We start from the raw sequence: 70,378 nt of genomic DNA, 5'->3' as shown, positions 1-70,378 counted from the left end.
GAGGGGGGCTTCAGGTGGGCAAACACTCCAGTGCTGAGAAAGAGGGAGACCACGGCCAGGTGAGGGACACACGTGGAAAAGGCTTTGTGCTGTCCCTGCTCAGAGGGGATCCTCAGCACCGCCCTCAAAATCTGCACATAGGACACCACAATGAAAACAAAACACCCCAATGCTAAACAGACACTAACTACAATCAGTCCAACTTCCCTGAGGTAGGAGTGTGAGCAGGAGAGCTTGAGGATGTGGGGGATTTCACAGAAGAACTGGTGCAGGGCATTGCTCTGGCAGAGGGGCAGTGAAAATGTATTGGCCGTGTGCAGCATAGCATTGAGGAACCCACTGCCCCAGGCAGCTGCTGCCATGCGGACACAAGCTCTGCTGCCCAGGAGGGTCCCGTAGTGCAGGGGATGGCAGATGGCAACGTAGCGGTCATAGGCCATGACGGTGAGGAGAAAATACTCAGTTGAAATAAAAAAGAAAAAGAAAAATACCTGGACAGCACATTCTGCATAGGAGATGGCCCTGGTGTTCCAGAGGGAATTGCCCATGGTTTTGGGGAGAGTGGTGGAGATACAGCCCAGGTCCAGAACAGAGAGGTTGAGGAGGAAGAAGTACATGGGGGTGTGGAGGTGGTGGTCGCAGGCGATGGCGGTGATGATGAGGCCGTTTCCCAGGAGGGCAGCCAGGTAGATGCCCAGGAAGAGCCAGAAGGTCAAGAGCTGCAGCTCCCGTGTGTCTGCAAATGCCAGGAGGAGGAAGTGGGTGATGGAGCTGCCATTGGGCATTTTCTTCTTTTGGGCACAGGGACCTTTTCAGAATGTAAAGACAGTGACAAGTTAGGGTAGAATTCATAGAATCATAGAATGGTTTAGGTTGCAAGGGACCTTGAAGATCACTGAGTTGCAACCCCCTTGCCATGGGCAGGGACACCTCCAACCACACCAGGTTGCTCAAAGCTCCATCCAGCCTGGCCTTGAACACCTCCAGGGTTGGAGCTTCCGCAACTTCTTTGGGACACCTATTCCAGTGCCTTAACACCATAAAAGTGAAAAATTTCTTCCTAATATAAATCTACCTTCTTCCAGTTGAAAGCCATTCCCCCTCAGCCTATGTCTACATGCCCTTGTAAAATGTCCTTCCCCAGCTCTCCTGTAGCCCCTTTAGTTACTGGAGGGCCACAATAAGTTCTCCCTGGTGCCTTCTCTTCTCCAGGCTGAGAAACTCTAACTCTCCCAGCCTGTCCTAATAGGAGAGGGCCTCCAGCCCTCTGATCATCTTTGTGGCCATCCTCTGGACCCACTCCAACAGGTCCATGCCCTTCTTTTGTTTGGGGCTCCAGAGCTGGAATTCTCTGAGTATAATCTATTCAATTTCTCATAAAACACCCCCAAACCACTTTTACCTTTCCAGGAAGACCTTTTGTGAGCTGAGATTGGTGCTGTCTGAGGGTGCCCCAGAGAACAGGAGGTTCTGCTGTTGGCTCTGCAGGACTCAGACCTGTCCTACAGCAAAAGGAAAATAGGAACTTGGGGTGATCTCAGATTAAATCCACTTTTGATAGCCAAGAGCTGTTCAGCATTGTGGCTCCCAATGCACCCGACTGCAGAGCAGAGCTGTGGGGATGTTGTTGTGTTCGTACTGTTTTAGTTGCCCCAACACACCTTAGGAGTGTTTTTAAGACAGAAATCCTGCTGCGCCTTGTGGGTCCTGAGACACAAACGGGCTGTCATTGCAGGGGGTTGACTAGGTGACCCGTAAAGGCCCCTTCCAACCACACCATTCTAGGAGTCTACGATTCTGTGGCACTGGTGAGAGCAGAGGAATGTGCCTTCCAAGTGCATCTCTCTAAAGCCCTCAGCCCCTCTAATCATACCTGAGGAAGACCTCAGCTCTGCCCTCCCAGCCAGGGACACAGAGGGCTCATTACAGCTGCCCACAGACAGCTGCCCAGCAGCGTTTCCATGGCTTTAGCACCACGATGTCTTCTCTGTGGGACTGCTAGATAACACAGAGATGCCGTGGGAGAACTGTGTCCTTCTGGAGGGCAGCCTGCAGCCCAGCAGGACCCCTCAAACAAGGAATCACTTATCTTAAATTTGCTCATCCTGAAGGCACGATCAGGTCATTTCCAGCCACATACACTGTGATTCCCAGAGCGCCAAAGGCAGACAGGATGCAAGTTGGCTGCTTTTCCTCCATGGACATACGTGCACGAAAGTACGTGCAGTGTTGGTGTCTCAGCTGCGCTTCAATCCTTAGTCCCCCCCACCAGGGAGTGTAACAGTAAGAACAAGGGCAGACGGGAGAAGAGGGAATGCCAAAGTACCTCTGCCAGGGCAGGCAGGTGAGGGAGACACAGTCGGACACTTGAGCATATCTCCTCTGTGGTGGTCAGGTTGCTGGAAAGGCAACTCATGACCAAACCCGCATGACACGAAGGGCAGAGGCTCTGCTGTGTGAGCGAGGGGACCAGGGGTTGCTCCAGGGAAGGCATCTGCACTGTCGGGGAGGGCAGGGAGATGCCTGTATCCCCCTTCCCACAGCATTTCTGGGAGCCCGCCTCTCTTCCTCCCTGCCCATGACTCTCTTACCTGGAGCTTGTCTTGGCCAGGACCTGTTTCTCTCTCCCCATATCTCCTCCCTCTTCATGCTCACAGACCCCATTACGCCTGCTGCGTGCACAGCTCTGCCCTGCAGACCCCTCCTGGCAGCAGGGCACTGCCCAGGGACATCTTCGTGTGCAGGGGTTAACGAGAACCTCAGACAAGTCCTATCAACAAATGGGGTCTCAGAGCCTTGTGCACGGTGGAGAAATCCATTCCTATCTCTCCCTGCCCATCCAGCCGACCAAGAGGAGAAAACTTACAGCACAGATTTGTTCCCTTGCAGGTGAATAGTTCCTTGACATTGTTTTTCAAAAGAACCCTCTGCAAATGTCCTTGGGGTGACCTGGAGCTGGGAGCAGTCCTCAACCCTGCAGTTCCCTTGCAAAAGCAGAAGTAATCTGCCTCACTGGCGGTCACTCCTTCCACCCACAGCTTCTCCACACAGCGCCATGGGAGCTCCCCGGGCAGGCTGAGAGCATACCCTAGCAGGCGGCAGAGCCCCTGCCCCGGCACACAGCCCCCGGGGTGCAGGGACCCTGCTGGCAAGGACAGCTCTGCCCACCCCTGCCTGCACACCCAGTGTCACCTCCTGCAGACGTCCCCAGGAGCAGGCAGCCATCGTGCCCTGTGCCTCTGATGGTGGGGCAGGGAAGCCCTGCTCTGGAGCACGTCCTTCTCCTTTGCCCCAGCCATGGAAGGTGCCAGCTGTAGATGGTGCCAGGAGCTGCAGCTGCAGCTGCCCCGCAGCTAGAGACTTACTGTGCCGAGGGCTGTGGAGATGCCTCCCCTGGTGAACACTCTGCTCTGCCCTCGCTGCCTGCAGACAGTGCCCTCAGCCCTGCTGCGCTGTGCAGAGGAGCTGCTCCTGGGCAGAGCTGTCTCTCTGCAGCGCTGCCCGCTTGCCAGGAGCTCCCTCCGTCCCAGCAGACCGGCCCAGCTCAGCAGCAGAGGACCAGCCCACGGTGGCACTCTCTCTGTCCCCTCTGGGCTCCCTGGAGGTGTCTCTGGGGCTCCAGGGGAACCGCCTGTGAAAAAGGCTGATGCAATCTCTCATGTTCCCTCCCTCAGGTGGGCAGAGACACTTACTGCCAGCTGTGTCATTTCTCCCAGCAGAAGAAGAGCTGGCCATGAGTACCCCCTCTTCTTGTCCCATCAATAGCACACACAGGGCTTTGCACACCAGGATTCCTTATGGCAAGTCACCACCTGCCTGTTGCCACAGCTCGGGGGGCTTCAGCCCAAACGTGCAGCAATGATCTCAGCCAGGGGCACAGACAGGACGAGCTGGAGCCGTTCCTGTGGCAGACAGAGCTGTGACATGGTGGCAGAGCTCAGTCCAGCTGGTCTTCAAGGACAGCCTCCTCCAAGCTCAGCTATAGTCCAGATCACAATTCAATCTAACCCCAAAAGGCAATTCAAGGGCACCAGAATGAGTGTTTACTCCTTCAGGAACAGTTCAAGGAGAAACAAAGCCACTGTGTGGCCACTGCTGAGTTTCGTAAGAACTGGTGCTGATAGATCTGAGATACTCCATGTCCTCTTTGCCTCAGTCTGCCCCAGCAAGGTCTCCCAGGCCTCGGACTCAAGGATGGAACCTGCAGGAGAACCACCAGCAATGGCTGGGGTCAAGTCCTCGAGCAAACACAATCCTTACCAGTCTATGGACAGGAGGGGCGGAAGCTGAGGGAGCTGAGGGGGCAGCCAGTGTCACAGTGGTCACTCTGCTTTGTCTTTGGAAGATCACGGAGACTGGTGGAATTGTCTGCTCACTGGCAGCGCCCAAAACATGCATGCCCCAAAGGATTAGCAGGGGAGCTGAAGGCTGTGCCCCAGAGCATGTCCACTCAGGGACTTCTTCTGTGTGTTTGAAACAGAAGGTGACGGGATTTACCCAGAGCAGATCGCACTTGGCCATCCTCTTTGCTTTCTGTGCTGAAAGGACAGGATTGCTGGGCAGAGAGAGCGGTAACTTTTACTGGGAAGTCAGAAGGGCATTCAGCATCACCCCCACCTTGTTTCTAACTGAGGACAGTAGAATCTGCATGGGTAGATAAGCAGGTGGGTAAAATACGATCTGAACTGCTGGGCTTGGAGGCACGTGGTTCCTGCATGGTACTATGTCTGGAGGTATCTCGCCAGTAGGGTCCTGCAGGGGTCGATACCATAACCTGCCCTGTTTGAAATGTTTATAATGACCTGGAGGACATAAGAGTGAGAACTGAGTAGGAGGGTGGTGCTGCACCGCAGCGGGACCCTCCCAGAGGATCTTTGATCTCCATGTTTGGAGGTTTTCAGGTTTCAGCTCCACAGTCACAGCTGACCAGAGTCTGAGGTTGGCGATTTCCCACCCTTTGGTGGGAGGCTGGACCAGAGACCCCAACAGACCCTTTCCCTACAGCCCTTCCCTGAGCCTGGATGTGAGGGTGGCTACAGCAGATGCCCATGGGACAATTCAGAGTGGAACTGTCCTGTGATCAGTGGGTCTCTACTTCGACCTTTAGTTCCAAGCAGGGCTAGTTCTGAGGTCAAGCAGGTTGCTCAAGAAACAGCAGCGTCCCTGTGCAGACTCTGCACACGAGAGCCCAACATCGAAGCCACCATTACAGACACGGGGACAAGGCATTTGACCAGCTCGTTGAACCCAGAAATCGGTATGCCATGCCTCCTGAGATTCCCACAAGCACCTAAGATTTTGTCCAGGGAAGTGGGGAAGTGTGATTCCTCTTTCAGTGTCCTGCCTGTCTCCGGCCCCATGTGGTGCTTTAGGATGTGAAGAGAATCAAACCCAACCTTTGGACTAGATTAGTTTCATTTTCCATGCTGGAATGCGGGGCAGATGAAGGCAGCTCTGAGCTCTCTGCTGCACAGCTTGGACTTCCGAGAATGGAAACGCAGGTAATCTTCTGGTGTGATCACCGATTTGCCTGCCTTTGTGCCTTTTCACTAACCGGGGATCTGTCCGTCGGCCTGAGAAACTACTCCCCTATTCCACCTCCCTCTCTTCATAAAAGGAGGGAACAAAGATATGGAGCATGGATGACTTAAGGACACTATTGTAATCTTTACATTATAAGAGAGACAAAAAATAGTACAACTAATTCCAAACTATCCTTGAGATGCATTCTGATTCTTCCTTCTTTCCAAACCTCAGCCACCTTAGATCTTGAAAGGACTGCCTCAAATCTCTGCAACAAAAATCCCACAAGCCTTCTCTCAGAGAAGTCCTTTTAGCACAGGACACCTCTGCTTGTCACTTCTGCCCTATGCCCAAACTCTGTTTTGCAGTTGGGCGAAGTCAAGGTACTCCCTTGCAACATCTTCCCTACAAAAGTTGTCTTCTCTTCATGCTGATCCCACTTGCATGGCCTCATGTTATGTACAGCTCCATCCTCCTCTTGCAGAGCTCCACTGGGTGACCAGTTTTCCCTTTCTTTCCTGCCCATTCACCTTCACAACCTTTTTGTATTTTATGCGTACCAAATATTATCTGAAGAAACACATTTATTGCCCCCAGCTTCACCCATTTCCAACTGCAGGCTGAGCTATTTCTCCTCTTTGAGCAGACATTGTGCAAAGCTGCTCCAGGTATGGAAACTCACTTAAATGCAGCACATTAATTGGGGCTCAATCAAATATAAAAAACATATCCTGAGCTAGTTTTTCAGAGGCAGTTTCAAAGTGGCAAAGCAGATTCAAAGTGTCTGAAGGAACTGGGGGTTTTTAACCTGGAGAAAAGCAGGCTGAGGGGAGACCTTATTGCTCTCTACAACTACCTGAAAGGAGGTTGTAGCCAGGTGAGGGTTGGTCTCTTCTACCAAGTAACAAGCGATAGGACAAGAGGAATTGGGCTCGAGTTGCACTGGGGGAGGTTTAGATTAGACATTAGGAAAAACGTCTTGACTGAGAGGGTTATCAAGCATCGGACCAGGCTACCCGGGAAGGGGTTGAGTCACCATCCCTGGAGGTATTGAAAAGACATGTTGGGGTGGTGCTGAGGGACATGGTTTCGTGGTGGACTTGGTTAACAGTTGGAGTCGATGATCCTAAAGGTCCCTTCCAACCTAAAGTATTCCATGATTTTATGATTCTATGATTCCATGATTCTATTCTACATAAATTCTGAGAACCAAGTTACAAGAAAGGGAAAAATAGGTGAAGCTGTATTTTCTAGACTCACTAATTCTCTGTCAGTAAAGAGAAGGTCCCACAGCCTGTGGCACGTTTTCATTAGTTGGCCCTATGGGAAGTTTTGTTTCTTGGGTCTCTTGGCTCGAGCCTGCTGCGTTCCTATTTCCAGCAAGGGCAAAAGTTCCCGTTCAGGTATCAAACTTTTGCCCATCCTGCCCGGAGAGCCAGGACAGTTGTGTCACACAACATTCAGTGTCAGAGTGAAGATGGAAAAGAAGTGTGAATTGAAATGATTTGTCCTCCAATGGAAACTCAAATCCTGAGCTGGCTGGACCACATTGGCTGCAGTTAGACATAAGTTACCTGAGACAAATGTGAGTTCAGACCTGGTTGGCAGAGTTTCTCACAGCCCTCACTGAGGAGAGCAGGGTGTTGCGAGAGGGGAGCACATATCTGTTCCTCAAATCCCAAGGTAGTGCCCAAACCATCTTTCCCTTGGCCTCTGGCATCTCATGCCTTGAGATGCAAGAAATGCGGGGCCTTCTGTCAGTAATCCTCCAACAATCCTTCAGGCGGTTGTGTGAGTTCCCTATCAGTATCTAAAAAAGTAACACCCTCCCCCAAAACTAAACAAACAAAAGCCCCACCAATCACAAAAGAACAATCCAAAGTCACCCACAAACATTAATCTGCCTAAATCTAAATGCAGCAGTTTACATCTTGGACAGCCGCTCTGGGCAGTGCCAGTGAAATCAGTATTTGCAGCGTGAGCCGTGATACCCCATCCTCAAGAACAAATCCAAAGCAGTTCAGAGGAAGGGTGGTCTTTCAAAAGGCACTGTTTGAGTCCTCAGGTGGCATGGACACTGCTGATTCCCCACTCCAGAGCGGCAGAGGCTGGAGCCCCTTTGCAGGATGGGCTTCTTGCCAGGAAGCCACAGCTATGGGGGTATCTCACCTGGTTCTTACTGTCCCTTAGCTCAGCATCCATTTCCGTGTATTTCACTCTTTTCTATGTATGTCTACTCTTTCTACATGTCGGAATGACAGAAAAGCAAACATTTCCTAAAAGTTTGTCATAATGTCCTTGCTATAGACAAGAAGCCCATCAACCCTGGAGGCAGCCAAGAACATTGCCATGAGCACCAAGAAGATCCAAGAAGCTCAAGGCCTCTTCTGAAGGGCAGCAAATTCTTGCAACTGTGATTTGAGCCTGGAAGTGGGAAGGAATTTTCGTCTGTGCTTGGAGGAGGAATAAGTGTGTTGTGGCAGTATGTCAGGGCCGAAGGCCCTTGCGCAAATCAGGGATGATGGAGACATTTCCATCTTGTGTGCATGCCTCAGGGCAGGAAATGGGGCACGCCCGCTGCTGGGGGTGTGTGTACTCAGTCATGCCTCAGGAGCTGACCTTGTTCTCTCATGCAAGAAAGAAGAAAAAAGGAGGACTGAGTTTGCCATACCTCAGTCAGCCAGTGGGAAACAAAATAGTAATGACATTGGGAGAGGAGGGTCGGAGAGGGGGAGGCAGATTAGGAGGAGGAAAGAAGGGGGAAAGTGATGATTGCTGTGTTCAAACATTGGGAAGCCAAGACCCAGCTTGTTTGCCTTTCTTCTGAAGATGGATCTTGGTTTTTCTTTCGGGGGGGGGTGACCCTGTCAGACTAGCTTTCACAGTTGTCCTCTGCTAGGAAGCCCAGAGAACACGAGGGCTGGCATGCATCTACTGGAATTTAGACGTGTCCACTAGCGGGGCTTGATTCAGCTGCCCACTTCTCACTGCCAATAGGGAGGTGCCCTGAGGAGTCCTAGGCATGCAAGAATGGCAGCCCTCAGCTTGGCTGGGTAACGGAAGAGGAAACAGCATGTTTAGCGTAAGTTTTCTCCCACTCCTGGGCAGGTGTGGCATTTCACAGCTCCCACCTGCAGGATCACAATCGTGTTTACTTTAAAGAAGGAAGCAAGCCAGGGAAGATTTGACACTCTTCAACACCAGACCTGTATTTCTTTAAGACACAAATTCATCTCTCCCGCTTCTCATTCCACAACCAGTCCACAGATTCTGCACTTCTAAAGATGGACCTGGGACACAAAATATGCACTTATGAATTGTCCATGCTTGGTCAAAGGAGACCCACAACCTGTGTCTTCCTGGTGGATCTCAACTAGTATGAGCTCTCGACGCAGGCCACAGTTTTTCTGAGTGCATTTCCTAGAGCCCCCTTGACCTCCCTGTTCCGCAGGCTGTAGAGGAGAGGATTGACCATGGGCGTGAGGATGGTGTAGAAAAAGGAGAGCACTTGATTGAGCTGCCTCAGTGAGGCTGTCCTGGGTATCATATAGACAACGACGAGGGTGCCATAGAAAACAGTGACCACCATGAGGTGAGAGGAGCAGGTGGAGAAGGCCTTCTGCCTCCCCATGGTGGTCGGGATCCTCAGGATTGCAGCTATGATGCAGATGTAGGATACCAAAGTGACTACAAACGGGACGACTACATCCAGAAAACAGATTATGAAAGTCACCAGTCTAAGCACGGTGGTGTCACTGCAGGCGAGCTCTAGCAACGGGGCAAAATCACAGAAGAAGTGATCAATTGCATTGGGACCACAGAAGTGTAACTTGGAAAATTGTCCAGTGACTATGGTAGACATCAGTAATCCTGCTAGCCAGGACCCAGCCGCCAGCTGGAGACAGAGCTTCCAGTTCATGAGGCTTGCATAGAGCAGGGGTTGACATACGGCCAAGTACCGATCATAGGACATGGTGGCCAGCAGGTAGCACTCAGCACCTGCAAAACAGCCAAAGAAAAAGAACTGCGTCATGCAGCCTTGAGCAGAAATGGTTCTGTCCCTGGTTAGGAAGCTGGCCAGCAGCCTGGGCAGGATAGTGGAGGTATAGCAGATTTCTACACTGGATAAATTCCCCAGGAAGAAGTACATGGGAGTGTGAAGATGCCAATGTGCCACCACCAGCACAACAACGAGGATGTTGCCAAACATGGTCACCGTGTAGATCATGAGAGAGAGGATGAAGAGAGGCACCTGAAGCTTGGGGACGTTACTCAAGCCCAGCAGGAGGAACACCACTGGTGAGGTCTGGTTGTCCCATTCTTCTTTCTCCATGAAGTGCCGTAGGACCTTCTTTTCCCCATGAGGCAGGAAGGGAACCTGGGGAAGGGCATGCGTTTCTGTGTTTTTTGTGAAAATGAACTGGGAAGAAGTCACTGCCAGAGACAACATGGAGGTTTTCCCCCATTTGACTGAATTCCGACTTGGTTTAGGGGCACTATGGGCAAGAAAAGGTTCTTTGAGAGGGCCAAACTGCTCTTCTTTGAAGAATCTCCTCTGATTAGAGAGGTGAGTTGCCGCATCGAGGTGCCTATTTCTGTGGAATGAAAGAGAATGTTCATTTGATCACATTAGATGATGATGCGTGAAGTTATTGCCAGGACTAGCCAGCATAGGTTTAGCCAAATCCTGCTTTCAAGCAACAGAAAGATGGGCCAGGGAGGAAAACTCCATCATGCAAAAAAGCCTTTAGGGGAATACATCATTGACCTCAGCATTGCCACCTGAGTGCTCAGGGCTCCCTGTTCAGCACTGCAATGAAGACACAAGAGTGTCCTGGGGGTGAGTGGGGGCTGAGGAGGTGCAGGATCCTTATGAAGCACAGGTTTCCAGTAAATGCCTGATACACACCTGATTGCCTGCCCAGGGAACGCCTGTGGCTGAAAGAGAAAGCCCACACCACCTCTCCGGGCTTCCATACCACTCGGGTCAGACAAAATACTGTCTCTGATGATGCTCTGCCTCAAACTTCACACATTTGACAGAGAGTTGGAGATGGTCAAGGCAGGCACCTGGAGAGCCCAGAGAGTTCCTGGGATGGAGGAGCCCTTTGACTCAGTGATTCAGTGCACCTACACTGGGATGCATTGTTCCAGAAGGTGCTTCCATGGGGAGAGTGCCCCAGAGTCAGTGCTCTCAGTAAATCACACCCCATGTGGATGGCTGAGAGACAGCTGTGAGAGAGCTGAGGCATTGAGGTGAAGCCCTAAGACACAAGCAAGATGGAGAAAGAGACAGAGAGAGAATAAGAGTTGAGACATTAAAGGACGTGTGTTGGCACGCTGGCCCCATACCCTCCTCTCCAACCTCTTCATGTCCACGGAGGTGTCCGAGTGCCCATCAGCTGATGCCCCGCAGCTCTGTCTCTGCACTGACAACCACGCTGCCTGTATCTGTTCAGTGGTGTCAAGGACCCAGGGAGGGTATCCAGAGGAAAGAGTGAGCTGGAATAAGAAGACGTGCAGGACAGGGCTGTACCAAGACACATGGTCCCACTTCCTAGTGGCCGCTGTGCAAAGAGCCACTGGCACACTAATGACACGCGCCTCAGCAAACCCAGCACCTACCTGTAGTCCCCAGCAGGATGTCACAGCCCTTCCTCTGAGGGGAATGGAGCATGAAAGGCAAGGTCGGGGGCTATCTCCTGCCTCTTCTCCATTCCACCCTCCCCTTTCCAATTCTTCCTGCAGACCCTGACCCATGGCTTAGTCGCTGCTCTGTCCTTGCACTCAACTGTCACCATCTCCTTCTGAGAGTCTTCAGCAGCACCTGAATATCCCCTTCTCTGCAGTGCCTCCCGGGTTTATAGAAGAGGCTCCTGAAGGTTCCTGCTGCAGCTCAACTCTCTGTGTCACAGAAAGTGAGCCCTGTGCAAGTGAAGCCCCGGGGGGATGAAAGCCCTGAGCTGCCCTCCCTTGGACCTCTGTGCTCTTCGGAGGTGGGGAAACAAGCCGGGGAATGAGCCGTGATCTCTTCCAGCTCACGGAGCAGAACTATAATGAGATGCTCCTCACAGCTTCTCCTTCTAAACTCCATGAATGGTCGGTGGGGAAGAAGGAGTGATTTACTCCAAACTGAGGAGACTGGGAACGTGGGACAGGATAAGCCCCCCACAGGGGTGCCAGGCTTTGCCCTTTAAGGAGAGGGGAAACCCAAACCTTCCCCAGAGGCCAAGACGCTTTATTTGCTGTTCAATATATTCATCGATGATCTGGATGAAGGGATAGAGTGTACCATCAGCAAGTTTGCTGATGACACTAAACCGGGAGGAGTGGCTGACACGCCAGAAGGCTGTGCTGCTTTACAGCGTGACCTGGACAGGCTGGAAAGTTGGGCAGGGAGGAACCTATTGAAATTCAACAGGGTAAATGTAGGGTACTGCATCTGGGGAGGAATAATCCCACACATCAGTACAGGTTGGGGGCTGACCTCCTGGAGAGCAGTTCTGTGGAAAGGGACCTGGGAGTCCTGGTGGACAACAGAATGACCATGAGCCAGCAATGTGCCCTGGCGGCCAAGAGGGCCAATGGCATCCTGGGGTGCATCAAGCAGAGTGTGGCCAGCAGGTCGAGGGAGGTCATCCTCCCCCTCTACTCTGCCCTGTTGAGGCCGCATCCGGAGTACTGCGTCCAGTTCTGGGCTCCCCAGTTCAAGAAGGACAGGGAACTGCTGGAGACAGTCCAGCAAAGGGCTACGAAGATGATTAGGGGATTAGAACATCTTTCATATGACGAAAGGCTGAGGAACTTGGGTTTCTTTAGTCTAGAGAAAAGAAGACTGAGGGGGGATCTTATTAATGCTTTCAAATACTTAAAATACTGAAACCAGGACAGGGAGGATGCCAGAGGGATGGGAGGAGTCTTTTTTCAGTGGTGCCCATTGATAGAACAAGGGGTAATGGGCACAAGCTTGAACATAGGAAGTTCCATCTTAACATGAGGAGGAACTTCTTCACTTTGAGGGTAGTGGAACACTGGAACAGGCTGCCCAGAGAGGTTGTGGAGTCTCCCACTCTGGAGACATTCAAAACCCGCCTGGACGCTGTCCTGTGCAACCTGTTTTAGGTGACCCTGCTCTGGCAGGGGGGTTGGACTAGATGATCTCCAGAGGTCCCTTCCAACCCTGACTATTCCGTGATTCTGTGATTCTGTGCTGGGGGCTAAAGTGAGCTCAGCTGCTGATCTAGAGTGACAGTTAGGACTCCACCCTCCTAGAGGAATGGTGCACAGGGTTCTGCTTGGTTCCGGCTTTAGGTTAAGGGAGCTGACTTAGGTTAAGCTCTGCTGACTTGCTCCTCATGACAAGTGGACCCCTCAGGTCTCTCCTCTGAGTGCAAAGGGACATAATTTAGGGTAGCAACTGCACAGAGCATTGTCTCCAGTGGAGTCAGACTTGGTGGTCAGGGCTGTGTCCCAGTAGGGTCTTGAAAACTTCAAAGAGTGGACATTCCATAGCCTGTGTGGACAACTTGTTCCAAAGTCTGTCTGTCTGATGTTCTTCCTGTTCCAGGTCAGAATCTCCTGTTTCAGGTTATAGAATCATAGACTCCTAGGATGGTTAGAGTTGGAAGGGACCTTAAAAATCATCTTGTTCCAACCCCCTGTCATGGGCACCTTCCACCAGTCCAGGTTGCTCAAAGCCCCATCCAGCCTGGCCTTGAATGCTTCAAGGCATGGAACATCCACAGCTTCTCTGGGCAACCTGTGCCAATGTCTCACCACCCTCAGAGTGAAGAATTTCTTTTCCCATATCCAACCTAAATCTCCCCTTTTCCAGTTTGAAGCCATTCCCCCTCGTCCTATCACTACATGCCCTTTTAAAAAGTCCCTCTCCAGCTTTCTTTTAGGCCCCCTTTAAGTACTGGAAAGCCACTGTAAGGTCTCCCTGGAGCCTTCTCTTCTGCAGATTGAAAAACCCCAACTCTCTCAGCCTCTCTTCATAAGAGAGGTCTCCATCCACCTGCATCATAAGTATGGAACCATGTAGTTACCAAGGCTAATGGTTTCTTCACAAGCAGAGTCCTTTTGTAACTGTAAGGTTGTAGCTGTTCCTGGTGGGGGTCTCTGCAGATCCATCTCTGATCACACATGAAGCCTTGGTCCAGATGTGCCCCAGCTGTTGGTAGCTCTCGATGTGTGTGACGCCAGAGTGGGGGGACGAGGGGCCCATGAGCAGCCCTCCCTCAGCAGATCCCACCACCCTTCAGGCACACTAGCTGAAGGGGGGTTTAGCAGGTGGGTGGGACAAGAGAGTCTCCAAAGACCCCCTCCAAAACCCTACCGGTGTGATCCTGGGATTCTGTGAGTGATCTGGTTTGAGCCAGTGCACCTGAAGGAATTTTTTCCTGGATGAAATTTACGTTCACTCTTGGCTCTAGTTAAGGTCTGACCCACGCTTTAACTCCAGATGAGCTTTTCTGTCAAAAACAAGAGCATTTTACCTTTCCCACTTGGGTTCTGATAGTGACTCGCAGACACCCTGGCCACCTTTTTCCTCTACAAGACAGCTTGCTTCCAGACACTGCTCCCCTGACTGAAGGGAGCTGAGGGTCCTCACTGGTGCCTACCTAAGGCTGGTGGCAGCTGAAGAAGCGTGTCCTGATCAAACGGTGCAGGTACAGTCTGGAGAGTTAGGCCCAGCAAGGACTCAGAGCCCATTTTGCCAAGTTGTACCATGCTGTTCCTCCAGGAGTTCCTCAGCTCTTTTAGTTGAGGTCTATGGTCAGCAGGGTCCCGTGAGCCTTGTGCAGAGGGCAGGAGAGAGCCAGTCAGCCTTCTCCAGCCCATGAGTCTCTCTAGGAGAAGACCCAGGTCTGCCTTAGGCACTGGTTCTATCCAGCTGCTGGACCCTGGTCTTCATGGTCTCCTCATTGCCTGCACCCAGGCACTGGAGTCCAGGATGTTTGCAGCCCTGCTCCAGTTGCTGGAAGACAGACCTCGTATCCTCCTCACCGGTGATTCCAGCTTGAAGTTCACTGCCATTCACACATGCCCACTAAGAACAGAGGATGCGCCCGCACAGAAGGTAGTTGGAAATCGGCTCCAATGAGAACACGGGACACAGGCTACTGCAGGGCTCCATCAGAGAAGCCTGCTGACTAGAAACCTGTTTCCACTCACACGGTCCCTTTTTCCCCCTTTGCTCTGTTTTCCTATTTTGTTGCCAAACCACTTTCTTGCTGGTTCTGTTTTCCTTTACACTCAAAAGGAGTTTTCCAGGGCTACACACAACAGGGACTTATCCAAGAGTGCCGATTTCAGTATATATATAGCAACACACGGATTATGGTTCTGTAGGCATCCTAGTCAAGGGAGGGCTTAAAGGGAAATTGCAAGGAGACTTTTGCAATGGCTGCGTGGGTCTGTAGAAGAGATGCTTCTGAAATGATCATAGAATCATAGAGTGATTGAGGTTGGAAAAAGCCTTTAAGATCATCGAGTCCAACTGTTAACCTAACACTGCCAAGTCCAGCAGTTAATTTTGAAGGTGACTCATTTTGGCTCATTTTGGAGCGGGTTAATTTTGAAGGGGGTGACTCAACTCAATCCTTTGGTTCCATGTCAATCCCCTCTCTCAGACCAGTGTCTCCTCTTGCCGATGTAGATGATGAGTTGGGAGGGTCCCTGGACCACCCAGGGGATTAATGACTGAAGTGCTCTGGCTGCACACTTGCACAGGCTTGATGCCCAGCTACACCACCATGAGAAATGTAACAGAATTCATACAGCTTTTGCCAGAAATATCAGTTCCTAGCTGGCAGTCCAGAATACCCATGCAAGCCAGCAAGGCTGGAGAGGCACTTCCTGAGTCTGAAGACAAGTGGGCTTGATCAATATTTGTTTCATGCCACTGGGTAAAAACACAGAAAAAAGCAGAATCCTTACAGAGGGCAGTTCTGGTCTCCCATTTCAAGAAGGAAGAGGAAGCCCAAGAAAAGGGAAGGAAGGGTCAAAAACACAACATGGTATTAGTTACCCTTGTCATGCATTCAACTGACTGGGTACAGAAATGGATCCTCACAACCGTACCCCATCTTTCCTGAAGACCTTTCCAGTCATTCCAGAGTGGAAAGTCCTCCTTTTCACACCGCTGCTGGTGTTTTATCTGCTCACTGTCACGGGGAATGCAGTCACCATTGCCGTCATTTGACTCTGCCGCTAGTACCACACCCCCATGGATCCCTTCCTCAGCACCTTGTCCTTCTTGGCCATTTGGTTCACTTTGGTCATTCCCCTAACATGTTTGGCAGTCTCTGTGGCTGCTTACAAGTCACAGACCTTCTCCTCTGTCTTCCTGGGCCCAGCTGAGTTTAACCTATGTGCTGGGATGTGTTTCCTTTGCTGCAGCGCCATTTGCAACCCCTCATACTACTCTGTCCTTACGAACTCCTGGTTGTGCTCCATGCTCATCTTTAGCTGCTGGGGAATGACAACTCTATCCATGCTCAGCCCACCAACTTGTATGCCATCGGACCCTCTGTGCCCAGTGTAGAGACTGCTTCTTCTGCGGCATTGTCCCTTTGCCGGGAGCAGCCCGCGTGGGCACCAGCTACTATGAAACATGAGCGTTGCTCTCTCCTCTTATTTTCAGATAATTTAGGTGTCACCCAACAGAGTAAGAACACACAACCCTTTGGGTGTTTGAACTGACCCAGAAAATGGAAACTGGGACTGTGACCTCTGTTGCACTGACTCACTATGCTCATCCTGCTGTAGGTGACTGAGCCTGAGCCACATCCAGCCAGTGGTTTAACCTCAGAAAGTTTTCCAGGCACAGCCAGTGCAGAAATTACCCTGTGCCAGACTAGAGGCAAAGAACAAGCCGGGCGATTGGCTTCTAAGACAAGCCTGAGCCCTAAGCTCAAATGTCCATGCAAGCATGGGGCACCGCCCTATACTGAACTTCCCATTTTACTCCTTGGGTGAGTGCTACCCATTCTGCCCTGGGACAGAGCCTGCGGGGACAACACAGGCTGTGGAGAAGCTTTGCATCCCTGCTTCAAACCCACCATCTCCTCTCCTCCCTCTCCTCCCCTTCCATTTTGAATCATCCTAATTTGGGGGGTCATCTGCTCTGCTTCTTTCTATGTCTAAAAGCAAATGCAAAGATGAAGGGAAAAACATCAGTCTTTAATGCGCTATTTTTTCTTGTGCTTCCTTCTGTTAGATGTGTATTTTGATGTAAAAAAAGAAAACCCACTAAGTTAATGAGTCAGAGATTTGAGACTCGAATAATGAGTTTCATGTACTTCGTTGCAGGTGCCTATGAGAACTTGTTTCCCCAAGGCTCCCTCTACAGTCAATGGAGACACAAGAAAATGCTAGAGGCTGGGTCCTCCCAACCCATAACTGGCATGCCAAAGAAAGATTACAAATCTCTTCCAGACACTCTTCTCTCGCCCTGCATTTAGGTCAGGACATTTGGTAGTAATAGCAATGAGCCGCTGTTTGGAAAGCACTGCATTTCGGCACAGACGAATGTCAGAGGAGACCGTGTGACAGAGTGTGCGGAACCATGGTAAATTTCAATCATTATTTAGAATACTGAAGAAGACAAGTTCTATGTGGTCCCTATTCCACCCCCTCCCCCTTTCCTGAAGAAAGCAAGAAGAGAGCAAGAATCTGTGGAAGAGAGCAGGGGATTACAAGAGAGGTGCTTGATATTACTTGGTTTGAAATCAACAAATCCTCAGGGATTCCTAGCCCAAAAAGGCAAGTACTGAAAAGTACAAAAAAGAGCTTTCAACATACACATTTGATTTGATTTGATTTGATTTGATTTGATTTGATTTGATGGTTTAGCATTTGTGCAATAGAAGAGATGAGTTTGGCACATAGGTATGACAGATGTTTGCAATAGGTCTGAGTGAATTTGGAATTTCCCAGGAATGGGCTGAAATGGCTAAAAGCCTCTTTAAAATCTTCTGTTCTGCAGAAAGAACCCTTTGTGAGTGTTTGAAAAAGGTAGAAAGAAGATGACAAATACTCTGGGGACTGAAATGTAAAACATAAAAGCCAGGGTGTGAGAAATGCTTGGAGGACTATCTCTGTGTTCTATAGGAAGACTGCAGGAAAACAAAGGCGTAGAAGAGGAAGGACAGACCTTGTCATCCAGACCATGAAATTATCACACTTGGCTTTGTGCCGTGTTCCTGTCTCGGCAGGATGAACTGAAATCCAGCATGGGACCAGAAAATGAAACTGCAGTTACTGAGTTCATCCTCGAGGGTTTCTCGGGGCTTGATCAAAGACTACAGCTATTTATCTCTCTGGTCCTTCTGCTCATATACCTGACAACAGTGATGGGGAACACAACCATCATTTTCCTCGTGTGTGTGGATCACCGCCTGCAAACCCCCATGTACTTTTTCATCAGCAACCTGTCCTTCCTGGAAATATGGTTTACGTCCTCCACGAGCATCAAATTGTTTGTGATCCTGGGTTCTGGTAGGAGAACAATCTCACTAAGCAGCTGCTTTGCCCAATCCTATTTCTATTTTGCCCTGGGCTGTACAGAGTTTGTTCTACTTGTTGTCATGTCCTTTGACCGCTATGTTGCCATCTGCCAGCCTTTGCGTTACACTGCCATCATGAAGCCTCAGCTCTGCGTCCACTTGGTTCTTGCTGCTTGGGTCATGGGCATCACACTCTTGACTTACCGTCCGGTCCTCCTCTACAAGCTGACTTTCTGTGGTTCGAACAAGATCCATCATTTTTTTTGTGACAACTCCCCCTTATTCAAATTGTCCTGCTCTGACACCAGCCTGATTTGGAAAATAGACTCAGTTTTATTATCGTTTCTTGTTCTCAGTTCCTTATGTTTAACTCTGGCATTTTACATAGGCATCCTTTCCTGTATTCTACACCTCCCAGCAGCCTCCGGCAGGAAAAAAGCCTTTGCTACATGTTCTTCCCATCTCACCACCTTGGCCATCGTATACGGGAGCTGCATTGCTCTCTATGTGCATCCTTCAGGAGATGTTTCCTTGGAGGCAAACAGAATGGTAGCTTTGCTGAACACTGTCCTGTACCCATTCTTAAATCCATTCATCTACAGTCTTAGAAACAAGGCTGTGATACTGGCCCTGAATGAAGCCATTGCCCGTGCAACACGATAGCTTTTCCCTCAATCACGATGCCTTTCTGGACAGCAACTCCAATGATCTGCTCTCCTATGTTAAATAATACCAATGAATATGCATATAACCTCCAAACGCAGATGTCTCAGGAGATTTATGTTCTCATTGGATTGTTTTAGGTTGAGTGATAAGAAGCTCATCTGCAACTGAAGAAGGCACAAGCAATGTCAGGGGTGTAACTCACTTAATGTCCTGCTCCCCAACCCACCACAGCAGAGCCATCAGCTCATCAAGAGCCCATCTCCAGAAATCAAGAAGAGCACAGAGGCACAGTGGCAGATGGAAACCCCAATTACAGACTCCTGAGGAAGGAACATCTCAGCTCAGCTCCTTCCAGGGTTGCCCTGGAACAGCCATCAGCCCCAGGTGTGAAACCCATCAAGAAGAATCACAGAGAGCAGCTCTCTGGATAACCATTTGGACTACGGGGATTGTTGCCTAGGGCTGTAGGACACATTATGGGTACGCTCCTTTTGATGCAGCCCAGGATGTGGTTGGCTTTCTGGGCCAGTAGTTCCCTGAGCTGCACTTTTGGCCTCCTTCAAAGTTGGGTCCAACACGTGACCCAACTCACGAGACCACTACAAATCCAATGACCTTTCAAAGATGATATTCCACAGAAGTATAGATCTTCCCCTGTGACTTCATTGCCGCTATTCTTCCTGTTAATAAAGTGGTTTGAATGTCTCTCATCTTTCAGACCTGTATCACCTGTTTATATACAATGACCATTTCTAAACTCAGCTTTTCAGATGCAGACTGTCCCGACAAAGGCCTTTTCTATTGCACTCCACTTTTCTCCTGCCCTTCCTCTTTGGTCATTCAGATTCCTGTCACCTATCCAGCTGCTGCTTTGAGCTTCAGGGAGTTACAAGTTTGCCTGTCCTTCCGTCGTCTAATTATCTCCTTTAGCCAAGTCTGTAACTACGTTTATATCTCTCTTTTTGTACCTGTCCATCTAAAGCATTTCTGATAAGATCATCCCTTGTAGCAAAGCAACCTCATTAGAGGCAGCTTGTCCTGAGCATCTGGTTGCAGAGGGTGTTTTATTGTTTATCAAACTTGATCATGCTTTACTTTTCTCTGCTTGCAAAGAGGAAAACTCCTCCTGTGCCTGGGTGCAGCCAGGTCTCTGAGGAGCGCAGGAGGGAGATGGTGCAATGGAGCTGTAACACCCAGCTGCAGACTTCAGTGGAGAAGTCTGAGGTAAGGAAAAGTGATGCAAACCCCAGTTGGCCAATGACAGGGATGGGGAGGAAGGGGAGGTGAGGAGCAAGGCTGTCCATACAGTCTCAGACCTCAGGGGACTGCTTTTCCTGGCTGTCCAGACCTCCTGAGGAGACCCTCTGCATCAATATCAACTGCTGACTGCTTCTATCGCATCTTTCTCACTGAAAAGTTAATAAAAGGAACCTTTGAAATAAATAAAAAAACATTTTCTATTAGGTTCTCTGTAAAATCTTTTTTCTAAATTACACTATGAAACATCTCCAATTAGCTCTATTGAAGACTTGAAGCAAATTACAGGGAGAGAAATAGCTCGTTAGGACTTTCTGTACCTTAACGAGCCCCATGGTGTATTTGGCCCTGACTCCATCAACCTCAGACACTGAGAGGAGACTGAACAAAGTGCTCCAGAAGTCCAAGTCAGAAGCAAAGTACCTTGAAGCCTTGATTGGCCCCACTGAGGGTCGTTACTGCCAAAGCCTCCCCATGGGCTCGTTAGAGGAGATAACTGGAGGCTGTGGCTGCAGGTAGGCAAAGGCACTGTGCAGGTGGCTGTAATGCTGAGGAACCCCTTGGTTGGTTTGATGCAGCAGAAAGGCCAACCCCTGACCCCCAGGCCCTGGGAAGGCAGGTCTTGCCCCTCACTGGTGGCTCAGGGCTCTTCCTGGTGGCCGTGGGGTGTGAGGGTGAGCGAGGCTGAGTGTAGGAAAACCGCACACCACCTCCCGGCTTCCCCGAGCAATGGGGAAGAAGAAACCAAGTCCAGAGCCTCACCATAAAGTTGTGCCTGTGTTATGGTTTGAGAAATCCCTCACAATTTATTGTCCTTTAGACAATCACTCTGTCACCCAGTGACCCCTGCCCACCTAGGAAGGGGAATCAGGCAAAAAACAAGCAAACACATGGGTGGAAATGTCAACAGATTTAATAGACAAAGATTGGATAATTTACATTAATAACACTTAAGAACCAGTATGGATCCAGATACCAATACAAAATATACAAGGACTACACTCAGCCAACAATATCAGTCGGAAGCTGTGCACTCCCAGCAGTGGACAGTAAATGTGGGACACGGTGAGCGCTACGGCTTTGGGAGGAGAGGGAGGGCTGGGGGATCTGGCACTGGGGAAGAAGTTCTCAGGATGGCAGCCATGAAGGGAGAGAATGAACTTTGCAGCAAACTTTCTAATCTATATTGAATGTGACGACGCTCATGGTATGAAATAACCGTGGTGGCAGCTTGGGTCAAGTGCTGAGGTCTCCCTCCTGAGGTCCCCGCACCGGGCAAGCTCGAAAACGCTGAGACCTTGAAACCCACACACCACAGCTGGCTATAAAGTAAATATAGTCACAAATTCAGACACTAGAGTCCTCTAAAAGTGCAGTCTCACTCAAATTACTGTTATATTTGTCTTCTAATGTATATATACACACACACGCAAAAATATAATTCTCTAAAGTGATGAACTATTCCTTTACGAGGTCTGTTGAATTTCTGTAGTTCAAAACGAGGAGTCCCATCTATCATAATTGTCAGCAGAACTGCCACCCTGGACTTCCGGGGGGCAGACTTGGGGCTTTTCAGGAGCCTGGTTGACAAAGTCCCCTGGGAGGCAGTCCTCCAGGGCAAAGGAGCCCAGGAAGCCTGCATGTTTTTCAAGAAGGAAGTCTTAAAGGTGCAGGAGCAGGCTGTCCCCCTGTGCCGAAAGACAAGCCGTTTGGGAAAAAGACCGGCCTGGCTGAACGGGGAGCTAGGGTTGCAACCTAGGGAGAAAAAGAGGATTTATGGCCTTTGGAAGGGCAGGCCACTCATGAGGACTACAAAGAGGTAGTGAGGCTGTGTAGGGAGAAAATCAGAAGGACCAAAGCCCAGCTAGAACTAAACCTGGCTTCTGTTGTCAAGGGCAACAAAAAAAGTTTCTATAAATGTATTAGCAATAAAAAGAAGACAGGATTATCTCTGTCCTCTGGTAGATGGGTCCGGTAACATCGTGACCAAGGATGAGGAAATAGCTGAGGTACTTAATGCCGTCTTTGCCTCAGTCTTCAGCAGTAGAACCAGTTGTTCTCTGAGTGCCCAGACCCTTGAGATGGAAGACAGGGATGGGGAGCAGAATGCAGCCCCTGCAATCCAAGGGGAAATGGTGAGGGACCTGCTTCAGCACCTGGAGGTACACAAATATGTGGGGCCAGATGGGATCCACCCAAGGGTACTGAGGGAGCTGGCGGAAGTGATCACCAGCCACTTTGCATCGTTTATGAGCAGTCTTGGCTAACCAGGGAGGTCCCAGCTGACTGGAGGTTGGCAAACGTGACACCCATCCACAAGAAGGGCAGGAAGGAGGATCCAGGGAAGTACAGGCCGGTCAGTCTGACCTCGGTGCCTGGGAAGGTCATGGAACAGATCATCCTCAGGGCCATTACATGGCACATGCAGGAGAATAGGGTGATCAGGCCCAGTCAGCATGGGTTTGTGAAAGGCAGGTCATGCCTGACAAACCTCATCTCCTTCTATGACAAGGTGACCCACTTAGTGGATGAGGGAAAAGCTGTGGATGTAATCTACCTGGATTGTAGCAAAGCTTTTGACACCGTTTCCCACAGCATTCTCCCGGAGAAGTTAGCTGCTTATGCCTGGACAGGTATACTCTTTGCTGGGTAAAAAAACGTTTGGATGACCATGCCCAGAGAGTGGTGGTGAGTGGAGTTCAATCCAGTTGGTGTCCAGTCACAAGTGTTGTAGCCCAGGACTCGGTGCTGGGGCCGGTTCTCTTTAATATCTTTATCAATGATCTGGATGAGGGGATCGAATGCACCCTCAGTAAGTTCGCAGATGACATTAAACTGGGTGGGCGTGCTGATCTGCTTGAGGGTAGGTTGGCTCTGCAGAGGGATCTGGACAGGCTGGACTGATGGGCCGAGGCCAATGGTGTGAGGTTCAACAAGGCCAAGTGCTGGGTCCTGCACTTGGGTCACAACAACCCCATGCAGCACTACAGGATGGGGGCGGTGTGTCTGGAAAGCTGCCCGGCAGAAAAGGACCTGGGGGTGTTGGTGGACAGCCGGCTGAATGTGAGCCGACAGTGTTCCCAGGTGGCCAAGAAGGCCAACAGCATCCTGGCCTGTACCAGGAATAGTGTGGCGAACAGGACTGGGGCAGTGATCATCCCCCTGTACTCAGCACTGGTGAGACCCCACCTCGAGTACTGCGTTCAGTTTTGGGCCCCTCACTACAAGAAGGACATTGAGGTGTTGGAGCATGTCCAGAGAAGGACTACACAACTGGTGAGGGGTCTGGAGGACAAATCTTATGAGGAACGATGGAGGGAATTGGGGTTCTTTAGCCTGGAGAAGAGGAGGCTGAAGGGAGACTTTATCATCGTCTACAACTACCTGAAAGGAGGTTGTAGAGAGGTGGGGGCTGACCTCTTCTCCCTGGTGACAAGTCATAGGACCAGAGGAAATGGGTTCAAGTTATGTCAGGGGAGGTGTAGATTGAATATTAGGAAACACTTTTTCACTGAACGGGTTCTTAAACATTGGAATAGGCTGCCCAGGAAAGTGGTGGATTCACCATCCCTGGAGGTGTTTAAAAACAGGGTAGATGTGGTACTTAGGGACATGGTTTAGAAGTGGTTTCTGTCAGGGTAGGTTAATGGTTCGATTGATGATCTCAAAGGTCCCTTCCAACCTCAGCTATTCTATGATTCTACAACATGTACTGCTGAATGGTGTTACTGCTGCCTGGGCATTTCCCCGTGTTGAACTTGGTGAAGTTCCCCTCTGCTCCTTTCTCCAGCCTGCTGAGGTCCCTCAGAAGGGCAGCACAACCATCTTGTGTAGCAGCAGCTCCTCTCAGTTTCATATCATCTGCAACCCGCTGAGGTTGAACTCTGCCCCACCATCCAGGCCATTAACCAAGTTGTTAAAGAGCGCTGGTCCCAGTGTCGACTCCCCATGTACAGACGTAGTAAATGACCTCTAGATGGATTGCGTATCTCTGGACACAACCTTCTGACCCCAGGTGTTCATCAAGCTTCCAATCGACCGCCCTTTCACAGAACCACAGAATCATAGAACCTATGATAGAGAACTCCTATATTCTTTTCTGTGTTCTCTCTCTAATCATAGAGATCTCCAGTGACAATAATGGCATTGTTCCCCTGTTCAGCCCCACATTGCCTGACAGAATTTGGGGCAGCTACTCACTTTCATGTTCAAACCTAGGCCCAGAGAGCTACATGAGATGCCAAGGCTGGCACGGACCACACGGGACCTACGAGAAAGCGGTCCCCATTGAGGGTGGATGCATCACAGATGCCCCAGACAGCATCGCAGAGAGTGCTATTTGGTGTCTGTTCTGTTGTCTGATGCCGTCACTCAGAGGCATCAGTCAGAGGCATCAGTCACCAGGTCTGTTCAGAGGCAAGGTCTGACCCTTCTCTATCCCACAGCGGCACACATTGCATGGACATGAAGCACATCGCACAGGCGTCTTCACTCACTCCCTTGGTGAAAAGACCAATAACTTGAACAGTGTGCCCGAATACACAACAGGGCAACAGGGTGCCAACAGTCTGGAGGATCTTGGGATGACTTCTTATCACAGCTGCCAGGTGGGCCAGGAAGGGTGGTGCTCACCTAGACCAGGTACTGGCCAACATGGAAGAGCTGGTCAGGGTGTGATCATCAGCGTGAGCCCTGGCTGTCGTGACCAGGAAATAGTGGTGTCCCAGGTGCCAAAGAGGAGTGAGGAAGGCCAGCAGCTGAGCACAGATGGGCAGGCTCCAGAGAAGATGACTTTGATGTGTGTGGGAGACTGATACAAGCGGTGCCCTGGGAAGCAGCTCTGAAGGGTGAAGGAGCTCAGGGAATCTCATAGGCCTTACAGGACAGCCTCCTCCAAGGGCAGGAAGGATCTCTCTGAATAGCCATGAAGAGAAACATGCCTCTGAGGAGGCTGCTGGTGTAAAGTGAGTGAGCGCCAGGGCCAAAAGGCAGCAGGCAGGAGGTGGAAGCAGGGGCAGCTGCCAAGGAGGAACTGAGAAGCCTTGGCCCAGCATGGAGGGAGGGTGTCAAAGCCAAAGCTGCCATGGGCTGGAGAGTTGCCGTGCTGGGGAGCAAAAGCCCAATGAGCTGATGCAGGCTTGGAGGGTCATGGGGAATGAGTCAGCCTCTGCCGGGAGGCCTGTGACAAGTGGGCACTGCAGAGGTTTGCATCTTGAATGCATGCCTCAGCCTAGGAGAGGGGGGGTGCCTCCTGCAAGGGATGGTGCCGGGGCTGTGCCAGTCCATCCATATGGCTCTGGATGGTGCCGACTCTACTTGAAGTCATTCCTCTAAGCCAAATGCATTGGCATTAATGCAAAACTGTCTAGTTAAAATCAAACCTTTTCTTCCCTTTGTCTCTCTGCTTTGACATCTTTTCACTTTGGCTACACTCCCAAAATCTCTTAAAGGAGGCACATCAGACCTGAAGACTAAAGGAAAATTAGGCCCCGACTTGGTTCCTTCGGGTGTTTTGTGTGGGAATGAGCCCTCTGGTGCCGAGTTCCTGAACTGCAGCTCCTGAAAGGCTGACCAAGCTTCTGGAGAAGCAGCAAACCTGCAGGTTTCTGAGGGTGTTGGCAGGCCCTGCTGACGTCCCTCACTGAAGAGACCATGGAGGGAATGAGCAGACAAGTTTGCCATCCCAGGGAGCTGGTGAAGCAGGAAGTTGGAGGAAAATGAAATGTGAAGATCATTGTTAAAGCCCTCAATGTGCTTCGTCAAGCAGGATGACCAAGCCCAGATCCCAACCATCGTGTAAGAGCATAAGCTCATCAGCTGAATCAAGTGAATACTTTTGATAAAGTGTCAATGTTTTCCCATGAGATCGAATTGAGGAGTTTTCAGGATGTGCATTGATAGCAAGAGGAGACCTATGGACCTTCCCCTCTATTTGCTTTGTCAGGACTCCCTCTCTCAGGCTCTGAATTTCATCTCCCTCATCTTTCACTTATTTCCACCTCTCCTAACTAAACCAACCATGTCTGAAGGCACCTTTCCAGTAGTGCATCTGCACAGAAGCACTTGTGATTGCTTTCTAGATCTCTCTTCCCCTTTTTCTTTCATCATTCAGACACCTCTCAACAATTCAGTTGCAGCTTTGAGCTTCAGGCAGTTAAAATCTTGTGGGTCTTTCCAAAATCTATGGCTATCAGTCTTCAGGAACCTCTTTAGTTTTGTTGATTTTATAATTTCCATCTGTCTAAATCATTTTTTGCATGGTTATGCACTGTGGAAGGTGAACTCCATTTGGGACAGCTTGTACTTGACATAGAGTTTTTGAGTGTGTTTTGTGAGGCAAATCTTATAACTTATTTGGTTTGTTAGAAATAAGAACAAGTCCCCCTTTGCCTTTGTGCCTCAAGGTCTCTAAGGAAAGCAGTGGGCGCTGGTGCAAAGGAGCTGTAACCTCCAGCTGCAGACTGCGGTGGAGAAGTGTGATGTGAGGCAAAGCGAGGCACGTCCCAGGTGGCTGAGGAGAGACGTGGTGGGGTTGGGGAGATGCGGAGCAAGGTTGTCTATGCTGTGTCAGACCTCAAGGGACAGCTTCTCTGACCAGTCCAGATCTCCTCAGGAGAGACCCTGGATCAACATCAATCAGAGAGTGCAGCTATAGCCTCTCCTCCATTTTGAAAATAAACAGTCTTTTTTCTTAGAAGCTCTTTGATACCTTTCTCCATAAGTACACTGGGAAACTGTCCAATTAACTGTACAACAGTAGAAGAAAATGGCAGGAAGAGACATGTTTTTTCAGGACTTTCTTCACTGTTACAAGCCCCATGGCATTTTTGCTGCTGAGATCCCTTGAACCTCAAGTACTGAGAGGAGATTGCACAAACCTCTCATGAAGAAGTCACAGTCAGCAGAGAAAAAGCACCTTCAAGTATGACTGAGCCCCACTGAGGGTGGTTACTGACCAACATCCCCCAGGGACTCGTTCGAGCAGACAACTGGAGGCCATGATTGCGGGTAGGCAAAGGCCCTGTGGGGGCAGCTGCATGGCTGAGAAAACCCTGCCTTGGCTTTCTGAAGCACAAAGGCCGAGCCCTGAGCCCCAGGCCCTGGGAAGGCAGATCCTGAGCCAAGGGTTTGGGTGCACCCTTGAAACATCTTTGCCGATGTGGTGGTCACACTGCTCCCACATTTATGCACCCTTGCGTGTTCATCTGACGTCCAGGTTGTGGTGTGCATGGGTGGGGACTAAAGAGAAAGGAGCCCCTTTGTCCCAGTGTAGATCTCGTTCGGGGGTTGGAGCCTGACAGAACCATCCAAGGGGCAATGGGAATGGGCTCCTGCTGCTGCAGGAAATACAATGGCTTCCAGAGGATGGGGCATACAAGCCCACCAGGCAGTGATGGGGACCACACAGTATGCTGAGTGCCACACCTCCCATCATGATCCCCATCCAGGACAGGGGTTAGGGGACCAGGCACCTTGGCTCTGCTGGGCGTCTTTCCAGTGAGTCCAGGAATCCCAACCCAGGGGAGAGAAAAGCAGAGACTTTTCACTGCTGAGAAGGCAAAAGCTGTCTGAAACCTTGGGAACACTACTGCAGGCATCCCAGCACCTAGGGAAGAGTCCAGGAAAGTTTCCAAGAAGAAGATACCTCACAGGCACCTAACACAGCTACAAACCTGATCCTTGCTTAAAAAGATATTCACAAAGAAATGACTTCACAAACACAGATCCCGGTCACGGGCCTTCTACTGGCCAGTCCAGTGTCCAAGCAGTGGTGACCTCACAAGTAACCTCTTGCTGCTGGCATGTTCCATACATGCTGGCATGCACATATTGTATGTTACATACACACTCCTGCTGCTGACATGTTCCATAGTTGGGACCTCACGAGTACCAAGCCAGGTCATCAACCCTCTGCTGCCCTAAGAGGTGCTCTGAAACACAGCACGTCCAACACCCCTGAGCTTGCTCATGGTCTCTCAGGTTCTCCGGCAGCAGCACCCTCACAGTTGGCATTCAGGTCATTTGCCTGCTGCTGACCTGTTAAGGACTCAGGCAGAAAGGACCTGCAAACACCAAGCTCACCCATGAGGCTGGTGCTGGCCTCTCAGGCACTCAGAGAGCGCTGACCTCCAAATCCATATCCAGGTGATCTGCCTGCTTCTGGCCTGTCAGAGATTGTGGCAGCACTGACCTCAGAATTAACATCCAGACCATGGGCCTGCTGCTGGGCTGTCTGGTACTCATGAAGGAAGGCCGTCATGGGCACTGAACCCAGCCTTGAGCCTGGGGTTGGCCTGTCACCTGCAGAGACAGCAGTGGCCCCAAAATGAGCATCCAAAGCAGATGTCAGCTGTTCAGGTATCTGGGACTCTGGCAGAGGTGACCTCACAATAACATGCCAGGCCTTGGGCTGCTGCTGGCCTGTTGCCTTCTCAGGCAGAAGGGACCTCACAAGTATCTGCCCTAGACATAAAGCCTTTCGCTGGACTTTCATGTCCTCACAGTACCATGTAGATTGAGAGAGGTCTTTGGAGATCATCTACTTCAATCCCCTGCCTAAAGGGAGTCGGCCAGAGCAGGTTGCTCAATAGCATGCCCAGGTCTGTTTTGAATATCTCCATGAATGGACACTCCACAGCCTCTCAGGGCAGCCTGGGCCAGTGCCCTGCACCCTTGGTGCCACAACCTGTTTTCTTAATTCCGGTGGAATTTCCTGGTTTTGAGCCCTGGAGCCTAAAGCACGTGCCCTGTGTTGGAACGCTGAGGCAGGTGGGAGCAGCCAGAGCTCTGCAGCACCCTGTGGTGGGCACAGCCATGGGGCCAGCCCAGAGGGGGCTGCTTTGCGGGGCTGGGCTGGGGAGAGGGCAGGGGAGTTGGGGAGAGCCTGGGAGGGGCTGCGCTGGCCTTGGACGTGCCCGGGAGAGGACACACACCCACTGGAGTGTGTGGTGCAGAGCCCGGTCTCGTGGCAGGGAGCTGAGACATGCGGGTGCAGGAGAGAGGAGGCCGGTCTGTGCCCTCGGTGCCATGGGCAGACTGGGAAGGTGCCCAGGGCATTCGTCACCCCCAGCCTCTCTCCTCGGCTCCTTCCAGCACTGGCCACTCGCCCCTGTTCATGGGGGAGGTTTGCTCTGTGGCCATCTCCTGCCTGAGTGCTTGATAGGCCAGCAGAAGGCACATGGCCTGAATGCCAGTTGTGAGGGTGTGTTGTGGTTTGGGCCGCACTGGGTACTGAAAGGAAAGACAGACACTCTCCACCACCTCTGTCTCCAAGGAGAGGAGGGAGACAGAGAAAGAGACACTTGGGTTTAAAAACTAAACTACTTTCGTGAAAATATTAAGAATATAATAATAATTAAAAAGGAAATACTGTTATAGATACACTGTATGTAAAGTGTATTGAGCTCTCTGGATGATGATGACATCATCGTCAGGCACTGGGAAAGGCTCAGACTGGACTCAGTGTTGGACGGGAACTGGATTCCGGATCTGGATTCAGGAACACATGGATCGGGGTCAAAGGCAGATGGACAGAGTCCTCCTCAGACGTCGGCCATTGCAGAAAGAGGGCTGACCCTCTGACCACTCAGCTTTTACACTGAGCATGGGGCAGATGGGGTGGAAGATCCTGTTGGTCAGTTTGGGGTCACCTGTCCTGTCCGCACCTCCGCGCAGGTGGGACCCCTCTACGCTCTTCTGCTTTTGACCCTCCAACGTGGCACATAACCAAGTGAGCTGCCCTTGGCTGTTATAGCAATGAGCGTAAGCGAGAGCCTCTCTGCACACCATTGCGGTATTGTGACTCTGGAAACAGACACAGTCTGAAGAAGGAGCCGCTAATTTCAGAGAGTGCAGCTAGTTAGAAGAGACTTCACTGGGAAGTATAATTACGGAACAGAAAAATGGTTCTGTTTTACCTCAAACTAGGACAGACAGGGATCTTCAGAGCCTGGGTGGGTGCAGCTACACAAACACAGATGTCTTCAGTCACAGGGACACAGATGCCTGGTGCCCGTGCAGGTGCCCTGACACCTTCTATCAGCAGCTCCCAAGGGGCTCTGGTCTCCTGCAGGTCGCGTGTGACATTGGCCTGTCCCAGACAAGAACTCAGCTACGCCGGGGCTTCTACAGGTGGTCCTGGATGTCTGCGGTCAGAGAGCTGAACTCTGCCAGGAACAGCTTGCAACTTCTCAAAACACATGAGCACCTTTTCACCAGCTGCGATGATGGTATCTTTTTTGTAAAATGGCAATTCTTTCCCACCGTGCCAGAATGGGAATTTCCAGGAAGTGTTTTAATCGCAGGAGAAGAAATCTTGGCCTTCCCCTGGACTTGCCTTGCAGGACTTTGCCCGTGCTCCTGTGTATTTAATCTCCTGATGCTTTCCACCTGTCCTGACAAAATGACCGGGTCTAAAGGCACCTTCTCAGCAGACCATCCGGACCGATGTCCTTCCCATTGCTCTCCAGTTTCCCCTTCCCCTTACTGCTCGCTCAGTCTGATCCCTCTCAACTACCCAGGTGCTGCTTGAGAGTTAGAAGCCCGCCCTTGTCTTTCAGCAGTCTAATGGGCTCTTCAGCCAAATCCTTCCATGTGTTTATACCTATCATTTCCCATCAGTCTCTCTCCAATACTTCTAGTGACGATGATGACCCTCGCTGGAGGAGTTTCACCAGGTTGAAGAAGCCCACCTGCCTCAGCGTTCCAACACAGGGCACGTGCTCTAGGTCCCAGGGCTCAAAACCAGGAAATTCCACCTGAATTAAGAAAACAGGTTGTGGCACCAAGGGTGCAGGACACTGGCCCAGGCTGCCCTGAGAGGCTGTGGAGTGTCCATTCATGGAGATATTCAAAACAGACCTGGGCATGCTATTGAGCAACCTGCTCTGGCCGACTCCCTTTAGGCAGGGGATTGAAGTAGATGATCTCCAAAGACCTCTCTCAATTTACATGGTACTGTGAGGACATGAAAGTCAGTGCCCATGACGTCCTTCCTTCATGAGTACCAGACAGCCCAGCAGCAGGCCCATGGTTTGGATATGGAGGTCAGCGCTGAGTGCCTGAAAGGCCAGCACCAGTCTCACAGGTGAGCTTGGTGTTTGCAGGTCCTTTCTGCCTGAGTCCTTAACAGGTCAGCAGCAGGTATGGCCAGGATGCCAACTGTGAGGGTGTTGATGCCAGAGAACCTGAGAGACCATGAGCAAGCTCAGAGGTGTTGGACGTGGTGTGTTTCAGAGCACCTCTTAGGGCAGCAGAGGGTTGATGACCTGGCTTGGTACTCGTGAGGTCCCAACTATAGAACATGTCAGCAGCAGGAGTGTGTATGTAACATACAATATGTGCATGCCAGCATGTATGGAACATGCCAGCAGCAAGAGGTTACTTGTGAGGTCACCGCTGCTTGGACACTGGACTGGCCAGTAGAAGGCCCGTGACTGGGATCTGTGTTTGTGAAGTCATTTCTTTGTGAATATCTTTTTAAGCAAGGATCAGGTTTGTAGCTGTGTTAGGTGCCTGTGAGGTATCTTCTTCTTGGAAACTTTCCTGGACTCTTCCCTAGGTGGTGGGATGCCTGCAGTAGTGTTCCCAAGGCTTCAGACAGCTTTTGCCTTCTCAGCAGTGAAATGTCTCTACTTTTCTCTCCCCTGGTTTGGGATTTCTGGACTCACTGGAAAGACGCCCAGCAGAGCCAAGATGCCTGGTCCCCTAACCCCTGTCCTGGATGGGGATCATGATGGGAGGTGTGGCACTCAGCATACTGTGTGGTCCCCATCACTGCCTGGTGGGCTTGTATCCCCCATCCTCTGGAAGCCATTCTATTTCCTGCAGCAGCAGGAGCCCTTTCCCATTGCCCCTTAGATGGTTCTGTCAGGCTCCAAGCCCTGCCCGAGATCTACACTGGGACAAAGGGGCTCCTTTCTCTTTAGTCCCCACCCATGCACACCACAACCTGGACGTCAGATGAACACGCAAGGGTGCATAAATGTGGGAGCAGTGTGACCACCACATCGGCAAAGATGTTTCAAGGGTGCACCCAAACCCTTGGCTCAGGATTTGCCTTCCCAGGGCCTGGGACTCAGGGCTCGGCCTTTGTGCTTCAGAAAGCCAAGGCAGGGTTTTCTCAGCTGCGCAGCTGCCCCCACAGGGCCTTTGCCTACCCGCAATCATGGCCTCCTGTTGTCTGCTCGAACGAGTCCCTGGGGGGGCTTGGTCAGTAACCACCCTCAGTGGGGCTCAGTCATACTTGAAGGTGCTTTTTCTCTGCTGACTGTGACTTCTTCATGAGAGGTTTGTGCAATCTCCTCTCAGTACTTGAGGTTCAAGGGATCTCAGCAGCAAAAATGCCATGGGGCTTGTAACAGTGAAGAAAGTCCTGAAAAAACATGTCTCTTCCTGCCATTTTCTTCTACTGTTGTACAGTTAATTGGACAGTTTCCCAGTGTACTTATGGAGAAAGGTATCAAAGAGCTTCTAAGAAAAAAGACTGTTTATTTTCAAAATAGAGGAGAGGCTATAGCTGCACTCTCTGATTGATGTTGATCCAGGGTCTCTCCTGAGGAGATCTGGACTGGTCAGAGAAGCTGTCCCTTGAGGTCTGACACAGCATAGACAACCTTGCTCCGCTTCTCCCCAACCCCACCACGTCTCTCCTCAGCCACCTGGGACGTTCCTCCCTTTGCCTCACATCACACTTCTCCACCGCAGCCTGCAGCTGGAGGTTACAGCTCCTTTGCACCAGCGCCCACTGCTTTCCTTAGAGACCTGGAAGCACAAAGGCAAAGAGGGAATTGTCCTTATTTCTAACAAACCAAATAAGTTATAAGATTTGCCTCACAAAACACACTCAAAAACTCTATGTCAAGTACAAGCTGTCCCCAATGGGGTTCACCTTCCACAATGCATAACCATGCAAAAAATGATTTAGACAGATGGAAATTATAAAATCAACAAAACTAAAGAGGTTCCTGCAGACTGATAGCCACAGATTTTGGAAAGACCCACAAGCTTTTAACTGCCTGAAGCTCAAAGCTGCAACTGAATTGTTGAGAGGTGTCTGAATGATGAAAGAAAAAGGGGAAGAGAGATCTAGAGAGCAATCACAAGTGCTTCTGTGCAGATGCACTACTGGAAAGGTGCCTTCAGACATGGTCGGTTTAGTTAGGAGAGGTGGAAATAAGTGAAAGATGAGGGAGATGAAATTCAGAGCCTGAGAGAGGGAGACCTGACAAAGCAAATAGAGGGGAAGGTCCATAGGTCTCCTCTTGCTATCAATGCACATCCTGAAAACTCCTCAATTCGATCTCATGGGAAAACATTGACACTTTATCAAAAGTATTCACTTGATTCAGCTGATGAGGTTATGCTCTTACACGATGGTTGGGATCTGGGCTTGGTCATCCTGCTTGACGAAGCACATTGAGGGCTTTAACAATGATCTTCACATTTCATTTTCCTCCAACTTCCTGCTTCACCAGCCCCCAGGGATGGCAAATTATCTGCTCATTCCCTCCATGGTCTCTTCAGTGAGGGACGTCAGCAGGGCCTGCCAACACCCTCAGAAACCTGCAGGTTTGCTGCTTCTCCAGAAGCTTGGTCAGCCTTTCAGGAGCTGTAGTTCAGGAACTCGGCACCAGAGGGCTCATTCCCACACAAAACACCCGAAGGAACCAAGTCGGGGCCTAATTTTCCTTTAGTCTTCAGGTCTGATGTGCCTCATTTAAGAGATTTTGGGAGTGTAGCCAAAGTGAAAAGATGTCAAAGCAGAGAGACAAAGGGAAGAAAAGGTTTGATTTTAACTAGCCCCTTTGGCATTAATGCCAATGCATTTGGCTTAGAGGAATGACTTCAAGTAGAGTCGGCACCATCCAGAGCCATATGGATGGACTGGCACAGCCCCCGCACAATCCCTTGCAGGAGGCACCCCACTCTCCTAGGCTGAGGCATGCATTCAAGATGCAAACCTCTGCAGTGCCCACTTGTCACAGGCCTCCCGGCAGAGGCTGACTTGTTCCCCATGACCCTCCAAGCCTGCATCAGCTCATTGGGCTTTTGCATGGCAACTCTCCAGCCCATGGCAGCTTTGGCTTTGACACCCTCCCTCCATGCTGGGCCAAGGGTTCTCAGTTCCTCCTTGGCAGCTGCCCCTGCTTCCACCTCCTGCCTGCTGCTTTTTGGCCCTGGCGCTCACTCACTTTACACCAGCAGCCTCCTCAGAGGGATGTTTCTCTTCATGGCTATTCAGAGAGATCCTTCCTGCCCTTGGAGGAGGCTGTCCTGTAAGGCCTATGAGATTCCCTGAGCTCCTTCACCCTTCAGAGCTGCTTCCCAGGGCACCGCTTGTATCAGTCTCCCACACACATCAAAGTCGTCTTCTCTGGAGCCTGCCCATCTGTGCTCAGCTGCTGGCCTTTCTCACTCCACTTTGGCACCTGGGACACCACTATTTCCTGGTCACGACAGCCAGGGCTCACGCTGATGATCACACCCTGACCAGCTCTTCCATGTTGGCCAGTACCTGGTCTAGGTGAGCACCACCCTTCCTGGCCCACCTGGCAGCTGTGATAAGAAGTCATCCCAAGATCCTCCAGACTGTTGGCACCCTGTTGCTTTGCCTGGCCACTGAATGCCAGGATACTTACGGTTCTTCATGGGAACCTGCTCATGCACCTGGAGGCTTCTCTGGGTAGATGTCAGAAGAGTTTCAAAGGTCCCTTATGGAGGCTGAGTGCCTTTCTTACTGGGATCATCACAGAGCAGCACCTCCTGGTGAAAAAAACAGTATTGGATGCAAACTCTCTGGTCCTACGCACTGGTAAGTGTGTAGTTGGCTCATGTGAACCCTGGCTTGATCCCCATCCACTGCTGGTTGTTCTCCTCCAGAATCCTGCCTCAAAGCACAAAGGCCTGGGAGACCTTGCTGGTGGTAACCGAGGAAAAGAGGATATCAAGTATCTCAGATCTACCTACACTTACTCCTACTAAATTCAGCAGTGCTGCTACATTATCCCTTGGGCTTCTTTAACTGTTCCCGAAGTAGCAAAAGCTCATCTTGGTGCCCTGGAATTCCTTTTGAGTTTCAATTGAGTTTTGATATGGACCATTGCTGGGCCTGGACGATGCTCTCCTTTAGGACAAGATGTATTCGGGCACACTGTTCAAGTTATTGGTCTTTTCACCAAGGGAGTGAGTGAAGACGCCTGTGCGATGTGCTTCATGTCCATGCAATGTGTGCCGCTGTGGGATAGAGAAGGGTCAGACCTTGCCTCTGAACAGACCTGGTGACTGATGCCTCTGACTGATGCCTCTGAGTGACGGCATCAGACAACAGAACAGACACCAAATAGCACTCTCTGCGATGCTGTCTGGGGCATCTGTGATGCATCCACCCTCAATGGGGACCGCTTTCTCGTAGGTCCCGTGTGGTCCGTGCCAGCCTTGGCATCTCATGTAGCTCTCTGGGCCTAGGTTTGAACATGAAATTGAGTAGCTGCCCCGAATTCTGTCAGGCAATGTGGGGCTGAACAGGGGAACAATGCCATTATTGTCACTGGAGATCTCTATGATTAGAGAGAGAACACAGAAAAGAATATAGGAGTTCTCTATCATAGGTTCTATGATTCTGTGGTTCTGTGAAAGGGCGGTTGATTGGAAGCTTGCTGAACACCTGGGGTCAGAAGGTTGTGACCAGAGGTGCGCAATCCAGCTAGAGGTCATTTACTATGTCTGTACGTGGGGAGTCGACACTGGGACCAACACTCTTTAACAACTTGGTTAATGGCCTGGATGGTGGGGCAGAGTTCACCCTCAGCGGGTTGCAGATGATATGAAACTGAGAGGAGCTGCTGCTACACAAGATGGTTGTGCTGCCCTTCTGAGGGACCTCAGCAGGCTGGAGAAAGGAGCAGAGGGGAACTTCACCAAGTTCAACAAGGGGAAATGCCCAGGCAGCAGTAACACCATTCAGCAGTACATGTTGTAGAATCATAGAATTGCTGAGGTTGGAAGGGACCTTTGAGATCATCAATCGAACCATTAACCTACCCTGACAGAAACCACTTCTAAACCATGTCCCTAAGTACCACATCTACCCTTTTTTTAATCACCTCCAGGGATGGTGAATCCACCACCTCCCTGGGCAGCCTATTCCAATTATAAAAACCCGTTCAGTGAAAAAGTGTTTCCTAATATTCAATCTACACCTCCCCTGACATAACTTGAACCCATTTCCTCTGGTCCTATCACTTGTCACCAGGGAGAAGAGGTCAGCCCCCACCTCTCTACAACCTCCTTTCAGGTAGTTGTAGAGGGTGATAAGGTCTCCCCTCAGCCTCCTCTTCTCCAGGCTAAACAACCCCAGTTCCCTCAGTCGTTCCTCATAAGATTTGTCCTCCAGACCCCTTACCAGTTTCGTTGCCCTTCTCTGGACACGTTCCAATACCTCAATGTCCTTCTTGTAGTGAGGGGCCCAAAACTGAACGCAGTACTCGAGGTGGGGTCTCACTGGGCCGAGTACAGGGGGATGATCACTGCCCCAGTCCTGCTCGCCACACTAGTCCTGATACAGGCCAGGATGCTGTTGGCCTTCTTGGCCACCTGGGCACACTGCCGGCTCACATTCAGCCGGCTGTCCACCCAGGTCTTTTTCTGCCGGGCAGCTTTCCAGACACACCACCCCCATCCTGTAGTGCTGCAGGGGGTTGTTGTGACCCAAGTGCAGGACCCAGCACTTGGACTTGTTGAACCTCATCCACTGACCTCGGTCCATTAGTCCAGCCTGTCCAGATCCCTCTGCAGAGCCAACCTACCCTCAAGCAGATCAACACTCACGCCTAGTTTAGTGTCACCTGCGAACTTACTGAGGGTGCATTCGATCCCCTCATCCAGATCATTGATAAAGATCTTAAAGAGAACCGGCCCCAGCACCAAGCCCTGGGGGACACCACTTGTGACTGGACACCAACTGGATTGAACTCCACTCACCACCACTCTCTGGGCATGGTCGTCCAAACGGTTTTTTACCCAGCAAAGAGTACACCTGGTCCAGGCCATGAGCACCCAACTTCTCCAGGAGAATGCTGTGGGAAACAGTGTCAAAAGCTTTGCAAAAATCCAGGTAGATAACATCCACAGCTTTTCCCTCATCCACTAAGTGGGTCACCTTGTCATAGAAGGAGATGAGGTTTGTCAGGCATGACCTTCCTTTCACAAACCCATGCTGACTGGGCCTGATCACCCTATTCTCCTGCATGTGCCATATAATGGCCCTGAGGATGATCTGTTCCATGACCTTCCCAGGCACCGAGGTCAGACTGACCGGCCTGTACTTCCCTGGATCCTCCTTCCTGCCCTTCTTGTGGATGGCTGTCACATTTGCCAACCTCCAGTCAGCTGGGACCTCCCTGGTTAGCCAGGACTTCTCATAAATGATGCAAAGTGGGCTGGTGAGCACTTCCACCAGCTCCCTCAGTACCCTTGGGTGGATCCCATCCAGCCCCATTGATTTGTGTACCTCCAGGTGCTGAAGCAGGTCCCTCACCATTTCCCCTTGGATTACAGGGGATGCATTCTGCTCCCCATCCTTGTCTTCCATCTCAAGGGTCTGGGCACTCAGAGAACAACTGGTTCTACTGCTGAAGACTGAGGCAAAGATGGCATAAAGTACCTCAGCCTTTTCCTCATCCTTGGTCACGATGTTACCGGTCCCATCTACTAGAGGATAGAGATTATCCTCAGTCTTCTTTTTATTGCTAATACACTTATAGAAACTTTGTTTGTTGCCCTTGAAAACAGGAGTCAGGTTTAGTTCCAGCTGGGCTTTGGTCCTTCTGATTGTCTCCCTACATAGCCTCACTACCTCTTTGTAGTCCTCATGAGTGGCCTGCCCTTCCAAAGGCCATAAATCCTCTTTTTCTCCCTACGTTGCAACCCTAGCTCCCCGTTCAGCCAGGCCGGTCTTTTTCCCAAATGGCTTGTGTTTCGGCACAGGAGGACAGCCTGCTCCTGCGCCTTTAAGACTTCCTTCTTGAAAAACATGCAGGCTTCCTGGGCTCCTTTGCCCTGGAGGACTGCCTCCCAGGGGACTTTGTCAACCAGGCTCCTGAAAAGCCCCAAGTCTGCCCCCCGGAAGTCCAGGGTGGCAGTTCTGCTGACAATTACGATAGATGGGACTCCTCGTTTTGAACTACAGAAATTCAACAGACCTCGTAAAGGAATAGTTCATCACTTTAGAGAATTATATTTTTTTGTGTGTGTGTATATATACATTAGAAGACAAATACAACAGTAATTTGAGTGAGACTGCACTTTTAGAGGACTCTAGTGTCTGAATTTGTGACTATATTTACTTTATAGCCAGCTGTGGTGTGTGGGTTTCGAGGTCTCAGCGTTTTCGAGCTCTCCCGGTGCGGGGACCTCCGGAGGGAGGCCTCAGCACTCGACCCAAGCTGCCACCACAGTTATTTCATACCATGAGCGTCGTCACATTCAATATAGATTAGAAAGTTTGCTGCAAAGTTCATTCTCTCCCTTGATGGCTGCCATCCTGAGAACTTCTTCCCCAGTGCCAGATCCCCCAGCCCTCCCCCTCCTCCCGAAGCTGTAGCGCTCGCAGTGCCCCACATTTACTGTCCACTGCTGGGAGTGCACAGCTTCTGACTGATATCGTTGGCTGAGTGTAGTCTTTGTATATTTTGTATTGGTATCTGGATCCGTATTGGTTCTTTGGTGTTATAATGTAAATTATCCAATCTTTGTCTATTAAATCTGTTGACATTTCCACCCATGTGTTTGCTTGTTTTTTGCCTGATTCCCCTTTCCTGGGTGGGCAGGGGTCATCAGGTGACAGAGTGATTGTCTAAAGGACAATAAATTGTGAGGGATTTCTCAAACCATAACACAGGCACAACTTTATGGTGAGGCTCTGGACTTGGTTTCTTCTTCCCCATTGCTCGGGGAAGCCGGGAGGTGGTGTGCGGTTTTCCTACACTCAGCCTTGCTCACCCTCAGACCCCACCACCCCCAGGAAGAGCCCTGAGCCACCAGTGAGGGGCAGGACCTGCCTTCCCAGGGCCTGGGGGTCAGGGGTTGGCCTTTCTGCTGCATCAAACCAACCAAGGGGTTCCTCAGCATTACAGCCACCTGCACAGTGCCTTTGCCTATCTGCAACCACAGCCTCCACTTATCTCCTCTAACGAGCCCATGGGGAGGCTTTGGCAGTAACGACCCTCAGTGGGGCCAATCAAGGCTTCAAGGTACTTTGCTTCTGACTTGGACTTCTGGAGCACTTTGTTCAGTCTCCTCTCAGTGTCTGCGGTTAATGGAGTCAGGGCCAAATACACCATGGGGCTCGTTAATGTACAGAAAGTCCAAACGAGCTATTTCTCTCCCTGTAATATTCTTCAAGTATTCAATAAAGTTAATTGGAGATGTTTCATACTGTAATTTAGAAGGAAGATTTTAAAGAGAACTTAATAGAAAATATTATTTTTTTTTTATTTCAAAGGGTTTTTTTATTAACAGTTCAGTTAGAGAAGAGGCGATAGAAGCAGTCAGCAGTTGATATTGATGCAGAGGGTCTCCTCAGGAGGTCCGGGCAGCCAGGAAAAGCAGTCCCCTGAGGTCTGAGACTGTATGGACAGCCTTGCTCCTCACCTCCCTGTCCTCCCCATCCCTGTCATTGGCCAACTGGGATCTGCATCACTTTTCCTTACCTCAGACTTCTCCACTGAAGTCTGCAGCTGGGTGTTACAGCTCCATTGCACCATCTCCCTCCTGCGCTCCTCAGAGACCTGGCTGCACCCAGGCACAGGAGGAGTTTTCCTCTTTGCAAGCAGAGAAAAGTAAAGCATGATCAAGTTTGATAAACAATAAAACACCCTCTGCAACCAGATGCTCAGGACAAGCTGCCTCTAATGAGGTTGCTTTGCTACAAGGGATGATCTTATCAGAAATGCTTTAGATGGACAGGTACAAAAAGAGAGATATAAACGTAGTTACAGACTTGGCTAAAGGAGATAATTAGACAACTGAAAGACAGGCAAACTTGTAACTCCCTGAAGCTCAAAGCAGCAGCTGGATAGGTGACAGGAATCTGAATGACCAAAGAGGAAGGGCAGGAGAAAAGTGGAGTGCAATAAAAAAGGCCTTTGTCGAGACAGTCTGCATCTGAAAAGCTGACTTTAGAAATGGTCATTGTATATAAACAGGTGATACAGGTCTGAAAGTTGAGGGAAATTAAAACCACTTTATTAACAGGCAGAGTAGTGGCAATGAAGTCACAGGGGAAGATCTATACTTCTGTGGAATATCATCTTTGAAAGGTCATTGGATTTGTAGAGGTCTCGTGAGAGAGGACAATCAAGTGTTGGACCCAACTTTGAAGGAGGCCAAAAGTGCAGCTCAGGGAACTACTGGCCCAGAAAGCCAACCACATCCTGAGCTGCATCAAAAGAAGCGTACCCGTAATGTGTCCTACAGCCCTAGGCAACAATCCCCGTAGTCCAAATGGTTATCCAGAGAGCTGCTCTCTGTGATTCTTCTTGATGGGTTTCACACCTGGGGCTGATGGCTGTTCCAGGGCAACCCTGGAAGGAGCTGAGCTGAGCTGTTCCTTCCTCAGGAGTCTGTAATTGGGGTTTCCATCTGCCACTGTGCCTCTGTGCTCTTCTTGATTTCTGGAGATGGGCTCTTGATGAGCTGGTGGCTCTGCTGTGGTGGGTTGGGGAGCAGGACATTAAGTGAGAAAGGCATCGTGATTGAGGGAAAAGCTATCGTGTTGCACGGGCAATGGCTTCATTCAGGGCCAGTATCACAGCCTTGTTTCTAAGACTGTAGATGAATGGATTTAAGAATGGGTATAGGACAGTGTTCAGCAAAGCTACCATTCTGTTTGCCTCCAAGGAAACATCTCCTGAAGGATGCACATAGAGAGCAATGCAGCTCCCGTATACAATGGCCAAGGTGGTGAGATGAGAAGAACATGTAGCAAAGGCTTTTTTCCTGCCGGAGGCTGCTGGGAGGTGTAGAATACAGGAAAGGATGCCTATGTAAAACGCCAGAGTTAAACATAAGGAACTGAGAACAAGAAACGATAATAAAACCGAGTCTATTTTCCAAATCAGGCTGGTGTCAGAGCAGGACAATTTGAATAAGGGGGAGTTGTCACAAAAAAAATGATGGATCTTGTTTGAGCCACAGAAAGTCAGCTTGTAGAGGAGGACTGGACGGTAAGTCAAGAGTGTGATGCCCATGACCCAAGCAGCAAGAACCAGGTGGATGCAGAGCTGAGGCTTCACGATGGCAGTGTAACGCAAAGGCTGGCAGATGGCAACATAGCGGTCAAAGGACATGACAACAAGTAGAACAAACTCTGTACAGCCCAGGGCAAAATAGAAATAGGATTGGGCAAAGCAGCTGCTTAGTGAGATTGTTCTCCTACCAGAACCCAGGATCACAAACAATTTGATGCTCGTGGAGGACGTAAACCATATTTCCAGGAAGGACAGGTTGCTGATGAAAAAGTACATGGGGGTTTGCAGGTGGTGATCCACACACACGAGGAAAATGATGGTTGTGTTCCCCATCACTGTTACAGTATCAGAGTATCACAGTATGCTAGGGATTGGAAGGGACCTCAAAAGATCATCTAGTCCAATCCCCCTGTCGGAGCAGGAACACCTAGATGAGGTTGCACAGGAAGGCGTCCAGGCGAGTTTTGAATGTCTCCAGAGAAGGAGACTCCACAACCTCCCTGGGCAGCCTGTTCCAGTGCTCTGTCACCCTCACTGAGAAGAAGTTTCTTCTCAAATTTAAGTGGAACCTCTTGTGTTCCAGCTTGAATCCATTACCCCTTGTCCTATCATTGGTCGCTACTGAGAAGAGCCTGGCTCCATCCTCATGACATTCCCCCTTTATATATTTATAAACGCTAATAAGATCACCCCTCAGTCTCCTCTTCTCCAAACTAAAGAGACCCAGCTCCCTCAGTCTTTCCTCATAAGGGAGATGCTCCACTCCCTTAATCATCTTAGTTGCCCTACGCTGGACTCTCTCCAGCAGCTCTCTGTCCCTCTTGAACCCGAGGGGCCCAGAACTGGACACAATATTCCAGATGCGGTCTCACCAGGGCAGAGTAGAGGGGAAGGAGGACCTCTCTCGATCTGCTAACCACCCCCCTTCTAATACAGCCCAGGATGCCATTGGCCTTCTTGGCCACAAGGGCACAGTGCTGGCTCATGGTCATCCTGCTGTCCACCAGGACCCCCAGGTCCCTTTCCTCTACACTGCTCTCTAACAGGTAGCTCCCCATCCTATACTGGAACCTGGGGTTGTTTCTGCCCAGATGTAGGACCCTACACTTTCCCTTGTTGTATTTCATTAAGTTATTGCCTGCCCAAATCTCCAGCCTGTCCAAGTCTCTCTGGATGGCAGCACAGCCCTCTGGCGTGTCAACCACTCCTCCTAGCTTAGTGTCATCAGCAAACTTGCTGATAGTACACTCAATTCCCTCATCTAAATCATTAATGAATATATTGAATAATATGGGCCCCAGTACCGACCCTTGAGGCACTCCACTGGTTACCGGCCTCAAACTGGACTCACCAACTGGTCCCTCTTAGCAAAGCTGCTTTGCAGCAGGTGAACCCCCAACCTTTACTGGTGCATGGGGTTTTTCCTCCCAGGGTGCAGGACTCTACATTTGCCCTCGCTGAATTTCATTATGTTCCTCTTCACCCAACTCTCCAGCCTTTCCAGGTCTCACTGACCGGCCTGCTGTTTCCTGCCCTTTTTGAAGACTGGCATGACTTTGGATTTCCTCCAGTCCTCAGGCACCTCTCCTGTCCCTCGTGACCATTCAAATATGATGGAGAGCACCTTTGCAATAACATCTGCCAGGTCCCTCAACACCCCTGGGTTCATCCCATCAGGGCGGTGGGTGTCAAGTTTGCCTAAATGATCTCTAGCCCGATCCTCCTCAACCAAGGGAAAGTCCTCCTTTTTCCAGACTCTTTCTCTTCGCTCCAGTCTCTGGGATTGCTGAGGGCCAGCCTTGGCAGTAAAGCCTGAAGCAAAGAAGGCATTCAGTAACTGCTCCTTCTCTGCGTCCTCCGTCACCAGGGCACCCACCTCATTCAGTAGCAGGCCCACATTTTCCCTGGTCTGCCTTTTACTACTGATGTACTTGGAGAAGCCATTCTTATTGTCCTTGACATCCCTGGCCAGGTTTATTTCCACGTGCGCTTCAGCCTTCCTCGTTACATCCCTACGTACTCTCGCAATGTTTATATACTCCTCCCAAGTCGCCACTCCATTTTTCCACATTCTGTAAACTTCCCTCTCGCACCTGAGTTTTTCCAGAAGGTCCTTGCTTGTCCATGCAGATTTCCTGCCTCCTCTGCCTGATTTATTACTCATAGGCATGCACTGATCTTGAGCTTGGAGGAAGTGGAGCTTTTCTATTAATCAGCTCTCCTGCACCCCCCTTCCTGCCAAAGCCTTTGCCCATGGGATTCCTCCAAGTATGTCTTTGAAGAGGCCAAAGTCAGCTCTCCTGAAATCCAGGCTTGTAATTCTACATTTTGCCCTGCTTCTTCCACACAGGATCCAGAACTCCACCATCTCATGGTCACTGCAGCCAAGGCTACCCCCAGCCTTCACATCCCCAACTAGTCCTCCTTTATTTGTCAGTAACACGTCCAGCAGCGCACCTCTTCTTGTTGGTTTCCCCACCAACTGTGTCAGAAAGTTCTCATCAATGCTCTGCTGAAACTTCCGGGACTGTGTGTGCCTGGCTGTGTTGTTTCCAGCAAATATCGGGGTGGCTGAGGTCCCCCGTGAGAACCAGGGCCTGTGACCAGGAGACTATTTCCAGCTGTCTGTAGAAGGCCTCATCAACTTCCTCTTCCTGATCTGGTGGTCTGTAGTAAACACCCACAGCAGTGTCTCCCACATCGCCTGTCCCTTAATTCTTAACGATAAGGTCTCAACACGTTCTTCATCCAGCTGCAGGCAGAGCTCAAGAGATTCCAGTTGCTCTGTCTTGTAGAAAGCAACTCCACCACCTCACCCTGCTGGCCTGTCTTTCCGAAACAGTACATAGCCGTCCGTGACAGCATTCCAGTCCTGCGACCTATCCCACCATGTCTCTGTAATTGCAATGAGACCATGGCCCTGTGGCCATCATCCCCTCTGGAAGGGTTTTGTGGAAAGGAAGGCTGGGACACTGTGTCAGGGTTTTCACTGAAGGAAGTATTGACCCAGAAGCCTCATCATTTTACTGCTGTCCTTCAGTCCTTGTGCCCAACACATGCCCTTCAGACACATGTCCTTCAACACATGTCCTCCCAGAAATGGAGGAAATTATGCCAAAGAAAAAAGAAGTCATTATCGGGGGATTTGTTGGGAAACAGCACAGGATGGGCTCAAAGATGTCTCCCTTAACTTGTCAATGTCTTCTCTTTCAGCAGTGCGCCATGCCCAGAGTAGCTGTTCAATAGCAGCTCCAATACCCAGTTCCTCCTTCTGGCATGTGCTGATACTCGGGAGCTGCAGCTCTTGACCTTCTGGCTCTTCCTGGGCATCTACCTGGCTGCCCTCCTGGGAGATGACCTCATCATCACCGCCATCACCTGCGACCACCGCCTCCACACCCCCATGTACTTCTTCCTCCTCAACCTCTCTGTTCTTGACCTGGGCTCCATCACCACTCTCCCCAAAGCCATGGCCAATTCTCTCTGGGACACAAGGGCCATCTCTTACTCAGGATGTGCTCTTCAGGTGTTTGGTTCTTTTTTTTTTTCTTTTTCTGTGTTGCAGCAGAGCTTTCTCTTCTCACTGTCATGGCTTACAAACACTACATTGACATCTGCCAACCCCTGCACTACGGGACCCTCCTGGGCAGCAGAGCTTGTGTCCGCATGGCAGCAGCTGTCTGGGGCAGTGTTTTACCCTATGCTGTGCTGCACATGGCCAATACATTTTCACTCCCCATCTGCCAGGGCAATGCCCTGCACCAGTTCTTCTGTGAAATCCCCCACATCCTCAAGCTCCCATGCTCAGACACCTACCACAGAGAAGATGCAGTACTTGTGATTAGTATCATTTTTGGTTGATTTGGCGGTTTTGTTTTCATTGTGCTGTCCTATGTGCAGATATTCAGGGCTGTGCTGAGGATCCCCTCGGAGCAGGGGCAGCACAAAGTCTTTCCCACGTTCCTCCCTCACCTCCTCATGGCCTCTGTTTGTCAGCACATCAGCGTTTACCCACCTGAAGCCCCTGTCTATCTCACCTCCCTATCCCTTGACCTGGTGGTGTCAGTGCTGTACTCGGTGGTGCCTCCAGCAGTGAACCCCTCATCTACAGCATGAGGAACCAGGAGCTCAAGGATGCTCTGAGAACAATGATGGTTGGATGGTTTTCAGAAGCAATAGAGTGCCTGTTTTCTTCTGCACAGCATTCAGAGTGTAACTCATTACAGGCCCAGCCTGTCTTCTCAGGTTTTTGCTGTGTGTGTGTTTCTTTGCTTTTCTTGTTATAATGTTGTGCTCAGCAAAATTTTATTATTCTTCCCACTTCTAATTCATTGTGTACCTGTAGAATTTGACACAGAGACTGTGTAAATCAGGTGCAGTGCTCTCTGTGTATTCAAACAAAAGAAAGGACCCTGCAGTGACTTGTTTGTCTTAGATCCTTCCTCTGAGACCTCTGTAAAGACACGGGGCAGTGCCTGTGTGCAGAGGTGGAGGGGAACGAGTCCCAGCACAGCAGCACTGCCAGGGCGCACCAGCCTCGGTCTTGCCAGAGCTTCTCTCTTGCCATTCCCACGCCCTCCTTTGGAGCCCTTGTGTAGGTGTAAGGCCTCAGGGGTCACAGTCCTGCTGTGTGGTAGTCCTGTGACTGCAGGCAGGGACAGGCCATGAGCACTTCTGTGACACAGCTGACCTCTATAACGGCATCTCCATCATGACAGGGCATGTCCTCAGCACAGTGCTTGAAGGCTTCGGTCTTCTTCCAAAGTTGCTCTCAGGAACATGCCCAAGGAATAGACTCTAAAGAGCCTTGTTGCTTTGTTTGTTCTCTGTGGGCTCAGTGCGATGAGATTGTGGTCCCAGGATGGCCTTCTAGGGACTTAGGGCTGGTTCATGTGTTGCTTGTTGGTGGCCAGGGCCCATGCAGACAGTGAATGGTCTCCAACGAACCTGCCTGGGGCTCTGCAGCAGTTCATAGGGCTGATGGCAGAGCAGCGTTTTTCTGGAGGGACTTGGGAGCTGCCAGAAGAGCACAAGGGATCTGCAGGGACAGCGTGTGCCAGGGAGTCAGCAGTGAATGGTGCCGACTGAGCACGAGCTTGTCTGTTGTGGTGTCACCCACAGACAACATACCAAATCTGTGTATGAGCCTGCAAATGAGAGCTCTGCAGCCGCGAGGGAGACTGCTGGCACAGGGATAGGAGTCTGGCAAGTGATTCATTTTACCCTCAGTGAACTTTCACAGACTGGATCCAGCGCAGCACCCAAACACATCTCACAGCACTGGAGTAAGGCAGGGTACCTCTGAGCACATTCCATGGCCACATAAGAGCCTGTGTGGGAGGTGCTCAGTGGCAGTGACCACCATCAGCTGGGTCTGCCTCCCAGCCTGACCAGCACAGCCCAGCAGAATCACCCCATTGGTCCTGGGCACCACAGCCCACTTGCTTTGCAGAGCAGCATCACCAGCTCAGGGGCTGTGGGGACCATGGGGACAGGGCACAGCAATGACTGGCTGAGCCAGCACAGACGTGCTGACCTTGGGAAAAGGCTCTGTGGGCAGGTGGGATGTCCTGGGAGAAAAGCAGGGAACGGTGTGTGTGCAGGGGAGACATGGAAAGAGAAACACTTTGCTGTGAGTGCCAGCTTGGGCCAGGTTGCCCTGCGGCTGGGACAGCAGAAGCTGCCAGAGGAGCGCCGGGGCCAGGACTCTGTGCTTTCCTGGGGAACGCCGCTGGTAACGGGGGCTGCACGCTTCCTGGGATGGGATCTCCAGGACATGACAGCAGAAGAGACACTGCTACTTACCTCCGTTTCCTCCTTGCTGCAGGGCCCAACCAGACCGGGCTGCTCTGCTCGGCTGGGGAGAAGGTAGAGGAGTGGGGATTGCTGGGAAGGGGCTGGGACGGCTGGGCTCGGAAATGCTGGGGAAGGAGAAACACCAATGTACAGCTATAGTGTGTGAGCGTGCAGGGTAGGGGCACACAGCAGTGTCCTCACACAGCCCGGGCTCCTGGGAGAGACACACAGGAGCAGCAGAGCAGGGTGATGTCTCTGCCTTTGTTCATGGGACACCCCAGGGAAGCTGCCCCGGGGCAATCGTCACAGGGCAGCCACTAACAAGCACCGTTTCCAGCACTGCCCTCTCACCCAGCTCAGAGAGGTTGTTCTTCCCTCCACAGAGGATCATTGAAAGACGAGGTGTGAAGACCATGTTTGCGTTGTACAGAGGAGACAGAAGCATGCACATTGCGTGCGGGTGGTAAGATGAACCCAAGTGAGCACAAACGCCATCAGCTGTTCTTAGGGGTGGCATGAAGGACTGTGGGACAGACGGTGTCTTGAGGTCACTCCACCTGGAGAGTAAGGTCCCCTGGGAAACCCCCATAATGCAGCACTGGAATGATGAGTGAAGAGGAGGAGGACACACCACAGGGCTGAGGTGCCGGCTAGCCTCTGGGACTGGCAACAGGAGGCCAGGGAGACACTACGACTGCTGCAATGCTCTGCCTCTGCCTGTGGAAGGGAAGGACTCGTGTCTCCAAACACCCCTGTGTGTACGAGGAGTGCATGAGGCCAAATGAGGTGGGGACACCTCACAGCCCTGACATTTGTGTCTGACTCCAGGAACAACCCCCACTATCCCAGGAACCCCCCACTATCTCACCTGCCTTGGACAGGCTCATTACCAATTCCTCTGTCTGCTATGTTATCCCTCCTTGGCTTTCTGGCCAAGAGAGGAGAGGGGGACAATCGAACCTCCTTGATGCAGTTTCCCCTCCTGCAAATGGGGAACATCACCAACACTTTGACAAATCTCTTCATCCTCTTTCATGAGTTGCCCCGTATCTTCTTGCCTTAAAAGGCTGCCAGGCTCTTCCTTGTTGTGCATGATGGGAGGAGGAAGGCCAATGGGCATCAGCTGAAAAACATGAAGAAAATCTTTCTCCCCATCAAGATAGTCAAGCACTGGAGGAGATCTCTCAGAGAGCTTATGTCATCTCTATATTTCATGGAATCATAGAATGGTTTAGGTTGGAGGGCAATTTAAAAACCATCTACTTCCAACCCTACTGCCATAGTCAGGGACACCTCCCACTAGACCAGGTTGCTCAAAGCCCCATCCAGCCTGGCCTTGAACACCTCCAGGGACGGGGCATCCACCACTTCCCTGGGCAACATGTTCCAGTGCCTCACCACCCTTGGAGTAATGAATTTGTTCTTAATATCTAATCTCAATCTCCCCTCTTTCAGTTTAAAACCATTACCCGTCATCCTATTGCTACACTCCCTGAAAACAGTGCCTCCCCAGCTCTCCTGTAGGCCCCCTTTAGGTACTGGAAGGGTCTATAACGTCTCCTTGAAGCCTTTTCTTATGCAGGCTGAACAACCCCAACTCTCTCAGCCTGTCTTCAGAGGAGAGGTGCTCCAGCCCTCTAATCATCTTTGTGAGCCTCCTCTGGACTCACTCCAACAGGTCCATGTCCTTTTTCTGTTGGAGGCTCCAGAGCTGGATGCAGTACTCCAGGTGGAGTCTCACAAGAGCAGAGTAGAGGGGAAGAATCACCTCCCTCGACCTGCTGGCCATGCTGCTTTTAATGAAGCTCAGGATGTGCTTGGCTTTCTGGGATGCAGGCACACATTTCTGGCTCATGTTGAGCTTCTCATCCACCAACACCTCCAAGTCCTTCTCCTCAGGGCTTCTCTCTATCCATTCTGCACCCAGCCTGTATTTGTGCTTTGGTTGATCTCCTCTTGCAACTCTAAACTTCAAACATTTTTGGTGTTGTTATTCTCTTTGCTTGGTTTTGTCTTGTTTTAATAAGTGATTTCTCAGCGATTTTGTGTGCTGCCTTTGTTTGCAAAGGCAAGTGATCATAAAATTGGGGTGGGATGCATTGGCAGGGACACGGGAGCGCGGTGCCAGTGTAGGTGCCTGGGACCCTCTGCCCAGGCTCCAGCTGCAGCTTCCCAGGGGCTCTGGTCTCCAGCAGCTCCTCTGGGACAGCAGCCAGGCCCAGGCAGGTGCTTCGGAGACACAGGGTCCTCTGGAGGTACCACTGGGTACTGATGGTCAGACAGCGGAGCGCTGCCTGGAAGCCTGAGACATTTTGACATGTGTATGAGCACGACCTCATCAGCTAAAACAAGAGAATACTTTTAATAAACATTTCGTGTTCTCCCATGAGATGTAGATGAGGAGTTTTCAGGATGTCCATTGACAGCAAGACGAGAGCTACTGACCTTTCCCTCTCTTTGCATTGTCAGGACTCTCTCTCAGCCTCTGAATTTAATCCCCCTCATCTTTCACGTATTTCCACCTCTCCTAAACGAAGTAGCCATGTCTGAAGGCACCTTTCCAGCAGTGCACGTGAACAGAAGCACTTGCGATTGCTCTCTACAATTCCCTACCCCTTCCTCTTTCATCATTCAGACACCTCTCAACAATCCCACTGCTGCTTTGAGCTTCAGGCAGTTAAAATTTGACTGTCAGTAGTCTGTTGAATTCTGGTTTTAGGAAACTCTTCATTTGTGCTTATTTCCATAAGAACAGGTTCAACAAGGCTTTAGGTTCAACAAGGTTTCAGGTTCAACAAGGCCAAGTGCCAGGTCCTGCACTTGGGTCACAAAAACCCCATGGACACTACAGGCTTGGGGCAGAGGGGCTGGAAAGCTGCCCGGGGGAGAAGGACCTGGGGGTGTTGGTTGACAGCTGCCTGAATATGAGCCAGCAGTGTGCCCAGGTGGCCAAGAAGGCCAATGACATCCTGATTTGTATCAGAAATAGTGTGGTGAGCAGGACTGGGGCAGTGATCATTCCTCTGTACTCAGCGCTGGTGAGGACCCACCTCGAGTACTGTGTTCAGTTTTGGGCCCCTCACTACAAGAAGGACATTGAGGTGTTGGAGCGTGTCAAGAGAAAGGCAATGAAGCTGGTGATGGGTATGGAGGACAAGCCTTATGAGGAGCGGCTGAGGGACCTGGGGTTGTTTAGCCTGGAGAAGAGGAGGCTGAGGGGATACCTTGTTGCTCTCTACAGTTTCCTGAAAGGAGCTTGTAGAGAGGTGGGAGCTGACCTCTTCTCCCTAGTGACAAGAGATAGAACAAGAGAAAATGGGTTCAAGTTATGCCAGGCAAGGTTTAGATTGGATATTAGGAATTTTTGTTTCACTGAAAGGATTATCAGGCATTGGAATAGGCTGCCCAGGAAGGTGGTGGATTCGCCATGCCTGGAGGTGTTTAAAGAAAGGGTAGATGTGGTACTTGGGGACATGGTTTAGAAGTGGTTCTGCCAGGGTAGGTTAATGGTTGGATTTCATGATCTTAAAGGTCCCTTCCAACCTCAACAATTCTATGATTCTGTGATTCTATTCTATGAAATCCATGCTGATGGTTCTTGGACACATTCTTCTGCTGCTGGTGCCCAGAAATGTCACCACGGAGGACTCTGACTGATGGCACAACACTCCTCACCAAAGTGAGCTTGGACAGCCACTGGCTCCCTGGGTTGCACATTTGGACTCTTTCAAAGACAGGTGCTACACTTGCTTGTCCTCTCTCACCACAGACCTCTGCCAATCCCATGACCTTTCAAAAGGGATATTCCAAAGAAATATTGATCTTCCCCTGTAACCTCATTACCACTCTTCTCCCTGGTACACACTGTGTGTACTTTCTCTAATCTTTCAGATGCTTACCCTTCTCCTGAGACAATGTTCATTTCTAAAGTCATCTTTGCAGATGCAGACTCTCTGGGCAAAGGCCCTTTCCATTCTTCTCCAGTTTTCTCCTCCCCTTACTCTTTCTTCACTCAGATACCTCTCACCTGTGCTGCTGCTTTGACTTTCAAGGAGTTCAAAGCTTGCCTGTCTTTCAACAATCTAATTGTCTCCTCGGCCAACTCCTTAATTGTGTTTATATCTGTCTTGTCTATCTACCTTCCTAAACTCTTTCTCATAAGAACTCCCTTGTAGAAAGGCAGCCTCATTAGAGGTAGCTTGTCCTGAGCGTGTGATTGCGGACTGTGTGTTATTGTTTAGGAAATCTGATTATGCTTTACTTTTCTTTTCTTACAAACAGGAAAAGTTCTCCTGTGCCTGGGTGCAGCCAGGGCTCTGAGGAGCGTAGGTGGGAGATGGGGCAATGGAGCTGTGACATCCAGCTGCAGACTTCAGTGGAGAAGTCTGATGCAAGGACCAGGGGTGTCAGTCCCAGGTGGCCAATGTCAGAAATGGGGAGGGTGGGGAGGTGAGGAGCAAAGCTGTCCTACAGTGTCAGACCTCCAGGGACTGCTTCTCCTCCCTGTCCAGACCCCCTGAAGGGACACCCTGTATCCAGAACAATCAGAGAATTCTTCTATCCTAATCATAAGTGATAATCAGGAGTAATATAGTATATCCTTCAAAATAAAAAAGACATTTTTCTTAGGTGCACTTTGAAATCTCCTCCTTAACTACACTCTGAAACCTCTCTAATTGGCTGTACAAGTCTTGAAGATTTGAAGAAAATTACAAGAACGATGAACACCTTGTTAGGGCTTTTTGTCTTTTAATGAGCCCCACGGTGTATTTGGTGCTGAGTCCATGAGCCTCAGGCACTGAGAGAAGATTGAACAAAGTGCTCCAGAAGTCCAAGTCAGAAGCAAAGTACCTTGAAGCCTTGATTGGCCCCACTGAGGGTCCTTACTGCCAAAGTCTCCCCAGGGACTCGTTAGAGGAGATAACTGGAGGCTGTGGCTGCAGGTAGGCAGAGGCACTGTGCAGGTGGCTGTAATGCTGAGGAACACCTTGGTTTGGTTGATGCAGCAGAAAGGCCAACCCCTGACCCCCAGGCCCTGGGAAGGCAGGTCCTGCCCCTCACTGGTGGCTCAGGGCTCTTCCTGGGGGCCGTGGGGTGTGAGGGTGAGCGAGGCTGAGTGTAAGAAAATTCTGTGACACCTCCTGCCCTCCCAAAAAGGGGCAAGGACAAAACAAAATCCAGAGTCCCGAAAGAATCACAGAATCATTGAGAATTGGAAAAGACCTTTAGGATCATAGAGTCCAACTGTAAACCTAACACTGCCGAGTCCACCACTAAACCATGTCCTTGTGTGCCACATCTGCACATCCATTAAATACCTCCAGGGATGGTGACTTCAACCACTTCCCTGGGCCGCCTGTTCCAGTGCTCGAAAGCCCTTTAGCTGAAGAAATTTTTCCTAATACGCAATGTAAATCTCCCCTGGAGAAACTTGAGGCTATTTCCTCAAGTCCTCTCTCTCATTACTTGGGAGAAGAGACCAACCCCCACCTCGCTACAACGTCCTTTCAGGGAACCGTAGAGAGCGAGAAAGTCTCCCCTCAGCCTCCTCTTTTCCAGTCTGAACAACCCCAGTTCCCTCAGCCGCTCCTCACAAGACTTGTCCTCCAGACCCCTCACCAGGTTTGTTGCCCTTCTGTGGACATGCTCCAACACCTCAATGTCTTCCTTATACTGAGGGGCCCAAAACTGAACACAGTACTCAAGGTGGGGCCTCACCAGTGCCGAGTACAGGGGGACGATCACTTTCCTAGTCCTGCTCACCACACTATTACTGGTACAAGCCTGGATGCAGTGGGCCTTCATGGCCACCTGAGCACACTGCCAGCTCATATTCAGCCACCAACATCCCCAGGTCCTTTTCTGCTGCGCATCTTTCCAGCCACTCTGCCCCAAGCATGTAGCACTGCGTGAGGTTGTTGTGACCCAAGGGCAGGACCCAGCACTTGGCCTTGTTGAACCCCACACCATTTGCCTCGGCCCATGGATCCAGCTTGTCCAGATCCCTCTGCAGAGCCTTCCGACACTCAGGCAGATCAACACTCCCACCTTAATTGGTGTCATCTGCAAACTTACTGAGGGGGCACTCCACCCCCTTGTCTAGATCGTTGATAAAGATATTGAAGACAACCGGTCCCAGTACTGAGCCCCGGGGAACATCACTTGTGACCGGCCGCCAAATGCATTGAACTCCATTCAGCACCACTCTTTGGTCCCGGCCGTCCAGCCAGTGTTTTACCCAGCAGAGCGTACACCTGTCCAAGCCATGAGCAGCCAGTTTCTCCAGGAGAATGCTGTGGGAAAAAGTGTCAAAGGCTTTAATGAAGTGCAGGTAAACAACATCCACAGCCTTTTCCTCATCCACTAAGCCGGTCACCTTCTCATAGAAGGAGGTCAGGTTTCTCAGGCAGGACTTGCCTTTCATAAACTCGTGCTGGCTGGGTCTGATCGCCTGGTTCTCCTGTATGTGCTGCATGATGGAACTCAGGATGATCTCCTCCGTAACCTTCCCCAGCACCGAGGTCGGACTGATAGGCCTGTAATTCCCCAGGTCCTCCTTATGGTCCTTCTTATAGATGGGCACCACGTTTGTTATCTTCCAGTCAACTGGGACCACCCCAGTTAGACAGGAATGCTGATAGATGATGGAAAGTGGCTTGCTGAGCACTCCCGCCAGTTCCCTCAGTACCCTTGGGTGGATCTCATGCGGCGCCATAGACTTGTGTATTTCTAAGTGATGTAGCAGGTTCCTCACCATTTCCCCTTGGATTGTGGGGGCTCCATTCTGCTGCCCAACCCTGTCTTCCAGCTCAGGGGGCTTGGTACCCAGAGAGCAACTGGTCTTACTCTTAAAGACTGAGGCAAAGAAGGCATTAAGTACGTCAGCCTTTTCCTCATCCCTGGTCACTATGTTTCCCTCCACATCCAATAAAGGATGGAGATTCTTCTTGGCCCTCCTTTTGTTGATGATGTATTTACGAAACATTTTTCATTGTCTTTTATGGCATGGCCAGATTAATTTCTAGTTGGGCTTTAGCCCTTCTACTTTTCTCCCTGCATAACCTCATGACATCCTTGCAGTCCAACTGAGTTGCCTGCAACTTCTTCCAACTGTCATAAACCCCTTTTTTCCCTTCAGTTCCAGCCAAAGCTCTCTGTTCAGCCAGGTCTTCTTCCCTGATGGCTCGTCTTTCGGCACATGGTGACAGCCTATTCTCGTGCCTTTACAAGTTCCTTCTTGATGAATGTCCAGCCTTCCTGGATTCCTTTGCCCTTCAGGACTTCCTCCCAAAGGACTCTGTTAACCAGACCCCTAAACAGGCCAAAGCCCACCCTCCGGAAGTCCCAGGTGGCAGTTCTGCTGACCCCCCTCCTGACTTCTCCAAGAATTGAAAATTCTGTCATTTCATGATCACTATGCCCAAGACGGCTTCCAATCCTCACATCCCCTACAAGCCCTTCTCTGTTGGCAAACAACAGGTCCAGCGGGGTGCTTCCCTCCTCTGCTCCCTCCCCACCTGTGTCAGGAAGTTACCCTCAACACACTCCAGGAACCTCCTGGGCTGCTTCCTCTCCACTGTATTGCATTTCCAGCAGACATCCAGTAAGTTGAAGTCCCCCACGAGGACAAGGGCTGGCTATCGTGACACTTGTCCTAGCTGCTTCTAGAATATTTCATCTGTCTCTTCATCCTGGTTGGGTGGTCTATAACAGACTCCCACCATGACATCTGCCTTCTTGGCCTTTATTTAACACCTCCCAGTACAGACTGGGTCCTGTCCAGTACAAAGTGGGTTATTTTAACGTGTCCCAGTATAGACTGGGCCGAATCCCAGTGTCATTGGGATCTTCTGATCCCCTCGGAATGCAGACTGGGCACCATCCAAGTACAAACTGCATCTCCTGGCAACCTCCCAGCACAGACTGGGCCCTTTCAAGTCCAAAATGGGGCCCTTTGAACCAAGCCCAAGAAGACTGGGCCCCGTCCCTGCACAAATTGGATCCCCAATTCCCTCCCAGTACAGACTGAGCCTTCTCCCAGTATAAACTGCATCCCTTTAACCCCTCCCATGACAGACTGGGCCCCTGTCCCACTAGAAAGTAGATCTCCTCAACCCCTCCCAGTAGAGACTGGGCCCTGACCCAGTATGAAGTGGATCCCCTCAACCTCTGCCAGTACAGATGGGGCCCTCTCCTAGTACAAACTGGATCACTCGATCCCCTCTTAGTAAAAACTAGTTCCTGTCCCAGTACAAACTCCACCACCTCATCCCCTCCACACAGAAACTGGGTCAGGTGCCAGTACAAACTGGATCCCATGCCCCCCTCCCTGTAACCACTGGGCTCCATTCCATGAGAAACTTTACCTCTTTAAACCCTCCCGGTATACACTGCGCCCTTCTCAGTACACACCAAATCCCTTAACCCCTCCCACTACAGACTGGTCCCAGTGGCAGTACGAACTAGATGCTGTGGCCCCCTCCCAGTACAGACTGGGTCCCCTCCTGGTACAAACTGGATCCCGTGCTCCCCTCCCAGTACAGAACTGACTGTCAACAAATAGAGATTATTCCATTTAACCCCTCCAAGTACAGAATGGGTTCTGTCCCTTTATAAACTGGATCCCTTAAACACCTGACAGTAAAGACTGGGCTCCATCCAAATAGAAACTGGATCCCTTTAACCCCTCCCAGTACAGACTGGGCCAATGCTGAGTCCAAAATGGACTCCCCAGTCCCCACCCAGTACCAACTGGCCACCTCTAATACAATCTGGATCCTCTAACTTATGCCAGGACAGACTGGGCCCTGTCCCAGTCCAAACTGCATCCCCTGATTCCCTCCCAGTACAGAAGGGGCCTTGTCCCAGTATGAAGAGAATCCCTTTAATTCCTCCCAGCGGAGAAAGAGCCTCTTCCTAGTCCAAAGTGGATCCTAGCCCAGCTCCCAGTGCAGACTACTCTGTGTACCAGTACAAAATGGATCGCTTTAACACTGCCCTGTACAGACTGGGCCTCATCTCAGTACAGACTGGATCCCCCAGTTTCCTCCCAGTACAGTCTGGGCCCTCTCCACGTAGAAACGGGATCCTCTGAGCCAATCCCAGCAGAGTCTGGGCCTCGTCTCAGTACAAACAGACTGGGCCCTGTCCCAGTACAAACTTTATGCCTTTAGACCCTCCCAGGGTACACTGGGCCACCCTCCCAGTCCACACTGGAGCCCCTGGCCCCTTCCCACTACAGTCCGGGCTCTGTCACAGTACAAACTGGATTGCTTTAACCCCTGCCAGAACAAACTTGGCCCCTCCTACTACAAACTAGTCCTCTTTAACCCCTCCAAGTACAGGCTGAGCACACTCCCAGTATAAACTGCATCCTCTCATCCCCTCCCAGTACGACTGGGCACTGTGCCATTTCAAACTGGATTTCATTAAACCCTTCCAGTACAGACTTGGTCCCCTCCCAGTAAAAACGAGCTCTGTTTCGAATCATGGAATGGTTTGGGTTGGAAGGGACCATTAAAGGTCATCTAGTGCAACCCCCCTGCCATGAGCAGGGACACCTTCAACTGGATGAGCTGTCTCCAAGCCTCGGCCAACCTGGCCTGGAATGTTTCCAGGGATGGGGCATCTCCTGTCGCTCTGGGCAACCTGGGCCGGTGTCTCACCATCCTCATTGTTAAAAGGTTCTTTATATCGAGTGTAAATTTCCCCCCTTTTAGTTTAAAGCCCTCACCCTTTGTCCTATCGCAACAGGCCCTGTTAAAAACTCTGTCCCCAGCTCTCCTGTAGGCCCCCTTTAGGTACTGGAAGGCCACAATAAGGTCTCCCTAGAGCCTTCTCTTCTCCAGGCTGAACAACCCCAACTCTCTCAGCCTTTCCTCACATCAGAGGTGCTCCAGCCCTCGGAGCATCTTTGTGGCCTCCTCTGGACCCACTCCAATAGGTCCATGTCTCTCCTGTGCTGAGGGCTCCAGAGCTGGAGCAGCACTCCAGGTGGGGTTTCACCAAAGCAGAGCAGAGGGGCAGAATGCCTTCCCTCAATCTCCTGGTGATGCTTCTTTTGGCTTTCTGGGCTGCGAGCACACATTGCCAGCTCATGTCCAGCTTTTCATCCCGCAGTATACCCAAGTCCTTCTCGGCAGGGCTGCTCTCCATCCTGTCATCCCCCAGGCTGTATTGATATCAGGGATTTCCCCGACCCAGGTGCAGGACCCTTCACTTGGCCTTGTTGAACCTCATGCTGTTCATACGGGCCCACTTCTTGAGCCTTTCCCAGTCCCTCTGGATGACATCCTGTTCCCTGGGAGTGTCAATCGCAATACTCAGCGTGGTGTCATCAGCACCAATCTCCATCTGGACATGAGGCCGTTGACCACTACTGGATGGGACCATCCAACCAGTTCCTCATCCACCGAACAGTCCACCCTTCAAATCCACGTCTCTCCAGTTTCACAGAATCACAGAGTGGTCAGGGTTGGAAGGGACTTCTGGAGATCATCTAGTCCAAGCCCCCTCCCAGAGCAGTATCACCTACAGCAGGTTGCACAGGATAGCATCCAGGCGAGTTTGGAATGTCTCCAGAGTGGGAGATTCCCCCACCTCTCTGGGCAGCCTGTGCCAGTGCTCTGCCACCCTCAAAGGAAAGAACTTCCTCCTCATGTTAAGATGGAACTTCCTACATTCAAGTTTGTGCCTGTTCCCTATAGTCCTATCACTGGGCACCACTGACAAAAGACTGTTCCCATCCCCCTCGCACCCTCCCTTTAAGTATTTATAAGCATAGATAGGATCCCCCCTCAGTCTCCTTTTCTCCAGACTAAAAAGCCCCAAGTCCCTCTGCCTTTCCTCATAAGAGAGATGTTCCAATCCCCTCATCATCTTCGTAGCCCTTTTCTGGACCCTCTCCAGCAGTTCCCTGTCCTTCTTGAAGTGGGGAGCCCAGATCTGGACACAGTACTCCAGATGAGGCCTCACCAGGGCAGAGTAGAGGGGGAGGATGACCTCCCTCGACCTGCTGGCCACACTCTGCTTGATGCACCCCAGGATGCCATTGGCCTTCTCGGCCACCAAGACACATTGCTGGCTCATGGGCATCCTGTTGTCCACTGGGACACGCTGCTGCATGTTCCCCCAAAATCTTCCTTTCTTCCAGCTGGACAAGCCCAGCTTTTTCAGCTTCTTCTCACAGCACAAGTGCTCCAACCCTGACCACCTTGGTGGCCCTCCACTGAACAGGCTCCAGTTTACCAGTGTCTCTCAGGCATTGCAGGGGGTCAGAACCTGGGGGAGTATTCTGGATCTGTTCTCAAATGTGCTGAGCCCAGGGCGGTAATCACTCCCACTGGCTGTGCTCCTGTTCCTACCACCCAGGATGCTTTTGGCCTTTGCTGATGGCTTCATGTTTTGCCTAATGAAACCGAAGGATAACCGGAGCCTTTCCTGCAGTCCTGATACCAACCTAGGCAGTCCCTGCCCTCTGTCACTTCAGGCCCTTAGTCAAGCTCAGCGAAAGAACTTTAGAACTGTCCTTGTTGGATAACATGATGTTACTGTTGGCCTGTCCTTCAAGCCTGTCTAGGTCCCTTGGGATGGCAACCCTGCCCTCTAATATAGTGTCTGCTCTCCTCATTGAGGTGTCAGCTACAAATGTTATGAAAAAAGCATTTTCTCATCTCCTTTGGGTAATTAAAAGCCCTTGAAACATGGTGGAACCCAACTAGATACATCTCTCTGGGCAGAACACTATGCGTTCACCATGTTCTTCCAAGCCCGAGTACTGATCTCAGTTATAAGCCATCTACTTATCCACCCAATCAGACCATAATGTCCTAACTGGACACAAGAATACTGTGGGGAATGAGGCTGATAGCATAGTGTTCGGCGCACAGTCTAGTTGGAGGCCTGTAAGTAGCAGTGCTCCCCAGGAGTCAGTACTGGCCAGTCTTGTTCAACATGTTAATCAACGTCCTGGATGAGGGCACAGAGTGTACCCTCAGCAAGTTTGCTGACATCTGTTGGAAGGGTAACACAGCAGGGCATAGGCAGTCCAGGAGGTTCTTGGATTGTATTGACAACGTCTTTCTCCCAGTGGTAGAGGAGCCAACGAGGAGAGGAGCTCTGCTGGACCTTGTCCCTACCAACAAAGAGGGGCTGGTAGGCAGTGTCAAGCTCAAGGGCAGCCTGGGCTGCCATGACCATGAAATGGTCAAGTCTGAGATTGTCAAGGCAGCGAGGAAGGTGCGCAGCAAGCTGACCACCCTGGGCTTTAGCAGAGCTGACTGTGGCTTCGTGAAGAATCTGCTTGGTATAGTGCCATGGGATGAAGCGCTGGAGGGAAGAAGGGCCCAAGTAAGCCAGTTAATATTCAAGGCTCACCTTCTCCAAGCTCAAGAGTCATGCATCCCTACAAAGAAGAAGGCAGGCAGAAAAGCCAGGAGGCCTGCATGGATGAACAAGGAGCTCCTGGACATGCTCACGAGTGAAAAGGAGGCCTATAGGGGGTGGAAACAGGGGCGGGAAGCCTGGGAGGAATACAGAGAAATTGTTCAAGCAGCCCCGGATCAGTTTAGGCAAGCTAAAGCCCAGATAGAACTAAATCTGGCCAGGGGCATCAAGACAAACAGAAATCCTTCTTTAAGTATGTCAGCGAGAAAAGAAAGACTAGGGAAGATGTGGGCCCTCTCCGGAAGGAAATGCAAGAACTGGTCACCCGGGACAGAGACAAAGCTGAGGTCCTCAGTGACTTTTTTGCCTCAGTCTTCACTGGCAAAGACCGCAGCCACACTGCCCATAATGCAGAGGGCAAAGGCAAGGAGCTGGAACACTGTAGGTGAAGATCATGTATAAACCACCTGAGGAACCTGAAGGTGCACAAGTCCATGGGACCTGATGAGACACATCCACGGGTCCTGAGGGAACTGGCAGACGAAGTTGCTAAGCCACTGTCCCTCATATTTGAGAAGTCGTGGCAGTCTGGTGAGCTTCCTGCTGACTGGCCAAGGGGAAACATAAGCCCTGTTTTCAAAAAGGGAAATAAGGAAGACCTGGGGGACTACAGGCCAGTCAGTCTCACCCCTGTGCCTGGCCCGATCATGGAGCGGATCCTCCTGGAAACTCTGCTGAGGCACATAGAAAATAAGGAGGTGATAGGTAGCATCCAGCATGGCTTCACCAAGGGCAAGTCATGCCTGACAAAATTTGGTGCCCTTCTATGAACAGGTAACATAGTCTATGTTACATGTCTATGTCCTTAGGCATGCCAGCCTTTCCTACCAGGGTAGTGTCTGCAAATCCCATGAAAAAGAACACTTGCATCTTCTCCAGGTCCTTAAAAACATGTTAAACAGGGCAGGTGGCAGGACAGACCCTTGCAGGAGCTTTCAAGCTAGATGCCTCAAGGCAGAGTACCACGCATTGACCACAGACCTCTGAGCCCAATCAGCCGTCTGGTTAGTTACCCATCTCCTTATGCACCCATGCAAGCCATGACATCCTAATTCGGGCACAAGCATATTGTGGGGGAAGATGCTGAAAACTTTGCTGACTTCTAGATTAAAAGACCAGCACTGCTCTCCCTGCGCTGAGCAATCCTGTTCTTCCATCACAGAAAGCAGAGAACGGTGGGGCACAAGCTGCCCTGGGTAAATCCAGGGTTTCAGACACCCACAAATGGGTTCTGAGCGGACACACTCTGGGGCACAACTTCCCCTGCTTATCCGTGGGCCATTTTTTTAAAAGAGCATGCAATATTTGGATGCTGCCAGTCATCAGGGAGTTCCCTCCCTCAACCTCCATGGCCTTTCAATGATTACGGAGTGTCATTGAACACGCTGGCACATTGGCTTACCCTGTCATCTCCCTCAGCTGCCACCCCTCCTGTCCCATAGACTGGTAAGGATTGTCTTAGTTAAGGTGACTTGGGAACAATCCACTGCTGGTGGCGTTCCTCCAGATTCCTGCCCCGAGTCTCAGAGCTCTGGGAGACCTTGCTGGGGCAGAGTGAGGCAAAGAGGATGTAGAGAATCTCCGATATAGCTCCACCGCTCTCTGAAACTCAGCAGTGGCCACACAGTGGCTTTGTTTCTCCTTGAACTCTTCCTGAAGGAGTAAACACTCATTCTGGTGCCCTTGAATTGCCTTTCAGGGTTAGATTGAATTATGATCTGGACTATAGCAGAGCTTGGAGGAGGCTGTCCTTGAAGACCAGCTGGACTGAGCTCTGCCACCATGTCACAGCTCTGTCTGCCACAGGAACGGCTCCAGCTCGTCCTGTCTGTGCCCCTGGCTGAGATCATTGCTGCATGTTTGGGCTGAAGCCCCCCAGCTGTGGCACCAGGCAAGCAGTGACTTGCCATAAGGACTCCTGGTACCAAGAGTCCAAGACCCCGTGTGTGCTACTGATGGGACAAGAAGAGGGTGTACTCATGGCCAGCTCTTCTTCTGCTGGGAGAAATAACACTGCTGGAAGTAAGTGCCTCTGCGCAGCTGAGGGAGGGAACATGAGAGATTGCATCAGCTTTTTTCACAGGCGGTTCCCCTGGAGCCCCAGGGACACCTCCAGGGAGCCCAGAGGGGACAGAGAGAGTGCCACCGTGGGCTGGTCCTCTGCTGCTGAGCTGGGCCGGGCTGCTGGGCCAGAGGGAGCTCCTGGCAAGCGGGCAGCGCTGCAGAGAGACAGCTCTGCCCAGGAGCAGCTCCTCTGCACGGCACAGCAGGGCTGAGGGCACTGCCTGCAGGCAGCGAGGGCAGAGCAGGGAGGCAGAGAGAGGTTGAAGGCAGTCTGGAGAGGGAGGATGCTGAGGGCTCACTGTGGGGGAGAAATCTTCATAGCCCTTGACATGGTAAGTCTCTGGGTTAGGGCAATTGCAGCTGCAGTTCCTGGAAAGATGTCCAAAAGCTGCTCCTCCCATGGTCTATGGGATCTTTCAGGAGGACTCCGACACTTCCTCTAGTGTAGAGGTGAAGTACGTGCTCCAGAGCAGGGATGCCCTGCTGTGCCTCCAGAGTGACAGGGCACAATGGCTGCTTTCTCCTTAGGACCACTGCCATGTGTGATGGTGGGTGTGCAGGCAGGGGTGGGCAGGGCTGTCCTTGCCAGCAGGGTCCCTGCACTCCAGGGGCTGTGTGCCGGGGCAGGGACTCTGCCGCCTGCCAGGGTCAGCTCTCCGCCTGCCCAGGGAGCTCCCACGGAGGTGCTGTGGGGAGAAGGTCTGTGTGGAAGGATCAACTCCTTGCATGGCAGGGTCCTGGTGTTGCTGAGAGAGAACTGCGTGGGTCAGGGCTGCTCACAGCTGAAGGGCAGTGGCAGAGGAAACTTTTCAAGAAGAACCTCAAGACAGGGGCTACCTGAAAGCGAAGGAGTTTGTGCTTTCAGTCTTCTGCTTTTTTTTTTTTTTTTTTTTGTGTGGGGAGTGAGACGTGGAGATTTGTCTCCCCGTTCTTCAGAAGGCACAGAGCCTCCAAATCTTTTTCACTTAGAGGTGAATAAATCAGGGAGTAAGAAAAATCCATATGCTACAGCTTACAGAGAGCACCCAGCATCACCTTTCCAGCCTTATCAGCGTTGGTCAGATGTTCCTGTCAGAGCCTGCACCCACAGAAATGCTCCTGGGCAGTGTTCTGCTGCCAGGAGGTGTCTGCGGGACAGAGCTGAGCACACAGCATCTGTGATGGGTTCTGTGTGCACTGCCGGCGAGGAGACGCGCTGCCAGAGAAAGAGCTCCCAGCAGGGACAGCTCCAGGCTGCAGAGCCCTGGGCAGGGAAAGAGAGGGAGCAGCTCCCATGTGCCTTGGGAGGGTGATTCGGGCACCTCCTGCCATCTCCTGTAATGAGGGCGCCTTCTACTGGTCTCCTCTCTCGCCCAGCAGAGCTTCTGACATCAAGGCTGTGGGGTTTCTGGCTGAGGTGCCTCCTCAGCAGCCACACACCAAGGAGGAGAAACTCCTTAGTTCTATGGGTCTCTGTCTTCTCTCAGCAGGAACATTTCTCCACCTTCCCCTCCTGTCCATGCTGCTCTTGTTCTTACATCCATACTCTCTAGTAAGAGGGGGTTCAGGTGTGGCTCACACGCCAACACTGCCATGCAGCTGTGTCCGTGGGACCAAAGTCCTTCAAACCAGCCAAACCTGTGGGGCTGTGGAAAATGCAGTGTGGAGCTGGGGGGTGAGCTGGCTCTGCTGAGATCACTGCACTTTGAGCACTTGTGGGAGTTTCCCTGGCATTCTCCTGCTGGAAAATGCTGACCAGCTTGTCTTCATGACACAGGGATTACTGATGAGGCAAACGGTGACTTTCAGAAGCTGCCCCACCTTTCCCAGATGCCCACTGCTGTCAAGCAGGGGTGACTGCTCGGGAGCCCATGGGCAGAAGCCTCCTTCTCGTGTCATGTTTGGCCAGCACAAAGCAGAGCTCAGAACTTGGGGAAGTCCAAAGGTGCTGAAAGGAAGGAGGAAAGCAATGTGTGTTTGGGAAGGACAGAGGAGAATGGGACACAGGAATGTGAAGAGATGTGCTCAGAGCAGTCCTAACCTGTGAGTGTGTTTTCCTCCTTTGGCAGAACCTCATGAACAAAGGGATCAGATGTCCAACAGCAGCTCCATCACCCACTTCCTCCTCCTGGCATTCGCAGACACACGGGAGCCGCAGCTCTTGACCTTCGGGCTCTTCCTGGGCATCTACCTGGCTGCCCTCCTGGGAAACGGCCTCATCATCACCGCCATCGCCTGTGACAACCGCCTGCACACCCCCATGTACTTCTTCCTCCTCAGCCTCTCTGTTCTGGACCTGGGCTGCATCTCCACCACTCTCCCCAAAGCCATGGCCAATTCTCTGTGGGACACCAGGGCCATCTCCTATGCAGGATGTGCTGTCCAGCTCTTTTTCTTTGTCTTTTTCATTTCAGCAGAGTTTTCTCTTCTCACCATCATGGCCTATGACCGCTACATTGCCATCTGCCATCCCCTGCACTACAGGACCCTCCTGGGCAGCAGAGCTTGTGTCCGCATGGCAGCAGCTGCCTGGGCCAGTGGGTTTCTCTATGCTCTCCTTCACACGGCCAATACATTTTCACTCCCCCTCTGCCAGGGCAATGTTATGAACCAATTCTTCTGTGAAATCCCCCACATCCTCAGGCTCTCCTGCTCAGATGCTTACCTCAGGGAAGTTGGGCTTCTTGTTGTTAGCACCTGTTTAGCCTTTGGGTGTTTTGTTTTCATTGTGGTGTCCTATGTGCAGATCTTGAGGGCAGTGCTGAGGATCCCCTCTGAGCAGGGAAGGCACAAAGCCTTTTCCACGTGCCTCCCTCACCTGGCCGTGGTCTCCCTCTTTCTCATCACTGCCATGTTTGCCTATCTGAAGCCCTCCTCTGTCTCCTCCCCATCCCTGAACCTGTTGGTGTCATTTCTGTACTCAGTGGTGCCTCCAGCTATGAACCCCCTCATCTACAGCATGAGGAACCAGGAACTCAAGTATGCTCTAAGAAAATGGATGACTGGTTTCTTTTCAGAAGCAGCAATGAACTGCACATTTTCTTCTACATATCACTCATCATGTAACTCATTACAGGCCCAGACTTTCTTTGCTAGGTTTTTTTCCTTTCATTTCTTTGGGTTTTAGCTTTTCTGGGCTATACTAATGCTGTCAACAAAAGAACAGAGTCATCCTTTATCTTATTTCTATGTCAGGATCTGCCTGTCTTGTTTGATCCAGAGACTTTGTATAAATAAGGAGCTCCTCTCTCTGTGTGTTTAAACAAAATAAAGGACTCTGCACTGAGTTTTGTGTCTGAGATCACTTCTCTGAGACCTTCTCTGGAGCTGCAGGGGCCTCATCTGTGTGCTGAGGTGGAGGGGGCAGGAGCCATCTGAGCTGGGTCTGCCTCCCAGCCTGACCAGCATGGCCCTGGGCACCACAGCCCCTGGCTCTGCAGAGCCGCACCACCAGCTCGGGGGCTGTGGAACGCCTGGGGAGGGGGTGCAGGAGTGGCTGGCCAGGCCAGCACGGATGAGCTCTCTCGGGAAGAGGCTCTGAGGGGAGATGGGCTGTGGTGGGAGAAGAGCAGGGCACCGCGTGTGTGCAGGGCAACCATGGCAAGAGGAACTCTTTGCTGCGGTGGGGCAGCTCGGGGCAGGCTGCCCTGTCCCTGGGGCCAAAGGACCTTCCTGAGGGTGCCCTGGGCCAATTCTCTCATGCCATCCTGGGAGGACGTTTGGCAGGTGGGGCTGCAAGCTGCCTGGGGTGGATATCTCCTCAGCATGCCGGCTGGGTGGATATTCTCACTGGCCTCCATGTCCTGCTGTGGGACCATTCCCAATGGGGTTGTCTCTGCTGGTCTGTGCTGGGGAGAGGGCAGGAGGTGGCCAGATTCAGGGAGGGTCTGGGCTGGCGGGGCTGGCAAGTGCCTCAGAGAGGAAAACCCCAGGGAAGAGCTGAAGTGTGGGAGTGTGCAGGGTGGGGACACACAGCAGTGTCCTGGAGCATCTGGGCTCCTGCGTGAGACATGAGGGACCAGCAGAGCAGGGTCTGGGCTGTGCCTGTGCCAACTGGACGCCCCGGGGAAGTTGCCCCAGGGCCACCATCATGGGCCAGCCAAGAACAACCTCCATTTCCAGCACTGGACTCTCATCCCACCTCAGAGAGGTTCTTTATCCCTCCACAGAGGGACACCAAAGACAAGGTCCATCTTTGCATTGTACAGATGAGACTTAAGCATGCACATCATGTGCGTGTGGGGAGATGGACACGTGTGAGCACAAATGCCATCAGCTATTCCTGGGGCTGCCATGAAGGCGTGTGGGACAGACGAGGTCCCTTCACTTGGAGTGTAACATCCCCTGGGGAAACACCTGGATGCAGCACTGGGATGTGCTTCCTTGAACCGAGGTCCCCGTGTCCATTCCTCATGAGGAGTGCAGAGCAGGGCGACACACTGCAGGGGCTGTGGTGCCTCCCAGCCTCTAGGGTTGACTGCAGGAGGTCAGAGAGACACTGTGACCTCTGCAGTGCATTGCTTCTGCACGGGCAAGGGAAGGACTCGTGTCTCTGATCACCCGTGTGTGTATGAGAAGTGCCCGAGACCAGCTGAGGTGTGGGCACCCGACAGAGCTCTGAAACTTTTGTGTGTGACCGCACGAACAAATCCCCACCGTCCCAGGGACAGTCATCTCAGCTGCCGTGGACAGGCTCATTGCAAGTGCTCCTCTCTGCTCCATCACCCTGTCCTGTGACTCTGGATTGTGCCCTCAAAAGTGCCAGAGCAACCAGACAGGTTCCGGGGTCCTTGGAAAAAGCAGATGTCAAACCCATCTTCAAGAAGGGCAGGGGTGAGGATTGGGAGAATTACAAGGTGGTGTGCCTTCCTCAGTCCCTTAGAAGGTGGTGGGGTATGTCCTCCCGCAGCCATCTCCAGGCACTTGGAAGGAGAAGAAAGGCATTGCTGGACCAGGATGGTTAGGGGAAACAAGGGCATGTTGTGTACCTGGCCTTGTGCATGGCCTTTGACATCATCTCCCACAGTCTCCTTATGGCCAGATTGATGCTCTCTGGACTGAAGCAGTGGATGGTCTGGTGGGAGGGAAGTTGGCTAGATGATCAGGCACAAAAGTCAACAGCAGTACAAAGTCCTGCCTGAAGCCAGTCATAACAAGAATCCCTCAGTGATTAGCATTTGGGCCAACGTTGTTGAATGTCCTTATAATCCCCCTGTACGGTGGAGCCCCATCCAGGAAGAGGACGTGGATGTGGGCTGGCATGTCCCTTCTGCCTGAGTACCTGATGGGACAGCAGCAGGCAGATGGCTTGTTTGTGTCTTTCCAAGAAGCTGAAAGGCCAGCAGTAGTCACATGGTTTAGAAGATCATGGTGAGGTTACTTCTGTCTGGTCAAGTGAAAGGCCACAAGAAGGCTGATGAGTGAGGTCACCTGCCTGGAGGGTGCTTCCTCAGATTTTTGAGCTTTCCTTGGAAGTGGGACAAAGCAGGAGAGAGCAAAACTGCTACAAAGTGCAGCTGGGAAAGTGGAGACTGGACATAAGGAAGAAGCAATTTCCCTGGAAAGGTAGAGCTGTGATGCAAGAGGTCACCCAGAGAGAGCTGGTGTCCCGGTTTGAGGTATAACAGGGACCATTTTCTTCAGTAACTTTGCTTCTTAGCCGGGTCTCTTCTAACTGCTGAAATTAACAGCGTATTGTGCAGACACTGTTTGCTCTCATAGTGATCAGACCTTTATAGTTGATGCCCAGGCATGGTGTGCAGAGAGGATCTTGCTTATACTTATTGCTATAACAACCAAGGCCAACCAACGTTGTTATTTGCCCCGTTGGAGGGTCAGAAGTGGAAAAGCGCGGTGGGGTCCAACCAAATATACCAATACCAATACAAAATATACCAGGATTATACTCAGCCAACTATAACCGTAGGAAGCTGTGCACTCCCAGCAGTGGACAGCAAATGTGGGACACTGTGGGCGCTGCGGCTTCAGGAGGAAGGGAAGGGCTCAGGGCTCTGGCACCAGGGCATGAAGTTCTCAGGATGGCAGCCATCAAGGGAGAGAGGGCACTTCACAACAAACTTTATATTGAATGTGACAATGCTCGTGGTATGAAATAATCCTGTTGGCAGCTTGGGTCAAGTGCTCGGGACTCGCTCCTCCTCATCCCTGCACCCGGCAAGCTCGAAAACATTGAGACCTTGAAACCCCCACACCATAGTTGGCTATAAAGTATATATATTGACAAATTCAGAACCCAGAGCCTTCTAAAAGTGCAGTCTTCCCAAGTATTAAAAGAGAATTTAGTCCTGTGTCACTCAAACCAGGAGAACGGATCACAAGGTTGACCTCTTTGCTTAATCCAAGGAGAAAGAGGCCTATTTGAGGTGAGCCTCTTCGTGGCACCAGCTTTGAGAGCAGAGCTGAGATTTCAGGCAGTGCACTTGGGAAATCACGTTGTATTACAGACCAACGAAGAGAACTTCAGCTCTTCCACAGTGTTAGATGTACATATATATGGGCTCCAGGTGAGACAGCGTGGGTTCATTCCTTGCTAGAAGTACGCTGAATCTAAACAATTGTGGGGGATCATCATAACCACCGATTATCACAAAAGATTATTCATGGCAAAAATAAAAATGCTGATAATGATAATGAAAATGATGCCAATAATGGCAAGGTAGATAAGGGAAAGGATAAGCCACACAAACAACAAACAGGTCTGGAATGGGATAACCCAGGATTCATTCCTGGACTGTGGGTGAAATGTTACCACTCTTGACAAACATCCGTGAAATCACTTTCCTACTGCCCTGCTTCAGCTTCTCATTCCTCATGCTGTAGAAAAGGGGGTCACAGCTGGAGGTACCACAGAGTACAGGACTGCCACCACCAAATCAAGGGATGGGGAGGGCCTTCTGGTCAGCAAAGTGCTGACAGAGAGAGCATGACCAGGTGGTGCAGGCACCTGTACAAGGCTTTGTGCCGTCCCTGCTCAGAGGGGATCCTCAGCACATCCCTCAAGATCTGCATACAGAAGAAAAGAATGAATATAAAACACCCAAAGGCCATACAGAGGCCATCCACAAGTACCAAAACTTCCCTGAGGCAGGAGTCTGAGCAGGAGAGCTTGAATGTCTGGGGGATGCTCTTACTGCTCCAGGGACAGGGCAGCCTTCCCCAGGCTGGTACAGCCAGAAAGGTGTTTTCACTTCCCATTCCTTCCTGCTGTGTTAAGAAGGGTTCTTAGGCAAAGAAGTTGATGCAAGGTAATTATTATATTTTTTTTATTAAATGCAATGAGACACTGGATCCCCATTTACAGATGTCTCTGGGTCAAACAAGAAGTGTGGATACGTAAGTAGGAAGGGATGAATAATGACATTTCTTTGAAGACAAAATCATCACAAGTGGAAAAAAAATATAAAGAAACAGTCTTTTTTGGTCATGAAATACAGTGGGACTCCTTTGCAGAAGCACGTAGGTAATCTGTGGCTACCAAAAAATTTCTAATCAGTTTCCTCGGGTCATCCTTGAGCTCCTGGTTCCTCACACTGTTGATGAGGGGCTTCAGTGTTGGAGGTACCACCAAATGACAACCAGCCATCACCAGAGGCAGGGCTGGGAAGGAGATTGAGGGGGACTTCAAGCAAAGATGGCAGTGCTGACAGACAAACAGCCAGGTGAGGGAGGCATGTGGAGAAGGCTTTGTGTCGCCCTTGCTCAGAGGGCATCCTCAGCACCACCCTCAAGATCTGCACATAAGAAAGCACGAAGAAAAAAAAAACCCACTGAAAATAGAAAGGCACTAAAAGTAATAAGCCCAACTTCCCTGAGGTAGTCTGAATGAGAGCAGGAGAGCTTGAGGATGTGGGGGATTTCACAGAAGAACTGGTGCAGGGCATTGCCCTGGCAGAGGGGGAGTGAAAATGTATTGGCCGTGTGCAGCATAGCATTGAGGAACCCACTGCCCCAGACAGCTGCTGCCATGCGGACACAAGCTCTGCTGCCCAGGAGGGTCCCGTAGTGCAGGGGATGGCAGATGGCAATGTAGCGGTCATAGGCCATGACGGTGAGGAGAAAATACTCAGCTGAAATGAAGAAACTGAAAAGTAAGGTTTGAGCAGCACATCCTGTGTAGGAGATGACCCTGGTGTTCCAGAGGGAATTGGCCATGGCTTTGGGGAAAGTGGTGGAGATGGAGCCCAGGTCAAGAAGAGAGAGGTTGAGGAGGAAGAAGTACATGGGTTGTGGAGGCGGTGGTTGCAGTCGATGGCGGTGATGATGAGGCCGTTTCCCAGGAGGGCAGCCAGGTAGCTGCCCAGGAAGAGCCAGAAGTACAAGAGCTGCAGTTTCTGTGTGTTCAGGAATGTCAAGAAGATGGAATCTGTCATGGAATTTCCATTGCACATTTGGTCCATCAGGACATGGAAGCCTCTTCATAGAGTTAAACGCATCAATACATTTGGACAGACTTCTCATTTCTCTCTATTCCCTTTGTCATGGGGCTGCTGGATATCACAGATATGCCACGGGTGAGCTGTGCACTTCTGGAGCCCAGCTGGATTCAGCCCAGTAGGAACTCACTGGGAAAGAGTGGAATGTCCTAAAGATGGGATATCCTGAAGGGCGAATTAGCTCATTTGTATCACCCTGACCCTGCAGATTAGGAGGGCGCTTGGACATTTTACTCCCATGGAAACATCCACATGGCAGCAACCACAGGTATTGTTCATGGCTGAACCCAACCCCACCCCATAAACTCCGGTGATACCAACAAGGGGAGCAGAGGAAGAAGGGGAAATGTGGAGAAATGTCATGAGTGTTTCTGTGAGGAGGCAAGAGAGGGACAGAGAGTTGGGCTCTGCTGGGTGGAAGAGGAGACCAGGGCGT

General features: G+C 51.1%; 5 protein-coding genes across 5 annotated transcripts in view; 2 read left to right on the top strand and 3 right to left on the bottom strand.

The window, feature by feature from the left end:
• The window catches only part of LOC309685030 (olfactory receptor 14A16-like), a gene marked incomplete at both ends in the record, with an annotated part of 930 nt that extends 145 nt beyond the window's left edge, over positions 1-785 (bottom strand). Inside the window, one exon of the mRNA XM_082500849.1 lies at positions 1-785. This exon is cut by the window's left edge and continues 145 nt beyond it. Within this exon, the coding sequence (XP_082356975.1) occupies positions 1-785 (785 nt within the window).
• An 8,111-nt stretch (positions 786-8,896) lies between these two features.
• Positions 8,897-9,856, bottom strand: LOC309685029 (olfactory receptor 8A1-like; the record flags this gene model as incomplete). The annotated part of the gene is made up of 1 exon (XM_082500848.1): positions 8,897-9,856. One exon carries the CDS (start codon positions 9,854-9,856, stop codon positions 8,897-8,899), a length of 960 nt encoding a protein of 319 aa, XP_082356974.1.
• Positions 9,857-17,762: 7,906 nt separating this feature from the next.
• On the top strand, positions 17,763-18,698 carry LOC309685041 (olfactory receptor 6E1-like; the record flags this gene model as incomplete). Its single annotated transcript, XM_082500857.1, has 1 exon — positions 17,763-18,698. One exon carries the CDS (start codon positions 17,763-17,765, stop codon positions 18,696-18,698), a length of 936 nt encoding a protein of 311 aa, XP_082356983.1.
• Positions 18,699-40,723: 22,025 nt separating this feature from the next.
• LOC309685042 (olfactory receptor 6E1-like) lies at positions 40,724-41,539 on the bottom strand (the record flags this gene model as incomplete). The annotated part of the gene is made up of 1 exon (XM_082500858.1): positions 40,724-41,539. One exon carries the CDS (start codon positions 41,537-41,539, stop codon positions 40,724-40,726), a length of 816 nt encoding a protein of 271 aa, XP_082356984.1.
• A 22,042-nt stretch (positions 41,540-63,581) lies between these two features.
• LOC309685028 (olfactory receptor 14C36-like) lies at positions 63,582-70,155 on the top strand (the record flags this gene model as incomplete). The annotated part of the gene is made up of 2 exons (XM_082500847.1): positions 63,582-64,551; positions 70,151-70,155. The coding sequence occupies 2 exons, from the start codon at positions 63,582-63,584 to the stop codon at positions 70,153-70,155; spliced, it is 975 nt and encodes a 324-aa protein (XP_082356973.1).
• Between the last annotated feature and the right edge of the window lie 223 nt (positions 70,156-70,378).

This window comes from Vanellus vanellus (assembly GCF_965231255.1).
Source record: "Vanellus vanellus genome assembly, contig: HAP1_SCAFFOLD_125, whole genome shotgun sequence".
NCBI classification, from domain to species: domain Eukaryota; kingdom Metazoa; phylum Chordata; class Aves; order Charadriiformes; family Charadriidae; genus Vanellus; species Vanellus vanellus.
Note: the sequence above shows the minus strand (reverse complement) of the source record. Positions and strands in the feature narration are given on the sequence as shown.